Source organism: Rattus rattus, chromosome 2 (assembly GCF_011064425.1).
Source record: "Rattus rattus isolate New Zealand chromosome 2, Rrattus_CSIRO_v1, whole genome shotgun sequence".
NCBI classification, from domain to species: Eukaryota; Metazoa; Chordata; class Mammalia; order Rodentia; family Muridae; genus Rattus; species Rattus rattus.
The window spans coordinates 27,452,287-27,524,375 of NC_046155.1; the positions used below are offsets into that span (position 1 = coordinate 27,452,287).

Here is a 72,089-nt window from a genome sequence, read left to right on the forward strand (position 1 = left end):
AATTTGACATAAAAACTAGTCAACACAAGCGTGCTCACGGTTTAATGGCTTGAAGGTGGCAAACATATCCCTTTGCCTTCCTTTTCTTTGAGAAATGTGAATCAAAAATATTCACAAGAAGCTGGACATGCTTTTAATCCTAGCAATCTGGAGGCAGAGGCAGGCAGATCTCTGTGATTTCAAGGCCAGCCTGGTCTACATAGTGAGTTCCAGGCCAGCCAGGGCTATGTACAGAATCTGTGTCTCAAAAAGCAAAACAAACAAGCAAGCGAACAAAAAATACACAACCAGCAATGGATATGTAGAGGACTTGCAAGATCCTCCAGAGCCTCAAGGATCGCACATATTCTCTCGGTTCTTTCAGTCCCAGACCTGAGGACAGTAGTAGTCACTCTAGAGCACCATCTATTCAAATCCAATATGGGGCTCTCAGAAGAATCCCTTTAGCATGGAAAAGCAGAGAATGAATTTCCAGAGAGTAGAAGTGAGAATGGAGGGGGAAGGCACAGGAGACCTTCTTAGCTGAGTAGTAGAAAGGACTTTCTGAAGGGACAGGGGCTCCTCCGGAGACAGAACAAATTCCCTCCACTTAGAGACAAATGGATGAGCAGATATTAGCATAGCCAAGAAGCAAGGCCACCAGATGACACGTACATCCTTCCAGCCTGGTTCTAACTGACTGTATCAAGAGAAAATAATTTCATGGAAGGAGCCTTTAAAGAACTGCGTTCTTGACGTGGATATTCCTCCGCAGTAAATCCCACTGGAGTGCTGCCTGCATGATGTTATTTAGGACAGTTAAGGGAGATTTTGGAATGACTGCAACGCCATTTAAATTCATTATCTAGTGCTAATTAAAATGATCTGTTTCTCTGTCACCGAGGAAAATCTTGTTAGGGAAACTGATGAGCTGCAGCGAGTTGTAAGTGAGCTGGGGACACATGATCACAGAACTGCCTGTTGAGCACACGTGAGGACTAACCTGTGCCTGGCCTTGGTCAGACGAGCCACCCAGCATCCGAAGAACACTACGGCAGGCACGGCAGAGCTGCCTCTAGTTCTCTAAGCCACTAACTTTGGGTCCAACCACCCAGCCTCTCTGGTGGAACAGACCAGTGGTTTTCAACCTTGAATCCACAACAAATTCATCAAGTGTATTTTAATATTCCAGATACTGGATCCCCAAACCCAGGCAATTACAGGAGGATCCCTGACAAGTAGGCTCAGCTCTTTAGATGAGTTCAAGATGCATCAAGAGGACTCTCTGACCCCCCATTTTCAGACTGAATGATTGGAAGCCACTGGGATCTTTTGTTGCCCTCTTTCTGGTTCAGGCAATGGCTGTGACACTTACGTTTCAGTGTCAACTCAGAGACGCATCCTGAATGTGGGCAGCATCCTATGGGGTGGAGTCCTAGATGGAATACAAGGAGGGCTTCACCTTACCAACAGCATTCCTGTCTCCTGACTGCAGAGGCATGGGGGCCAGCTACATCATCACACTCTTGCCACCATGGCTAGAGCTGTTCTCACCAACCCATCACCTTCCCTTCCGAGGTGGAGTAACCTATCAAACTGAGTCACAATAAAACCTTCTTTCCTTAAATTGCTATAGTCAGGGACATTTTTTTGTCACAGAAAGAGAAACAAGCACACTGGCTATCAGTCTGACCCACACACCTGTGAGTATCTGCTAGGCACCAACTGCCTGTCTTGATCATCTTTGTACATGCCTAGCACATCCGTGGTCCTCCATGTGCATTGCATGTGTAAATAGTGCAGAGGTCAGCGACTCAATTTGAGGTCTGTCTTGGTTTTCTGCTTCTCTTTGAGAAATAGTTTAGCCATTTTACTGTGTTTATTTTATTCATCAGAACAAGAAGAGTGAGCTATGGAAAGTCAATAACAAGGGATTCTTTGTTATTGACAGAGCATCCTGGACAGCAGGCCCACATGAGTGAGGACTTACTTCCTATTGTATATAGTTTCTGCCTTTGCTAGCACCATGCACCTTACCTCAGAACTTGTTAGAAATGCCAGTTCTTAGACTTCAACCCAAATCTGTGCAATTAGAAACTTTTTGGGTAGAATACAGAACTCTTTTTAGTGAGTCCTTCACAGATTCAAGAAGTACTTACCCTAAGAATTTGAGGAGGAGGCCACCCAAGGAAAGTCCAGCAGAACCAAGAAGCTGCCAGGGACCTGGACTTCCTTCTGCTCGGCATTTTCAGGGCCACATGTGAGCCTTGCACACAGGTTCACTGGGGCAGGTGTCGGAGTCCAGAGTTCACAGCTGGGTCTAAGGGAGTAGACTAGAGAGCACCCATCCTACCTTAGCATGATTCTGTCAGAGCACAGCACCACTTCTCATATCACACTGCAAACATAAAACCTCGCAAGGAACAGCAAAAATAAGGCACTTCTTGTTTCGTTTTTCTGTGAAGAAAGCTGGAAACGCCTGTTGTCTGAATACTCAACTACCCAGTTCAAGATCAAGGTTCTAAAAGAGAAAAAAAATGCAGTAGTGATATATACATGTGTGTGTGCATGTGTGTGCTGTGTTTGTCAGACAAGAGTTTAGATTCCCAGAACCCACATAAATGCTATCTGGATCTGGGAGGCTGCCTACAATTTTAATTTGAGAAGGCACAGATAGGATCATGAACAAGCTACCTAGGAAGACTAGCCATGTCGGTGAACTCCGGGTCTCACTGAGCGATCCTGCTTCAATGAATAAAGTTGCAAGAGTGATGGATGATGATTCCCAGCATCAAGCCCAGGCCTCCATACAGACATGTACTCACACATATATATGAAAAAGCATGTATATGTATATACATATATATATATATGTATACATAGCTACCACACACATGTGTACCCATGCACACATATACTCACACACATGCAAAAACAGGCATATATACACATGCATATCACACACACACACACACATACACACACACACACACACAATGCAAAAAGGAAAAAAAATCAAGGGACTATTTCTAGGGTTTTGAGAGAATCAACCTGTTCTTTCTGTTGTAACCAGTCATCCAACAATGGCAATAGTTAAGCAAACCTATGTACACAACCTCAGCATGCAGACTATTGTGAGTTCATATCTTGGTCCTTCACAGGTCTATGGGGAATGGTTATTATAATTTTATGGACAAGAAAAGCAGAGCTTGAAGAGGTTCTCACAGTGTATCCTAGCTTGCTTTTTGCTGCTACGCTAAGACTCTGCAGAAAGAAGGGAAGGGTTTATTTGGCTTCATATCCATCATAGTCAATAATGCAGGGAGGTCCAAGCAGGGACTCGAGCAGAGACCATGCAGGAATACTGCTTAGCCACCTATGTAGCCCAGACCCATCTGACCAAGCTGGCACAGCCCACAGTGGTCTTGGCCCTCCCAAGTGAGTATGCGGACTGATTTCATGTCAACTTGACACAGCTAGAGTCACCTGAGAGAAGGAAACCGCAAAGGGGAAAAATGAAAGGCATTTCATAATTTCTTAATTATCAATTGATATTGTAGGCTCAGCCCACTGTAGGTGATGCTATCCCTGGGCTGGAGGGGATGGATGCTGTAAGCAGGCAGGATGAGCCAGTCAGCAGCAGTCTTCGGCGACTTCTGTATTAGGTTCTGGCTCTAGGCTCTGCCCCTTGCCTGCCTCCAGTTTGAGCTCTTGCCTCGCCTTCCTTTTCAGAACTGTGACTTGGGATACATAAGCCAAATAAATCTTTTCCTCCCAAGTTGTCTTTAGTCGTGGTTTCATCACAGCCAATAGTAATTCTAAGACAGTTAGCAATTAAAAAAAAAAAGTCTCACAGACATGCTGACTAGCCGGTCTAATGGAGACAACCCCTCAACTGAGGTATCCCTTTCCCAGCTGACTTTGTTTCGAGTTGGCAAAAACTAACCAGCAGGTCACGTGTCCAGGAATGGAAAGCAATTGAGAGTAACTGAAAGCATCAAACGGAATGTCATCTTCGAGCATGCATTGTTAGTCTCAAAGCTGTGCCACAGTGATGGTGGACGGGGAAGGTCTACTAGGTGCTTTCCATTTACAAAAAGCCTCATTAGCAAGAACATCACTGGCCTTGCCTGCTCCCACCTACTGTCTAAAAGGCTGTAAGACACGAATTCGACATTTCCAGACAGGCTTGTGATAGTGCCTGTGTGGTAAGAAGCACCGAGGTGGTACAAGGAGGTGTGGAGCCTAGAGTTTTGCACTATGTAAGATCCTTCTCTTGGAAAGAAATGCTACATCAGGGACACACAGTTAGGTAGCGTGGACTCTATGCTATCCAAAGAAGGGCGTGGCTGGCTTCACACCCTAAGGCTTTCTTGTCCAGCGCTGACTGCTTGATAGCACTGAGGACAAGGGGCAGGTCCTCCTAGGTAAGTCAGGGACGCTTTCCCCTGAAAAGTAGGTACATCGAGATGACATTGATGAGTGGTTTTCTAACTTGAGTTTGCTGTGTCCTGACCACAGTGCAGTTACAAAGGAAGTCTGACTCCACATCCAAACATCTGAAGCAGATACGATTGGGGCGACATGGTTGAGTCCTGGTGGGGATTCTAGAGTTTCATCTGCTTTGCTGTGATCCTGCTCCACTCAGCCACTGACCTGTCGTGCAGAAATCATGGCATCAAGGATCCAAAAGCTCTGATATATCTCAAGGGTCGCTTCCTACAGTGGACAGAGGGAAGATCCAGAAAATGTGGATAGCTCAGCTTAAGTCACATGCTTAAGTATTGGGGGAGAGGGCCTAGAACTCTTGCCTACTCCCAGATCTTACACTGCACCTTGACTCTTAAGCTAAGCAGGATAGCATTACAGCAAGCGCCGCCCCTTAGAGGGGAAAAGTCAGAGAAATTCTCCCCCGCCCTGGCCCAGGAAGGTGGCTATTCCTCCCCTCAGCCGCTGTATTGTACAGGTCCTGTCTGCCCTTCCCACATTCTGCACCACTGGTTAAGTCTCTGGCATACACACAGGAGGCAAGAGGCCGAGAAGGAAACCAGTCAGTGGCATTGGCTCCATGAGATATGAAATACAATTCATCTCTAGACAGTTCCAGCCACAGGCCCTAGGACCCTCCTCAGGATATGTTGATGAAGTCCACATGCAGGCCCTAGGACCCTCCTCAGGATATGTTGATGAAGTCCACATGCTCTCTGAAGCACATCCTGAACCATTTAAGTCACCCACCAAATATTTACATAATTTAAATAATAGATAATGCAAATGCCATGCAAATAATTACCTTTTTTTTTTTTACCACTCACGAAGTAACAAAAAGGTCTATACGTGTTCAGCACACACATTGCATGTATATGCATGTGTTTACACGCCTATGTGTAGGTATTCGTGATAAAGGGAAGCCAGAGATCACTATCAGGTGTTTTCCTCAATCGATCCATCTTCTTGCCTGAGGTAGGGCTTCTTGCTACACAGGAGCTCATCAACCTCGCAAGAGCAGCTGGCCCACAAGCCCTGGATCCTCCTGTCTTCATCCTGCACGCTCCACCCTCGACCTGGGATTTGTGTACTGCCACACTCAGCTTCTTACCTGGATGGTGGGGGATTTGAACTCAGGCCCTCATGCTTGTGTGGCAAGCGCTTTACCAACTGAGCCACCAACCCAGGTCCTGTACAAAACTTTAAAAACCCTATTTTCTGAGGCTGGGGACATAGCTCAGTTGGTGAGTGTTGGCCAGGCATGCATAGGAAAAGCATGCTTTGGAAAAGTTATCAGCTGGCTACCATTCCCTAGATCTGTGCCCCAGAAACACCTAACAGGGAGCGATGGCCATGCCTGTAATCTCTCAGTACTTGGGGTATGGGGATAGGAGGACCAGCAGTTACAGGCTGGCCAGAGATACATGCTGTAGCCTCAAAGCTATTCTTGATCTTGAGTTGGCTGAATTCACCTAGATGGAAATAAAAGAAAACCATTCAAAAAGCCTCAGGGAGAGCTAAGGAAGTCTATGTAGGCAGGCACACAGACACTTGCATTTCTATCTTTCATTTTTATTGCTGACTGATTTAAATATGGGCTGCAAACTTTTTCCACCCCACTTGCTCATTCTTTGTTTTTTTTTTTTTTTTTTTTTGATTGTGCTTCTGGTCTTGGCCTTAAACAGCTTCTCTGGAGAGATATTTTAAGCTCCTCCTCATTTTCATAGAATATCAGTTTGCTTTTTGCCCACTTGAGTCCTAAAACAAATGTTCCCTGTTTGGTAAGTGCTTTTCTTGATTCAGACAGTCCTATTGTCACGTTGTATATGGACCAAGTTCCCTGACTTAGGTTTTCTAATGAGAGGAGAGTCTCCTTCCTCAATTATAAAATGTCAATGAACATTTCAATCCAGCAGGAAGCTTTAATGTTCATCGTTGTAGTGGCTTGAATAAGAATGCCCGCCCCAGGCTCATGTCTTTGAATGTTTGGGTCCCAGATGATGGACTGTTGAGGAAGGATTAGGAGGTGTGGCCTTGTGGGGGAGGTGTGGCCTTGTGGGGGAGGTGTGGCCTTGTGGGGGAGGTGTGGCCTTGTTGGATGTGGTGGGCTTAGAAGTTTCAAAAGCCGGTACCAGGCCCAGTCTCACTCTTTCTGTTGAGTGCTTGTGGGTCATATGTAAGCTCCCAGCTACCGTTCTAGCTCTGTGCCTGGCTGCTGACAGGCTTTGTGCTGTGATGATCATGGACTACCTTCTGAAACCGCAACGAAGCCCCCAGTTAAACGCTTCCTTCTATAGGCTGCCTTGTCATGGTGTTTCACGATAGCAACAGAGCAGTAACTAGGACACTCAGGAACAGAAATGTCACTCTTTTAACATTTCCTTCAAAACAAATTTAAAATGCAGTCTGAACGCAAGAAAATAGCTGTCCACAGCACATCCATGCCGACACTGCTGATGACACCACAACAGCCGCGGGCAGCTTGCTTTCTCTATTTGAAGATCGGTTATTGCCTGGCTACTGCCTTCTACCAGGGCCAAATGTTGTATAGGTTTGGTTCAAGCAAAAGGTTGAAAAATAACATAATTACACCTAAAGCATTTAACATACAATCAACAAAAGACAGCATTTGTCATGTGAGACCAAGCTTACATCCTTATACAAGCATAATAATTTCCATGTAACTTATTAAAAAAGTAAGCAGGATACAGTAGATTGAAATCACACACACATGCACACACACACACACACACACACACACACACACACACACACACACACACACACACACAAATCAACCTGGGTAAGTTCTCCAGGCCATCAGGCCATCACCTCAGGTGCTTGCCATGTTGTTGGAGAGCTAACGCTTACTGTTCTACACATTCCATTATCCCCCACTTCTCTTTTTCGTTGTTTTTCAATTACTTACTTTACATCCTGATTGAAGCTTCCCTCCCCACTCACAGAAAAAGCGGAGGCTTCCCATGGATTTCAACCCACCTTGACCTATCAATTTGCAGTAGGGTTCGGTACGTTTTCCTTTGAGGCTAGACAAGGCAGCCTAGTTATACCACCCACTTTTCAAATAGCAATGCCTCCCTTAGAAAGACTGATGCCCACAGGCAGGAAGACATTGCTCTAGCAAGCTCTTGAATGGGGGCATATCTGGATCCTTTTGCCAGACAGTAGAGATTTTGATTTTTGCCTCTTTCTCCTTCTTTTAAATCTGTAACCTATAACCCTGTAATATGGGTCTAAAACAAGCCTAGGAACACGTGACTAGCTAAGGTTTTTCAAGGCACCTTGGCACGCACACAGCCTCTCTGAGCCTGACACAGCATCCCGAGAGCTTTCAGGCATTACTTCTACCTTCTCAGGGATGAGTGCTCTGGAGATGAACACTTGCCCACGTTCTAGGTCAGAAACAGGGCCACACAGCACTAACAGATCTTCTGAAGACAGACTTAAGTAAGCAGATGGTTTAAAAGTAAGCAGGTGTTTTATTTTATAATTGAAGAAACCGGGGATCAAAATCACCTGCTGGCCAGTAGGCAGACCCCCATGGTAGCCCTTTCCAAAAAAAAACTCCAGTTATTTCTGTGGCAAAACCACCACCCAGGGCTATCCCTGCCTTGTCTCTTGACACTGACTCACACTTGACCTCTGGAGGCCAAGACTACCACCTTTACCTACTGAGCCTAGGTGACCTCATCTTACCCCCTTCCTTTCCCCAGGGAACCAGCCTCCCTCTCTAACAAGTCTTGCACTATGCCATGTACATAATGGGGTTGACAGACTTCACAAGAAGGTGTTGTGACAAGCAACAGCTCAAGGTGCTATTTCTATCAGGATCATTTGCATTTCAAAAGGATTCTATTTGGGTTCAGAGTTCCTCCAGGCTTCCTAACCCAGAGGCAGAAGTGACTGGAGGGGACTGCAGATATGCTTACCCTAGACAATGGCAGAAGCGGTACACGCCTAGCTCCAGCGACTCCTGCGGGCAGGAAAGGGAAGGCAGAAATGTTCTACCTCCAAAGGCTAGGGAGTTCATTTCACTCGCAAGTCACAGGTTTCAGAGTTGTCATGGGGACCTTTAGAATAATTTCCCAACCCCAGTGGTCCTACCTCTGGAAGCCTGGCTGATTGGGTTAGGTCCAGTTCTAAGTGCTTCACATACACAAACTCATCTCATCTTCACAAAGATGCAGGGAGGTGCACGTCACCTTTGTCACTGAGCAAAATGAAGCTGAAGTTGTGCCAACTTCGCACAGTTGACCAAACAGCTGGCTAGGCTTTGACTAAACCACAGAGCTAGGCTTCAGTCACTCCAGGCTGGCCATGCCAGAAATACCTTTTATTGCCCCTCACTCCACCTGGTTTTCATCTTCCAAAGCGGTGGGATCTGTGTGCAAATACATTTCAGAATCCATGCCATCTTGCCCTGCTAACCTAACGGCTAGGTCCAGCAATGAAGATATCGAGGACTTAGAGGCTGTTATAGAAGAAAAGCAAACCAGACTGCCGTAGAGAAGACAGGGAATGGCAGAACGCTGTGCTTTAACACCCCTTGAGCCCGACTCTTGTTATCTTAGGAATCACTAAGAAATGAGCTGCCTGTCAAGTATCTGCCATGTTCAATTATCACTGTTAAGATGCAGCGGAAAGGTTCGCAATTTTCAGGTGCACAGAATGAAAGTGATGGAGCGTGGTTAATACTCATGCAAGCCGCTGCAGCCCAGGGTCCAAGGGGCCTGGGATTCGGAGAGAGCATCTTTCACTATTTTGCTCACCTAAGCTGGAGAACTCAAATGTTCTACATTCTGATTGGATGCTTTCAATTAAGCAGCGTACTTTGGTCTGTTAACCAATCCCTGTTCCCCCAAAGAATCAGTTGTGATTTGGGGGACATGAGGTCTTGATTCCTAAGCTGGGGTAGGTCATAAATGGCCTCCTCTTTTCCACCTAAGACAATGATGAAATCCAACTGCTGGCAAGATGCCCGATGGACAAAGATAATATGCCCAGATAATATGCTGTTATTTCCAGCGGATCCATATGTAGACTTGGCTTAAGAGATTGAAATACAAATGGCAGAATGGTTGATCTTGTAAGAAAACCCAAACTCCTATCTGGTCAAATGCTTCCCAAAGAGCACATTCCCGCTGTGGTGCTGGTCTTTTAAGAGTCCCATCACTGCTGCTGGTGAAGCAGCACCAGGTATCCCCCAGCAGATACACGGATAGGGCTAGCCACATGAGCTTTAAGTGCAAGACAAGTTCTCTTTAAAAGGGGAGTCTGTTTTCAAGCATCTGGAAGTAATTTAAGATATCTAAATTATTCATTATGCTTAATTGTAGTCATTAAGAGCGCAAAGTCAGTTGATTCTCATGACCTTACCAGACCGTTATCACCTCCCACCCAAGTACTCAACACATGAGGTATCAAGAGATAATCATGTCTTCCCAGGATGTAACTGAGAACAGAACATGGGCTAAAATTTCTCACCCCCACATCTCTGAAGCTGCATCCTTCCACAGGCTTCTAACAGTGCTTACGTGTTGGATAAAATTTCCTAAGTGAGTGAGAAATTTTTCTTTTTATGCAAGACTCTAGAGCATCATGCTCTGGGAGAGAAGGCATCAGCAATGCCTTCCAAGGCGCTGTTAAGAGTACAGAGTGTTTGCAGGCTGAAATGTGGAGTAGCCGCTTTGCACTACCCATAAAATGCAGCCTAGACAAACAGCACACTGCAGCTCCCCGGTGAGACCGCTCGTGTGAAAATGCTAAGCATCCACCCAGACAGTGCTTTGCTCTGTGCAGCAAGGTCTGAGAAACGTAACAGGGATGGCGAGGGAAGAAAAGACAAACGCAGAAAAGCTGGGATCAGATGGACTGGGATCTCTGATGGAGACCCACAGCACCCAGGAAGCAAAGTGAGTTTATTATACAGCTAAACAAGGAGACAGGTTTGTCTAATCTCCATTGGAGCGTCCTCAGGGCACTTTGGGGCTTTCACGGAGCTGAGACACTGGGATCATTGACCCGGCTACCCCCATGTCAACTATACACTTGTTTTCATTTCCCACAACATAGGCTAAGGGATTTGGAGCACCCTCGGTGATGTCTCAAACTTAGAAGGCACTGGTGGAGAGCATGGTGTGACCTGTTTCCCAAGTTCTGCATTTTCGTTCTTGGGCTACTCGTAACAGAACTATCAGCCTCCTGCATGCTAGGCCAGCTCACTGCTGTGGGGCCACACTGCAAGCCCTGAGCGGAGAGCATTGTTTAGTTCACTGTAGTGGGTGCCACACAAACCGATGTTCTAAGACTTCATGTTTTTACTCATTTATTTATTTTAGCCTAGGCTGGCTTCAAATTCATGATCCTACTGCCAAAGCTTTCCAAGTGCTGGGATTGCAGACATGCTCACAGAAGTCAGCCTTCTTCATGTTCCCGTGACGTCGCCATTGTCCTCAACTCAAACATACACACGCCTCTGCAAAGTTTAACTTACAAAGTTTTACACTCGGAAAATCCACCGAGCGGGTCCCAGAACAAACTCAGATTGTTAGATTTGGTTGCAGGGACACTGAGCCATTTTGCTGGCCCAAGATTTACTATTAGATGAGATCAGCTTGCTCTAATTAAGATGTGATTTTTATAAAATTTCACTGAAATATAAAAAGAAATGCTAACTCCAGTCTTGAGTTTGGTCATGCAAGAAACTGAGTCCTCAGCGGGATGCAGTGGTGCACACCTTTGACTGCAGCACCCTGGAGGCAGAGGCAGTAAGAGCTCTGAGTTTGAGGCTAGTCTGGTCTACACAGTGAATTAGAAAACAGCCAGAGCTACATAGCAAGACTTGAAAAAACAAAAAGCAAACAAAAGAAGCCATGTATTCTGAGCCCCTTCCCCATTATGCAAATGCCTATTACATAAGACTGGAAGTAATAGGCACCCCTTCGTGGGCACTGCTTGACTACTAGAATGAGCTGGAGTCGATGTGCTGTGTTGTGAGGTCTGATTATGTAAACTCTCAAGACCTTTAAGCTTATCCATCCATGGAAGAAAGTAAGTCTTTTAGGAAGAGTTTTTGCACTTAAACCTATTTGAACACTGCTGTTTACAAACTGGAACATCAGCTCTGTTCCTTCCATGTACAATCTAAACCTAAGAGTAACGGTTTAAATTCATACGAACCAGCTCAACTGGTTATCCACTCCTTCCCTACTTTAGATTTTGTGGGTTACGGTTTGTTCCAAATGCTCAATACTGGGAGGTGCCAGAGGGAGAAAAACTATTGGGACCCAAAATTGGCCCTCAAAAAGCACAATGCCTGGTAATCTGGTGCAGGTTACAGGTGGCTGGTTTAGTGGCCCAGGAGGCACAGCAGGATCCCTGACTATGACATCTGGAAGACCTCAGTGAAACACCAGAATGGTACCCCATCACCCATAGTGCAGTGACAGCAAAGACAACAGGCTGCCTTCTTCTCATGGTCTCAAGTGTCTGTGGTATGTATGGAGAAAGGAGAGTGTCCAAAATAGACCATATAGAGAAGCGGTAAAACAAAAGCATCCACCACAAATACAGCCAGCACTTGGAGACACAGAGATATCATAACCTAGAAAAAAGGAAGACATCTCACAAAGAGTGGGAGTGGGGGCTGCTGTGTGTGTGTGTGTGTGTGTGTGTGTGTGTGTGTGTGTGTGTGTGTGTGTGTGTGCGTGCGTGAAGTAACTCACAAAGAAAGGGGGGGGAGGCAACAGTCACGGCTGGGGGAGTTGAATGGTTAAGTGATAGACACATAATTAAAGTACAAATAAACAAGAATTCCTAAAAGGAATATCAAGAAAAAAGGGACAGACAGGGAATGAAGACACAGAACTTCAAACGTTTATCTCTTTTATCACCCTAAAGGCTACCTATAAAGTATCAAGGTGTCACTAGGCTTATGTTGCAACTTTACATACTACAGACAAGATTAATACTTCCAAATTCTTTGATGAAATTTGTGTGTGTGTGTGTGTGTGTGTGTGTGTGTATAAATAATGAATTCTATACCCAGCTAAACTGTCTACAAGTTGGAGTACAGTCTCAGACTTGCCAGCACTCTATTTGACTTCACATGCATTGTTTCACAGGAGCCACTAATAGAGGCTATCACTCATTTAGGTAAGAGTGTTAAGCAAGAAGAAATAAGAGAAATGGGCTTTCCACAGGAGATGAAGGGGCAAGGCATGCAATTCTGAGGACATTCAGAAAGTCACAAGTGTCTTCAGGAGACAGGACCTCAAGTGTTGGTCAGTGTGCAAAACTAATGGTATTCAGAGCCAGGTTATCTCATTGGGCTGCAAATTTCTAAAGATCCAATTTACAGTGAAATGAATGTAAGTGGGAAAGGAGGTCTGCTTTCCCTTGTCATCAGGAGTTCAAGGCTAACACAGCTGTTTGACTTATGCAGCAGCTCAAAATCATGACAGTTCTCAACTCTTGACCTTTTTCAGCCTACTCACCAGCATGTCTACTGTGTTTCCTTATAATGGCAAGGTAACAAACTCCAAACATCCCACCCTCAGGACCACAGTCCACAGTGGAGATATGGGTTCTCACAAGCACTCCTAAGTAAATCCACTCTGTCCTGAACCCACCACTGCTCTTCTTCCTAAGAATAAAAGGAATATGCATATGACTGGTGAGTAATTGTACATCTGTGACCCACATGAGACACATCAGGTAGGAGACACTGATGGAGCACCTTAAGCAGATACCAGAACAGCTCTGGGGAACCACACCAGGCACACAGAAGAGGAAATGGCTGTAGGGTTGGAGGTAATGCAACCTAAGTGATGTGTTTACGTAACTCTGGTGAGAAAAATGGTATGTCATAATTCAATAGTCAACAATTTATGTAGACCCCTTTTAACACAGATGCAGTGTACTGCAGAAAAGGGGATAGAAGAAAGTCAAGTTCTCAGCAAGTATTTCCTGCAGTATGAAGCCCCAAGTATCTAAAACATGTATATCCAAATACACAAAACGTATATATTAAAAAACATACATTCAAGATTATGTTTAGAAATCCACCAGAGCTAAGAACTCTTAATCATTATGGAGAGCGTGAGTAAGTGCTTGTAGGAAACAGCTGCTTTTCCTACAAGCAAGTACATGTGTAGATTTCTGTCTGCCCGCAGGGGAAGGCAGGCAGGAGATAAGGCGAGAGCCTATGATTGGGCAGTGGAAAAGGAAGGCGGGCGAGAGTTTTAGAGATGAGTGCAAAGGGACAGGGAGACAGGGGCGATGGCAGCTATAGGGGAGGAAGAGGAGCCAGAAGCACAGCCCAGGAAGCTGTAAGTATTGGGGATTTCTTAGATAAATGATTAAGTGATAATTAGGGCGTGTTTGCCCCAGCTAGGTGTGTATCTTGTGTTTTTATCAACTGAGCTTTGAGTTCTTTGTGCGGGCGTTTTATGGGCTGAGAATTTACTAATGTAAATCTGACTGATAAATTACAAGCCTGTAGAGTTTGGATTGTGCTGGGTTATGGGGATCTGTGACAGCTAACCACAGAGGGTAGATGGCTGGAATGTGACGAGGATCCCCAGCAGGAGAACTGCAAGAAGGGTAGTCACTGCATGGGGCTGGCCATGGAGGCAGTGAGACCACCAGGGTGAGAGAGTAGCCGGCGTTAGTGTGGGATGGTGCATTTTTAGTTATTTCCTGCTACAGACGTGTTTATCTTTTCACTTTTAAAGATTAAACATGTAACACCCCCCCTCTCATCTCTCCAAATGGTCCTTTCTATGGAGATCTCAGACCCACACCATGATGTGCTAATCACACAGAAACAAAGCAAACTGCCTTTCCCCCATTTTCCTCCTCACTCCATGGCCATCTTCCTTGAGGATCCAACAGTGGCAGGAGTCAAGCCTTTGGAAAGGGCTCCCTACATACCCCAGCACGAGAACGGGAAAGGCCCAGAGCTGATTTAGTAGTCCTGGAACCTTGAAGTCAGGATAGCCAATTTCCCAGAGGGCCTAAGCACGTACAGACCAGATGGCTGCCTCAGTACATCCTCAGACACCCAGAGCAGCAAGGACAGGCCACTGTACTAAAAACGCCTGCTACACGAGCGCTTGTGATCTACAGATCTCCAGCTTTGCTGCTGAAAGCCAACTGTACCTTTAAAGTCCAAACAACGTACCTGCACTCAAACCTCTACACTCTAACATATTTCCACAGCCCCAACCCCCCTTAGTCACACTATGGGCTATGGCTATTTTAGGAACTGTACCTTGGAAGGTATTTACCCCGAAGGCCCAAATACAAAGATAGGAGACTTTCCCAGCAGAGAACCCATGATCTCCTAATTCCTGTAACACACTGCGCTCATGCGCTGGACTTGGAGCAGCTTTCAAAGCAAACCTGATGGAGCTCAGTCTGCACAGTGGCTGAAGCAGCAACGCAGGCTGCCCTGGCCACAGGCCTCCTGGAGTTCAGATCACGGTACGGCTCCCACTATACACACTCAGCTTGACCTTTGCATGTCCTTCCTTCTTTGTTAGAACATTCCTCCAAATCCACCTACTCCAGGAAGTCTTCTCAGATCACACCGGTCTCCTTTCCTGAATCAACCATTCAACCACGGAGCACACATCTGGGCCCACCTTACCAGTCTGACTGCTAACCCTTCTGCATCGGTCATACCGCGAACTGTGTAGTACTCAGTCCGCCAGATCAGACAGTTGACATTAAACCAAATGTCTCTTTTACAGTTTTATAGATAAATAGGTCCTTTAACAAGTACACGTATAGGGCATCCAGTTATGAGTGTGACAGAGTCCACCCTTCCCCTTGGGAAGCGGGTTCCAGCTTGCTCATCTGGCGTGCCTATGCAGTCAACTTCTCGAGCAGAGTCTGGATGCCTTTGCTGGTGCTTTTGGTTTTTTCCAAGGAAGGAATCAGGGTTTTCAGTCCAGCTTTGACTTTGTTTACAACTTCCTGGTCACAACTCTGAAGAAGGCTGGAGGGAGGAAAAGGATTAAAACATTAAATTTCATGAAGGCCCTGAACCTGAAACACAGCCCACATTGACAGTGTAACCAGTTCATTGTTGAGTCGCCCCTGCACAGTGCATTATACAGAGCTTTGAACCTTTACCGGATGGGGGCCACCAGTCTGGCTCACAGGCCGATGCGGCAGAGGGAAACCGGCTGCAGCAACTTGTTTCCTAGCTTATCCGTGTGCTGTGCCATGCACGTGTGCACCCATGCCCATGCCCACTAAATGAACAAATGAATGTAGTTTAAAACAAGTAAAACTCACCAAAGGAGACTCGTCCACATTCTGAAACTGAAGATGACTTAGAACTTGTGGGCGGAGTCACCGAGCCAAGACTGACTCCATTGGTTGTGATTATCTTCTGATTTACTCGCATCCTGCCTTCACACTGATTGGCAGGCATGGTGGTTTAGGCTCATACAAACCTAAGTATCACTCTCTAGCTTAAAAAAAAAACAAACCATTCCTCTGGGGACTAGGAGTCTAGCTCAGGGCTGAATGTGGGCTATCGTGAGTCTGGGTCTGGCCTGAGTATGGCTCAGTATGGAGTGTGGCTAAGCTTGGCAGCAGAATGCAGCCATAGATGGAACTGTTTGGGGAGGATCAGGAGGTAGAGCCTTTGGGGTGGGCTTTGTGGTTTCAAAACCCATGCTAGACTCAGTCTTGCTCATGTCTCCTACCTGTGGGTCACAGTGAGCTCTCAGCTTCTGCGCCAGCATCATGCCTGCCTGCCTGCCTGCTGCCAGTCCTCCGTGCCATGATGGCCATGGACTTACCTTCTAAAACTGTAAGCAACCCCTCCCCACATTAGCTGCCTTGGTGATGGGCGTCTCTCCACAGCAATAAACAGTGACTAAGTCACCAGGGCACTGTCTTATCTGGGTGACGATCTCAAAAGCAGAGATCGTATGGTTTACTCATTTACAGATGGCTACATAGATGAGCTCACACTAGAGGACAGGTGTGGTAGACAAAGCGTGAGGAAAGCAGTTTGGTGACCTTGTCACCTACAACATAGTGTGCTGTGGAAGTGGAAGGGCTTTACCTTACAACGTCCCTGATTTGGCCAGAAACTGTCTCTGTCAGTAACTCAGAGCATGCTGAGTGTCTTAGACTCAGTTTTCTGGTCTGTAGATTGGGATTCACAACAGAATTCACCTTCTCCTCCAGGATCTCAGAGATTCCACCACTGACTATGCACATCTATGGCTGCATTCTGCTGCCGAGCTGAGCCGCACTCACACTGAGCAGTACTCACGCTAAGTCACTGAGCTAGACCCCCAGTCCCCAGAGGAATGATTTTTTTTAAGCTAGCGATTGATACTTAGTAAGCAGAAAGTGAGAACTATTAAACAGGGCTGGGTCACAGGCACCTGACTGTAGGCCACCAGGCCCAAATTTCTGTTTCTCTCCCAAGTTCTTTAGGACTACATTTAAATGTCAACCTCTGAACTTTATTCTATAAGGAGATCACTTGGCATTTTCAAAAGCCCCTGGTCCAGTAACTTTCATTTGTATCAATAAAGAGGAAGGTGTGTTAACAGTACTAGGCAGTATCCTACAGCTCACAGGAGATGACAACAGATGCTAGTAGAGTGGCCTATAATGGACCTGTCACTCAGTGTCCTTATGTTAGCACCCTGGCTAAACAGTACACAGTGTTAGTAAAGTTAGCATCTGTTAAGTGCGTTACACAGACAGTGAAAGGCACTTACTCTATATGCCCTGTTCTCACAGATTATTAACTTTGCTTTACAACCAAGGAAAACCAGGAAAGCTCAATGACTTTCCAAACCACACAGTGGGCAGGGCTCGAGGCCCAGGCAGACTGAATAAGGCCTACTTTCCTAGTTGCTCGAAACCTCTATCTACTTTACAATGTTACTCCTCAGCTAGCACACAAGGCTTTTTCCTTTCCACCCAAAATGTTCCGTCAGTAACTGAATAGCAACTGTGAACAAACCAACATTAAATAATCCCCAAAGAAAACACACATTCTAGCTAAAATGGAAACAGGCAGGGAATTTTGGCAAACAAACGCTACTCAAGTATCCAGCAAACATGAAGACTGCATTTGAAGTCTTACCAGTTGACCTTCTGTTTAGAACCTTAAACACTATGTGTCTCCACAGAGTTCCAGGCAAAGCTCCACAGGAAACAACACTGCATCATTCTTATGTCTGACCTACCCGAGGGAGTGCTGACTGATAAGCAAACTTTACAACACTAACTTCATGGCATCCCTGAAATCTCCACTTAGCTGGGCAGAATGAAAGCATCTGTCAGGAGAGCTAACACTCCAGAGGCCCGGTAAAGAAACGCGAGCCAAAAGGTCCCTGTTGCAGCTAATGGTTCTGACTCTGACATCCCCTGGGATGTTAACTCATTTGACTAAGAAACAGGTGGCCTAGTTTACCTGCAATAACCATACCATCAAATAAGATGAATTCTCGTGTATCCACAGTAGATCACATGGTATATTGGAATACTGAGCCTAATGCTTACAAATCACACAGTGAGGCTAGACAGCTAGGTCAAGCTGGAGGACTCATTTCTCACTGTCAGTAAATTCTGGCTAGTTTTGTCAACTTGATACCGACTAGAATCACTGTGGAGAGGAATCAACGGCCTGCAACAGACTGGCCACGGAGCCCTTTCTAGTTAATGCATGTGGGAGAGCCCAGCACCAGCACCGTGGCACATGCCATCCCTGGTAGGTGGCCTGGGACTGGGCCGGGCAAGAAAAGCAGCCGAGGGCAAACCTGGAGCAAACCAGTAAGCCAGCATCATCTGCCCACTGTCTCCGTTCCGTGCCTCGTGCTTTTGCCCTGACTGTGCTCAGTGATGGACTGCAACCCAGGAAGGTAAATAAAACGAACTCCTCCCCAAACCTGATTTTGGCCACTGCTTTATAACTGAGAAGCAAACCAGGACAGCAACATAGCAGGAAACAAACAAACAAACAAAAACAGTAACTGATTCAAACAAGCACAAGATGTTATAAAAAAACTCAACATCGCCAAGGCCAGAGAGCAATCTATAAGCAAGGCCTCCATTTCCACACCAACTCCTTGTAGTTTAACAACTCCTGTTCCACCTGGAGTCACTAAACACAAAAGAAACTGTAAAGTCAGGCTTCACTTAACAGCTTTGTGGGTTTCCAGAGCCATACATCTTATTCATTAAGAAAAAACAAACAAACAAACAAACTAAATTTTGGTTAAACTTACGAATGAAGTGAAATTGTGTACACTGTAAATGTAAATTTCTGTGACCCCTGACACCCAAAGATGACACTTAAACCTGAGGACTGAAGAGCTGTGTTTGTTTTTAAAGAAATCCTAAGTCCCATCTGTCTATGGTTTTAGGTGCGCACACAAAGCTCCTTGCCTCAGCATATGCGATGGGTGAGAGGACAACGAGGACTCAGCTCTCGCCTTGTCTCATGTGGGCCCAGAGAGGCAACCCTGGCAGTCAAGCTTAGTGCAAACGCCTTTGTCTCACCACCTCCACAAGTAGTTTTTAATACTTGTCTAGACTAAGAGAGATGGAGGAATCCCACATTATTGGGCATAAATTTTAGAAAAAGAAAGAAATGAAGTGTGTGTGTTACACAACACAGCTACCAACCTGGAAAGGACAATGGCTCCTCGGTTGATGCTGGCCCAGGACTTGAGGTTCTTCACACCAACGCGCTCTACAAGGGTTTTTGCAAAACAACCTGTAAAGTAGACTGACACTTAGTGAGCGTCACATGCACACTCCTGTCCCTCATCTCTCTCCCCCTAAGTTAATAAAAACCTCCACCTATAAACACTAAAAATTTAGTACAGATCTAGTACTGTGTTAATACAGTCACTTTTCTTAACTCTGATGCAACTTCCAAACTATTTTTAGCAATAATTACCCAAGAAAAACAAATTAATTTAAAAAAAAAACCCATTTGGTCACATCTGTATTTCTTTGTAATATTTAATGATTTAACCTTGACCTACTCAGCAAGTAAATGTTTGACAGTATCATTTCACCTGCAGCCTGAATCAGTTCCCCTAACAGAAAAAATTTAACTAGAAGGGACCAGTAACTGCACTAGTGGCTAACGAACGACCGTTTGGCTTACTCATAGCAATTTCTCTCTACAGTGTTTTCACAGTCACATAACCTGTTGTCCCAGCTCTGGAGGCTGAGGCTAGAGGACGGCCATGAGCTTCAGGCTAGCCGATTCCTCCATCCCAAGCACAGCTCATCTGTAACTCTATCTCCAAGGTCTTAGCATGTTATTCACTGTGCCCTCGAGATGCCACTCATTCTCAGCCACTGGGGGAATTCTAGTGACTGGGACTTGGGAAGAAAGGATGACGTATGCTGACGGCAAAAGTCTCAAGTAGGCACTGTGGATATGTAATAATTAATTCAAAGATACGCATGGAGCACACTTAGCTCTTCGTGGTAAACAGGGGCAGCTATCAGCTAGTGAGGCCGTTTGCCTTCCAAAGGTGATAAAAACAAGATGTTCTCCACTGTGTGCATTTCTACATGCTGCCAGCCCCCCATGAAGGGTGGAATCTAAGTCTCTGGGTTAGACTTAGATTGAATCTGGGTGGTCTCACTGCCTGCAACAACAGAACATGGTGGAGTGACGTGAGATGACCTCTAAGGATCACTCCTGAGGCATAAGCATACATGTGCTTCCTTGGATACTCAGTCTGGGAACCAAGCACTGAGGTGGGGAAGTGCTTCTGCATAAGCACTGAGGGCCTGGCCTCAGATTCCTAGAAACTGTGTACGGCTGGGGAGCAGCTTGCTATTATTATACAGCCAGGCCTACGAGTTCCAATATTCCTGCTGGGATAAGATGTGCAAACAGGCCCCCTAGAAGCACAGGGGCCAGTTAGCCTAGCATATGGAGCGACAGATCACAAAAGACAAGTTCTGTCTTAACAAGGTAGGCAAGGACTGACATCTGAGCTGTCTTCTGCCCTCCACACATGTGCCATGCCCTCTAGGTCATCAGTCGTGTGCAAGCCCAAGCAGCTGAGGAGGAGCAAGTGCGGCTAACACTGGCAGTCCTGTGGCAGCCACTGTAACCGTGGGCACACTCCAGTCCCAATGAGGATCCTCGAGACAGAGACAGAGACAAGCTCCACTAAAGCCCAAACCACTGCTCAGAGAACCACTAAGCTGTGGTAGCTTGTCACACAGCAACACATAACCTGGATAAACAGACACACTTATCTGTGCTTGAGAACAACAGACACTCCAAGCCCACAACCACGTTTTAGGGCTTTTGACATTTTAATTATGAAAAATCATTAGAAAAATGTTTGGAAATTAGTAACTTGTCAAACTCACCTAAACTAGGTATCAACTTTTTCAATAATAATTGCAGCAAAAAGTAATCCCAGGTCTTCATTTTAAAACTGAGAGAGAGAGGACAGTGCCGCCCTCCACCCTGCACCAAGGGGCATGCTAGCCACAGCACTGTAAGGTGTCTCCAGAAACAAATCCATGACCTCACCTTTCCCAGCCACTCTAACAGCTCAAAGTATTTGCACGGTAGGCAAGCAGACAGGCAGTCTACTAGTGAGCTGTAGCCCAACCCCTGAAACGTAATCCTTACTTACTTATTCACTGGCATGATTTCTTTATGCTTGGCAAATCGTACCTTAACCTAAACGGCCAGTATAAAGTCAAGAAATGCGAACATTCCGTGTAAAACACAGAAAGACAAGCTGCACGGCCTACCTTCTTTTCCGTTTTCTTTCATCTTTTTATCTTGCTCTATTAACCATTTGAGGACCAGATGTCCTGCAGGATGCTCAGCAACGTGAAGCTACGAGAGAAACCGGAACGTTATTTCGGAAGCTATCATCTGTCTCTGGTCCCTGAGTCTATCTCTACCCCATGTGTAGGCATGGATGCAGTTTTAAGAAATCTTTACCCAGGATGCCCATCACATACTCAGGGAGCAACGAGCACAGCTAAGTAGGACATCAGAGCCCTACAAAGTAGTTCAGGAATTAGTGAGTTTGTTTCAACAGCAACGTACAGTATTCATCTAAACATCAGGTAACTGTCCACTCTTCCCACAGTAATACACTGCTCTAAGATACAAAGAAGCCTCTGGGGGGAACGACGCTACATGGTGTTTAAATATCACTCACCACGATGACCTAACCATCAGGCCAAGAAGACATTCTGCAGGTGACTTGCTGCCCTTACCAACTGTTCCCACAGTCACAGTGTCTCCTTTCCTTTAGGCTGAGAACCAATGAGCACTACTTCCACAGAGAGCAGTATTTGATCACACATTCATCTGATCTGCTCCAGGAAGCCAGGGGCCTGAGCTTCAGCTCACAACCCGCTTGTCTCTTCCAACCCATGTGTCAAAAGCACGCCAGACACTCAATGCCAGGCATCCATTGTATTCAGAATCCAGTGTGTGTGGGTTTTAACATGGCTGAGTGCCAGACTGGACCCATGGCTAGAGGGAATTACAGATGGAATGAATAACCGTGCTTTGGAAAATGCTGGACTACTTAATTACTCAACAAGTAGCCCCTAACCTGTTTCCTCTCAAGGTTCCACTGTGTTCTCAGAGACTACATTCCTCAATGGCTTTAAGCAGTCATGGCCATCCAGTCACTGTCACTGGACTGGAAGCAGATGTGACTCAGACCGATTTTCACTAATGACATGGCAGGAAAGCCTGGCTGGAGACGGTCTTCTGGCCAACAAGGAAAGGCCTCACTGCTCTTGCTTTCCTTCCTGCCTGAGACTCTGATGTAAGGAAGTGCTGCGGCTATGGAAGTTGGCTATGCCTAGAACACAACAGGGAAAGGTGGCAGAAAAAAGGCGCTTAACGGGGGAGGCAGACTGCCTCGGTGCAGCACCGCCTTTGCATCGTGATGGCTCAATGTTGCTACCACAAGGCACTCCGTTATCTACAGCCTATGGACTTCTCGTCAGAACTACACAGATCACCGGTTTAAAGTCCTGGGGACTGAACTAAAATGCAGATGTTAGCATTCAGCTAACATAAAGGTGACATAAAAGTGACATGCACATGTCTGCCCATGGATCCCAAACTCTAAGTGCAGGTACTGTCATTTCATCTTTGAGTATCTCTTTAAGAATTCCTGACAGATTTATTGCTTTTTCAATTAATGAATGAAAGGCTTAGAACTTGAACAGCTTATTTTATATCCTGAGCCATGCCAGGGATCATAATGAAAGGCTGCTCTATTTAGCACATAAAGGCTTTTGTGAGACTAACTGACAGCAGAGGTCAAAGACTCAAAAAAACGGTGGTTCCCTGTAACCAGCTGCTAGTTCAGAGCTCTGGGAGCTTACAAGCCAGCGCAGGACAAAGGCCAGTACAATCAGCCCCTGCCTTCCTCTTGTCTGCCTGCTAATTTGCAAGCGGAAGTCTTGGCCTGCTATGCTCCCTCCTCAGGGCTGCAGTACACCCTCCCTGCAGCCCACGCTCTTCTCTCCACCATTCTTGGCTGAGCGCTAACCCTTCAGGGTTCAGCGTAGCTTTTTCCATTTCCAGGAAGGCTACCTAGGGACAGGCTGGGTCTCTCACAGAACACACAGTTGTCTTCACAGTTTTTGTTTCGTATTAATCTAAACAATTATAGTAATAGTGCATCTTCCGAAAGCTTTGGGTTGCTGTGGAGGCTGGTGCTACCTGCTGTCTACACTAACAAGGTACAAGCAATCAGTGAACTTAAGATGCAATGTAGAACCACACCATATCCATGTAAACACAAACAAGAATGATCAGAACGGGCAACTATATTGTTTGAGATAGCCTCATCTAGCTCAGTCAGGCCCTGAACTCCGTATGTAGAAGAGGATGGCCTTGATCTCCTATTTCTCCTACCTCAATCTCTCGAGTCTAAAGTTTAGGTTTGTGGGTATGCACCTGGCTGAATGAGTCTTTTTTAATGAGTCAAACGAAGTTAGGGAATACTTCAAGGAGAACTGTGGGCATGGGAATGAGTTAGGCTTTGAACTGATGGAGCACAGGACAATAGAGAGAAAATCGGCAATTCACACCAAGGAAGCAGCAGCAACAGCAAGCACGGAACGTGGAAAGGTAGTAAGGGGGAAATCACAGATAAACACGAGTCATAGCATGTGTCTGTAGCACTACAGGGTGGCTCGCTGTTTTCTGGGGAAGACAAGAACTACCACCATGGAGCTCTAAATTATCATTTTTAAACCTACTACTGGCATTACTATTAACACTCTGCAGTCTCCAGGACTGAGGATTTTCCAGGCCCCATGGCTCTCCTGCGGGTATTATAACCAACAGCACATCACCTCTCCGTCCTTGCCCCCAGGATACAGTTCCTCTGCTGCCAAACTGGCGATGGCATCCATAGCAGGCTGAGCGTCCCCAGTAGCAGATCCCAGGATGTCAGACACCAGCATACACACGGATTTGTCCAGCACCACCTCCCGAGTGTGTCCTTGCAGGTAGCTCAGCAAAGCTGGAGAGATGGACTCCAAGAGCTCACGCCGGCGGATTGCAGTGTCCTTCTTACTGTCGGAATACGTTGAAGGAGGTGGTAAGCTAAGGGACCAATCGTGTTATCACAGACCTCTAAGAGCCCAGGGCGCCATCGACTGTAACTGTCTGTCCTTCTGCCGAGCATCTGGACAGTTAGTGAGTGAAGGGCAGACTAGGCGCCGTCTTGCCATTGCCAGGATCTGAACACTACCTGGCCTGGAGCAAGACTTCAGTAAAGGAAGCTGCTCTACACCACGGTCAGAGTAACCACTTCCAGTCCAGCCCACCGTAAACCAGTGACAAGTCATCATGCGGGACAGGATGTGTTCAGAGTACGTTACAGATGCTCTAGGACATTAAAGGGTAAGAGCCTGGGAACTCTGAAAGTGAAGTAAAACAAAAAGCACACTATACACTTGAAGGCCTACTGTGTGCCAGGGAGGTGTTCAGTTGTGTTCTTTCAGCCCGATACAGCCATTTCCTCTTGAGAGGAAGGCTTAAAGGTAGGCTCTTGAGACTACGGAATTCACTGGGAAGTTGTAGGGAGATGGAGGGAGAGAGGGATGCATCTGTGAAGAATTCTTGGGAGTCACGAGCCGGCCTTCACCTGTGTGCATTGCCGTCGCCCTTCTGCAGCAGCTGGATGATCTCTGGCACCAAGTGGGCGGGGTCTCGGGGGCTCAGCAGGTACAGCAGGACTTTCCTTCCATATTTGTCATTAACGATGCTGGGCAAGGAGCTGATGACTTCCTAAAGAGAACAAAAACGTCCACTGCGTATTACATCCTCAGAGTCCCGCTGAGATTGGATGGGGAGGAACACACCCTGGGCACGTTCCTCACTTCACTCACGTCACAGTGACGTCAATTCTGACATCTCTTATCAAAGCACAAAGAATTGCTTTCAGAACAGTTAATTCTCTACTGTGGCCATCATTACTGAACGAGCTGTTTGAACTAACTGATCAAACCCAAGGACTTGTTAAAGTTAGAAGAGCTACCTCCGCTCATTAGAAACCTGTCTTGGGCTGCTATTACTAAGGACAGCACCTGCTGTGATCTGAGTGGACAGTCAGGAGCAGGAGCGCTGAATGTAGCGTAAGCTTTGATGAAGCCCGGACCTCAGAACCTCCCTGCTGAGACATGAGAGGAAGCTGCTGTTAATCACAACAGTACAGAGGCCTAGCTGGGTTGCTTATGCCCAGCAAATGAAGGCCATTTACTACAGTGAAAAGTACAAACAGGGAGATGAGAAGATAACCCAGCAAGAGGATGTCCACCACTTATGGAGTTGACATCAGCATTGCCAGTGGTTAGGACTGAAACGATAGTGCTCTCCCCCAGCTAAACGCCTGAGTAAATCTACCGCAGAAAGTCACTGAATTCCTTTATTTATCTTTAGATTTTATTTTATTTTTAGAGACAAGTTCTTGCTAGGTAGCCTGGAAAGATCTTGAACTAAATCACATCCGGACTGTTAACAGAAAACACAAAGGAAATGCATCATTACTGTTACAACATCATTTCCTATAACACCTTCTTAAATGTTCAAATCCACACACAACTGAGCAGAAGTTACCCGGAGCCAGAGAGTGCTGGCCCACTTGCTAGGTTTACTGGTCAGGGTTAGAAGCAGGGATTTGACTCATCCTGAACGTGACTCCAAATCTGTCAGATCTGAAGAAAGCATACACCTCCTCTGAAAGGAAGAAGTTCTCTTAAAATGATACATAGTCAGGCCTGTTTATTTGTTTTAAGATTTATTTATTTAACATGTAGGAGTATACACACTGCTGCTGTCTTCAGACACACCAGAAGAGGGCATCAGATCCCACTAAAGATGGTTGTGAGCTACCATGTGGTTGCTGGAATTTGAACTCAGAACCTCTGGAAGAGCAGCTAGTGCTCTTAACCACAGAGCCATCTCTCCAGCCCGTTCTGTTATATATATTTTTTTAAGAATTAAAAAAAAAAACAAACATATTTTGTGTATGGGTATTTTATCTGCATGTATGTCTGTGCATAACATGCACGCAGTGCCTGCAGAAGCCAGAAGAGGGCATTGGATCCAATGGCATTAGAGTTACAGCAGTGTGAGCTGGGTATTGGACCTGGGTCTCTGGAAGAGCAGCCACTGGCTCTTAAAAATAAATAAATAAATAAATAAATAAATAAATAAATAAATAAATAAATAAATAAATAAATAAAAATAAATCAAACAAACCACAAAAAATAACTCTTTTCTACTAAATTAGTGTCTTTAGTACAAGGAATTAAACTAAAAAGTCAGTTATCAACCACAGGATCACAATACAGCAAAATTCAGATTCATATATTGATGATAAAATCTTAGGCTTCCTTCAACTGCTGCACCAGTCTATATACCTCAGATATCTAATGCGAGTAGCCACCAGTGGCCATATGCTGAGACTGAAGCAGACACTGCCAAGTGCTGTTCATCTACCATGTTGAATGACCCTCCTCACAACACTATGTCCAGGTTCCAGAACTACAATGAGCACCCAGATCTCTGAATTAATTACCTCTGAAGACGTCAAAGCATAATTTCCACACAAAACACGAAGGCTTCCAGATCCTTAAAAATGGATCTATAATTTCAGTCATACCAGGGAAAAAAGTGAATGTAAAATTTCAGTAATAAGAGGGAAAATAGAAAGAAAAGGGGAAAATTACACAGAATTTATCAAATTCTTTTTCTAATCTCAAAGTAAATAAGTCCCAAAGTGGCATTATTATTAGCTGTGCTTTTGCTAATGAGCTATTTAATGACCCAAACACAGGGAAGCTTTCATATGTCCTCAGTGTAGCTGGACTCTCTTTCACAGCATGAGAAAAGGGGAGAGGCACCAAATAAGTAATGGACCACACTGGCAGGCCCCACACATGAGAACCACTCTAATGGCACAGCCAGGATGAACAACTTCTGTAACTGACACATTCAGTTGACTTGCTCTGACCAAACAGGCCTTTGCCTAAGCTCCTTGGCATTCTTAAGAGGGCGACTGGTTCAAAACAAAGATACACACAGGCAATGGAGTTAAAGTGTACACACATTTTCCACAAGGACAGAAACAGAACAAGCAACAGAAACCTGAGACCTGAACCTATAGTAAACAACTTACTATAATAGGTTATATGCAAAGGAAAAAAAGCAAAAAACCAAAAAACTGTATAAACTAGCGAACAGAGAAGAGCACTAATGGAAAGTTAAAAACAATGAGAAGAGACTTCAATAACGAATACCAACAGAAGAGCCAAGGGAAGGCTAGATGACTAGGAAAGCTGAGTACTTTACAAACATGACTTACTCCAAAGCCCACCCTTTGGCTGCACTCAGGGCAGGTATTCTCTCCAGTCCCAGCCCCCAGCCTCTCTCTTTACTGAATACTTAGTCCATCTTGTTCATGTAAGCACCTAGTCTCTGGGCATTTCTAAGTCCTGTCAGATCACAGTTAACTGCTAAATATGAATGAAAATAACCTAAGGGAAGCTTCAAGGGAGAGGAAGAGATATGGCTGAGAGGTCAGAGAGCACTACCTGGCAAATGGCCTTAGGAAACAAAGAGTGATTATCGACCTATGACTTCAACCTGACATTTTGGTAAAGACAATTACTCTGAAGAGAAAACCTAGCAACGCTGGAGGTTTACTGTCTGGGTGGGAATATCATCAAAGGACTAGCTTAGTTCTGCTGTCACTTTGACACAGCCTAGAATCATCTGGGAAGAGTCTTACTGAGGAATTATCAAAGCAGGTGACCTGTCGGCATGACTGTGGGCAAACTGTCTTGTCTGTTAACTAATGTAGGAAGACCCAATCCACTGTGGGAAACACCATTCCTTAGGTAGAGGGGTAATGACCAAACCCTAGGTGACAAGAAGCAAGGATCCATGCCTACTCTATTAGTGATGGCAGATGTGATGCTTTGAGTTCTTTCCCTGACTTCTCCACAGTAAGGGGCCGAACCTGTCAAGTGTAAGCCAATAAACCCTTTCTTCCCAAGGTTGGTTTTAGTTTGTTTGGTTGCTTTTTAAAGATTTATTTACTTGATGTATGTGAGTACACGGTCTCTGTCTTCAGACACACCAGAAGAGGGCATCAGATCCCATTACAGATGGTTGTGAGCCACCATGTGGTTGCTGGGAATTGAACTCAGGACCTCTGGAAGAACAGACAGTGCTTTTAATCTCGGAATCATCCTTCCAGCCCCGTTTGTTTGCTACAGAAATGAAACTAGAACACACAAGTGATTAAGAATTATACGGGATAGCAAAAGCCAATATAAGTGAAAGAGTAACCCTTGGGGTTTCTCTGCTTTTTATTGCTGTTAGTTTTTGGTTTCCAGTGCTAGGGACTGAAGCCTAGCCTCTTGTGTGCTGTCCACGTGCTCCCTCAATGAACTTCATACACACCTCTCCAAAAATGGTTTGGTTTTTGTCTTTTGAGACAGGGTTTCATGTATCCCAAGGCTGGCCTCAGAGCTGCTTTGTGGCCAAGGATAACCTCGACCTTCCCCTTCTCCTGCCTTCACCCTCTTACTTAAGTGCTAGAGACTAAAAGCCTATGCTACCAGGCCTGGGTTATGTGGTGATGGGTATGAAGCCCATGGCTTTATGGATACTAGAAAAGAACTCTCCTTTCCCCTCCTCCTGCTTTTTTTTTTTTTTTTTTTTTTTTTTACATTGGAAAACATTCTTTAGAAGTATAAACAAACAAGAAAAAAACCATACACTGCCTATAAGGCCTCAAATAATTACTATCTAGCTCTTCACAAGAAAGAAAAGCCTCAACCCTGTCAAGTTTTACTCCCTCCCAACACCCCACCCCCAGTTTTAAAGACAGTATCTTACTCTTCAGCCCAGGATGGCCTCCAAATTCATGGCAATCCTCCAGTCTTGGCCTCTCAAGTGACGGGATTATAGGATGAGACACTAAGACCAGCCAGGTCTTCTTTGTGTCACAAGACGGAAGGCTGAGAACTCAGCAAGTTATTCTTTGTAACTTGGAGCACATACTGAAGAGAAGGCATCTAAATATGAATCAACACTTCTTCATTCCCAAACAGCAGCTGGCTAGGCTTCTTATCCCTTTCCTTAGGAACAGTGCTATCAAACCAGCCAGTGCATACCAAAAGAAACGGGATCACATTTCATTTATAAATATGCTCATTTGGGAAACCAAAGTAGACGAGAAACAGCTTAAATTTAGTTTTTTTCAGTGAAAGATACAAGTGACAAGGCTGGGATTTCAACTTAACATTCTGGGAAGTACGGATACCCTGAGGAGTGCTTGGCAATGCTGAATCTTTCCTGGCTATTTTTAAAAAACCATAACAGACCCTGTGATGGATGAGTGGGAAAACTCGAGAGCAATGAACATAAGCACAGCGTTATCACTAACTTTGGGGCTTAATGGTACACAGAACTGGTAGAGCATTTGTCAGTGAGAGGCATGTCCATGAGTTTTTAGGAATGTGGATTCCACAGTTGTGGACTTCAAATTGATAAGCAGGAGAATGAAAAGGGCTCCAACAGCAAGCTGAAGTGAGATAAATTGTTGGGAAAGACCAACCCAGCAGACAGCTCTGGCAAGTCCTGAAGGGTGATTGTTTCCCTGAAATCCATTTGGAACAGTTATGCATTTTCAATTTTGTGAAATACTACACAAAAGCAAACTTTCAATAGGCCAGCCGGTTTCCATTTTTGTAAAACAGCTTTATTCATAGCCAATTCTACAGCCTTACATCTCTGTCACAGGAATTAAAAACAATCACTATTCCTTGGAGTCAAAGGGTACTAAAGTCACAAGGAACATGTCAAAGTACTCAGTCTGTGACACAAAATCTTGCCAACTTGCTCCTTCCCACAATCCAGTCCTCTACAAGTCATTACAACTTTCACACAGTCAAGAACAAAGCTGGAAGGTGTCAGCCCGGGCATGAGAACCCACAGCTGGGATTTACAGCTGCCATCAGAACAACAGACCTCCCCACCGCCCCTCCACTAGGGAGAGCTGGTAAACACCCAGCCACCCTCACTTTGGCCTGAAAAGGCCACAGCACCCCCACTGACCACAGTCTTCTCTCTGCTGACACTGTAAGTCTCGTTTGTCATTCATGTGCAAACACAACAGCCTTTATGATTTTTCAGGTGAACAACTGTGTTCACAAAGACTAAACAGCTTTGAAAACATTTTCAGTTTTGGTCTTCGTTAACAATATTGCAATTTCTCTTTCTGACTTGGGCAATCTCGACCTTATCCATTCAATACTTGTGCATCCTACATAGAGGGAAGAAGGGTTCGCACAAGCACAATGAGAAAACGCGAGTCACAACGGACAGATGGAAGACAGACAGCTCTGACTATAAGACCTACTTAGGAGTAGCTTTTCCAAGAGTTTTGAAAGTCAAGAGCTGGGATAAAGACATCCTCTCAAGTGTTTACCACCTTTGGTCATTGTATTAGACCTGCGTAATTGGTACCTGCGTAATTGCTAAGTTGTAAGAGGGAAGTTGATATTTCAACTTTAGTAACATTTAACCTGCTTCTGTAAAAAAATGTTACAAGCACAACTGAGTACCTGCAGGCTGCTGTCTTCTCCATCTGCATACCCAGCACACAGGGACGAATGGGCTGGACAACCGCAGAGGCTGCTTGTCCACAGAAAGTGTGTTAAACTGAGCCAGCCATCACCACACAGGCAACCATCAATTAAATTTAAGCACTGCTTTGCTATAAAAAGAATCCAATCACCTTAATTCAAAGTAGAAGTGTCAATATTAATCTGTCACAGGTATAGGAACAGATCAATTTCAAGAGGTGATTAAGTGTTTACATGTGTGACATTAAACTTCAACAGCAGCCACTGACCAACGTAAGCAACTCAAGCCCATCCACATTACTTACTGATATGATTATCTGCTTCACAAGCTTGGTATCATCAATACAATCGAACGCTGCCAGGAGAACCAGGTGAGAGTACTGACCCTATAAGAAAGGGGAGACAGAAAAGGTTAAAAAAGATTTCATACAGGGCTGGCAAAACCATTCTTGTGGGTAAAGGCCCTTGCTGCCAAGCCTGATGACCTGAGTCCAATCTTCCAAAGCCCACACGGTAGAAGAGGAGAACAGACTCCCATGCTGTCCTCCGACCTACAGACATGTGCAGACCACCTGTCTCCCACATATACATCAACTGAATAACTTAATGTAATAAAAAAACTTAACAAGACAAAATGAGAGTAAACCCCAGAAACCTGGACATGGTAGCATATGCATTTAATCTCAGCATCTGTGGGGCAGGTAGATCTCTGAGTTTGAGATCTACATTGTATGACAGACACAGTGAGATTCAGTCTTAAAAGTTTCCTTCTTATGCCCTACCTGTAGTCAGCACCAGCCTCATGCAGGCAAGGTGAATCAAAGCCACTCAAATGAACTAGCTAATTATATATATATATGTCATCATATAGCCCAAGAATGAGAATCCAACATCATATCAAGTACTCAGTTAATGAATTAATGAATCGCTATTTGTAAATTTTGAATGAGACAATTAAACAAAAGATTAACTAGCCACATATAGAAACTATTCAAATTACCAAAATAGAAATGAGTACTCTCAGGCACGATTATATGAATACACTCAAATAAACATGTACACAGAAAATTCTAGAAGGCAAAACAGTCACCTTGGGTCAAAGAACTATAAATTTTTTATATTGTATTTTGTCAATTCTATTTATCGTATAGTCTAATTTCTTTGACAATAACTATATTTAAATACAAATACCCTCCCCCCAAAAAAGAAACCCAAAAATCTGAACCATTTAAGTTTCTCGTTAAACAAACAGCATAAATCCACAGGTTCCAAAACAAAGAAACAAATAAGTGCACTCAAATCTACAATAACAAATACCAAAAACAAAAGTGCACAATAAATAAAACATAATGAGAACCAGATTAATCACTGCTTTTCAAAGTGTAAATAGGTGCAACTCTTCCTACACCTGTGACAGATGTCACTTGGGGCGTCTGAGGAGACCAAAAGAACCCAGTGTTCAGAGTTTCTAACATACTCCTTGTGAGATATCAGGTGGTATGCCTTTGAGGGATGGGGATTGCTTTAATCAGAACTAGGTCTAAAGAGTATGAAAGGTAATAAAATTAGTCAGAGGCAATGAGAAATTTACTAGTAGTGTCTAAAAAATTAACTGGAAAAAAATAACTAATCTAAGACACAAACTATACAAAAAATACAGATCAACTAAAACAGAATGGAAGACTTGATTCACAGAAAAAGCAAATGACTGTAAATGTGTAAACACTTTAGAGAAATAGCAAGGATAAATAATAAAAGGATGAAATACATGCAGCTCTACCTAGCCTATAGATAAGAGTAAGAGTAAAAGAAAGAAATTCAGAAACATGGGGAGAGCAGGCATCCTACCCTGGCCAGGATATAGAGGGCTTTGCTTCTCTGGAAAGCAGCTGACAACATCAATACCACATGCATGTATGTCCTCGCCCAGCAATTTTCGCTCTAGGTATGTACTGCAGACATGCTTCCACAAAGTAGACACATACAAAATGTGTGCTGGGATCCTAACAACTTAGGAATCTAGAAACCACCCAACAGCAGGGACCCTGTTAAGTGAATCATGGTACAGCCATGTAGTGGAATACTGGAAAGTCAGACTGAGTGAGGAAAGCATGTATTCAAATAGAGTGGCTCCCAGGGCGAGGGAAGGGAACAGGTAAGGGACAGTGCACTTGATCCAAAACTACTCGTCTCTATGACTAAGTGCAAGGTATTTCTGTATGAATGGAGACACTGGTCCACCACACAGTTTAAAAGGCAGACACAGTCACACCATCTTGTAAAGGCACAATTACACAGAACTGAGTGAAGATTGTATCTACTGAAGTCCCAGTCATTCCATGTTAGTTACACTAGTGAGCAACAGGCAACGTCACTGAGCATGCGTCGCAGCAGCTGAGTCCTAGAGAATGGGAACCCAGCAAATACCAATGACCTAACACCACTGATGCAAGTAAGGCTTACAGACTCCCAGAAGACTCCACAACAATGTTCAAGACACTAAGACAGACTCAATCTTTGGTCTGGAAGGACTAATAAAATTTAAAATCACTGGAATAATAAAATAAAAATTGAAAAACCTTAAAACCCAACAATAACATCTGAGATTCTAAAAACTTGATAGTTCAAATATATTGGGTTATTTATATTTGTTTACCTCCTCCCTCAAAAGTAATTCTTAAATTAAAAAGATGTAAAATCACTAGGCACGATTACCACCACCACAATGCCAAGCTAGGATAAGGATCTCAGAAACTGAATTGGTCAAATACTTCATGAAGTCAAAACCTAAAATTAAAAAGTTTAACTTTATTACTTAAAAAGTATCTTACCAATATAGTTTAGATAGAACTTTCTATCCCATTTTTATTCAATCCTAATTTAAGAATTCCAATTAAATCTCACACAGAACTTACTCAACAATGAACTGTGAGTAGACTATTCTTTTACACCACAAGCTGGAGAAAGCACTTTTCACCGTATAGAAAAGTTAGCTATCTACCAAGTAATTGCACACTAACTCCCATCATTCCCAATGCCAGAGGACAACCTAAATCACACAGTACCTACCCGACCTTGGTCTGAAAGAATTTGACAAATGTTAGTTGTTCTCATTGGTTTTCTTTAATAGGAAAAAGTTGAACTTTCACTCACTAGTAACTGACAAATTTACTGAACTATATAATTAAAATTACAGTACAGCCAGTATTTTTACTACCTATTTTAACCATTACTTTGATATTGAAAATTTACTAGTATGGAAAATTATTCAACATCTAAAAACATATAGACTTCTATTATCTTTATTATTGTGTGGATAGTAATGCTTGTGTGTGTGCGCGCACATGTGTGACAGACTGCTTGTGCACACAAGTATGTGAGTGCAAGACTGCCTGTGCATACACGTGTGGAGGCCAGACCTCACCTTTAAGTAGTTTATCCTCTGGGCTACTTCCCACCTAGAAACAATTAATCCCCAGAAACAAACAAACAAACAAACAAAAAACCAAAAAAACCTTTGTATCTAATGCAACACATTGCAAGGAGCTAAAATATTTAATGTTGAATAGCTTAACCTTTTCATGAGTACATAAGTTTATGCCAAGACAAAAGTTTTAATTTATTAAGGTTTTGGTGGTAGCAGAAACCAGTATCATGTTTCTGAGCTATAATCTTAGGCAGCTGTGATCCCATGTTTAGTTAACATGTCTGGAGACACTCATGAAAGCAGGAATACATACCACTCTTTACATGTCATAACTGAATAGGGCCTGGGGTGCAGTGCACAGGCAGGGCGCCCCCCCAGAACACATGAGGCCCTGTCTCTTATCTCTACATACACAACTCATACAAAGAGAGAAAGAACTACATTATGAGCCCCATTTTGTGTAAATTAACCTAGAAAAAGAGATAGAAAAGATTTAATGAACAAATTTAACAATTTTCTGTAGTGTTCAAATTTCCCAATAGGCACAAACTCATCTCACAGTGAACATCAAGCCAGTTAGTGACTTTAAGAAATCGCTTTTGCTGTACTCACATTAGCAATCTTCTCCACGTACGTCTTCATTGTTTTCACAATCACTTTCCTGTCCTTAAAAAGAAAAACTGCGTTGACAGACGTCTATTTATACATTAAGCTTACCTCATAGCTAATACTTTGTGTAGTATTAATTTTTACCAGCATCATCAGTGAGAAGAGAAGTTATAAAGGAGAATGAAGCACAGGGCAGTGTGACCCGATAAACAGCTGTGTGGAGCTCCCTACCCTTCCCCTTATGCTAGGCACAGATATGGAACCATGAGCTTCTAAGGCACATGCAAACCTAGTGAAGTCACCTTTACAACCACCCCTCTTCCAATATGTGATATGCCAAGAGTCGAGTATACAGATGTGTTTAATAGTCTGTGCAGTAGTTAAATTTGCAGTAAGTAAATGGGAGATAAAACACAACTACCATTTAAAGAATAGAAAATGGAAAGTTCTCTGATCAGGACCGATGCTCACTTTTTCTCAGAGTACTTAACATATACAAGAACATGCACAGTGTGTCCACTTCTAATCCTGTCCCTTCTCCTCTCTGAATGACCATTACATAAAGAGTAAATAACGAAGGTCCACAAGCCCCTGTACTGAAGCTGAGGATGTACCAGAGGAGCTCTTCCTTATCTTCAGTGAAGCCTTGGGTTTCTGCTGAAGCAGAGAAGACAAGACTCAAAGAAGCCAAGGCCTGGGAGGCCCCAAGACACACCTTCCAGAGGATAACGCTTATGTACAACTGGGCACCCAAGGCAGTCCAAAGGCCAACTCCAAGTTAAGGGCTCATTAGATCCAGACTGCAGGCAAGACATGGCTCTGACACTTACCTTGGGTGTACCATGCCACAAGCAATGCATGGCCACTCTGGCGCCATCGTGTGTGTGGGCCAGGTACACCACTGCTTCCCGGATGGCTTCAATTAGTTCCTAGAGAACAGAAGAGGTCAGTTGTAATTTCTCCTGTGTACATGAGAACAGCAAGGTGGAGAATGAAGAGCAGGGAGCCCAGGCAGCAAACGCTGCCGCTCTAATTCTACAGACAGGCTCTCTAGGCACACACAACAAATACAGCTCACACTTAATGTCTGATAACAGCATAACCACTCTTCCCCATACCTATTTTTAAAAATCAATGGGGCTTTTATTTTATTTTTTTAAGATTCATTTATTTATTATATATATGAGTACACTGTAGCTGTCTTCAGACACATCAGAAGAGGGCATAAGATCCTATTATAGATGGTTGTGAGCCACCATGTGGTTGCTGGGAACTGGACTCAGGACTTCTGGAAGAGCAGTCAGTGCTCTTAACCACTGAGCCATCTCTCCAGCCCCCCAATACCTATTTTTAAAGGTGCTCACAGGTAGCATGTGATATATTCTAATGACTATCGGAAAAGAAGCCAGGGGTTAGTGGTCTGAGGAGTGTTTAAGAGAACAGCTGGGGAAAGAAACTGCTCCCCTACATGTGTCTATACAAATACAATCAAACCTCATCCTGACTCAAGTTTCTGTGGTTAATAAAGCACAGGATTGGATTTCCACAACTCATATGTATGAGTTCTGTAACCTAATAGCTAGAGGGACCCATATTAAAAATTTACAGTAAGAGAACATATACAGAAGGACCGCACTTCACCTGAAAAGTACCTTCCACTACAGGAATGAGTCTCAAGAAGGGATTTCAGGTCACATACCTGAACCTAAGAATTTCTCCAAATTCTCAAAAGCGTTCCACCATAAATGTGGCATTTAAATCATAGCTTCTTCCCCTTAAGGCATAGGAGACATTGAGAAAGAGTGGGCAGAAAGATTCTAGGAGCCACAGCTTAAGGAACCCAGGTCCAACAGTCTTCTGGCCTGGAGTGCATCTGACTGGAAAGGACCACTGCATCCACAGCTTAGAGCAGCGTGGGGGCGGGACAGGGACTCACAAGCTTCCACCCTGAGCTGAGAGCTACTATCATAATACTATATTAGTAGTAAGTTGAATGGATGGACCCCTAACTGTGAACATATGGGTGGCGCAACCTGAACTCAGGGGTTATTTAAAAAAAAAAAAAAGGATGACAGAAAATTGGGAGGTGGATCTGACAGGAAGCAGGGGGAGACATTTGATCAAAATACATCATATACATATATGAAATTCTCAAACAGCTACTGGGCTAGAGTGTGACACAGGTTCTGGTTATGCTTCCAAGACCTTCAGGCTTTGTCCCTTTATAGCTACTCCAAACCCCTCCTGTAACCAATGCTGCCTTCTACTGTCACCAAACACACTAACCATGAAAACCTAAGACACTGATTCAGTAGGGAAGAGGAAGACCCTAACACAGTGTTGTTCTCGTCACAAGCTCTTGGGGCTGCTGCAAAGAAATTTCTCTACATGCTAATTGGAGGGCTTCAAATTCCACTGGGAGAAATCAGGCATGCTATTTAGTCAGCCCTTGAATTAAACACTGAGAGCAGGGGTTGGGATTTGGCTCAGTGGTAGAGCGCTTGCCTAGGAAGCGCAAGGTCCTGGGTTCGGTCCCCAGCCCCGAAGAAAAAAAAAAAAAAAAAAAAAAAAAACACTGAGAGCAAATGGACAGCAGCTCGGCCTGATGAGGCACGCGAAGGTCAGGAGCTGAGGTATCAACTCTCATCTGCATTCGCACCACTGACTGGAAGGACAGTGCAGTTACCTTCACTGGTCCGCTGCCTTCCATCAGATAAGGTCCAGGTTTTCACAGGCCATTTAGTTTTACATTAAGTATCCTCCCTTAACCTTTTAAAGCAGGCTTTAAAAAAAAAATTAAACTATTGGAAGACTGAGCAATGCTCCAATATGTTACCTTCTGGATTAGATTACTAGAGGACACTCTCCGGATTGTAACTAAAATGTAAAAATTCAGTGGCATTAATAAAACCCGGGTCAATTCTATTATTTCCTGGGGAGAAAACATTAAAGAGATTTAGCAGATCTGTTCAGTGTCTGTGTAGTGGGTTATCTAAGTGAGAAGGAAAGACTGTGGCCCTCAGAGCAGCCCTGCTTTCCCTGTACACTGCCACAGTGTAGACGCAATCTCACACTGCAGTCCGCACTGCTTGGAACTTACTATGGAGCCCCAGCTAACCTCGCACTGGTAGGTACTGTCCTGTCTCAGGCCCCAAGTTCCACACTCAGTGTACCACACTGGCTTTACACTGATGCAAGAACAAAGCCAAGAACTTACTGATCGAAGTTTTGGGGGTGCATAGGTAAAAAAGTCCAAGAATACTTTATGAACCAGTGAGTGCTTAATCACAGCTTCCCTGGAAACAAAACAAACAAACGAAAATCAGATGCAGCAAAGCAGTCACACAAAGACAGGTAACCTAAAGATCATCTGAACAAGTGAGATAGTTTTTACTAAATACGCTTTGACATAAATCAATGCATCCTTCAGCAGCACTAAACGGTTAGAGAATTTTTTTTGTCTGCGACACTGGTTTAGTTTCATTATGACTGAGACTAGGATACAAATTTCCAAGCTCTCTAGGATGATTAATGCCTAGTCCCACTGTGTTTTACCCCAGTTTCTATCAGCTGCACCCCCTCCCCAAGTACTGGACAATTCATTAAGAACTCACACGTAGACCTAACTCCTCATGGTTATTTTCTGTCAAGCATCCTTCAAAATGACTCAGTACCAGAATAGTTTCAGCAGCACTACAATCTGAATAAGCCACAAGAGTGCCACCAGGAGCAACAACTCCTACTCACTCTATGCCCCTCTAATGTGCTGTGCAGGCTAATGTTCAAGATCAAGGACCTAAAGTTCACAGGGACCAGGCAAACACAGTGCGGAAATGAGCATCTTGATGCGCACAGCACTCTTCTAAGGCTTTGCCAACATTAACCCATTTCATCTTCATACTACTCTACCGAGGATGCGCTGCTGCCGCCTCAATTCCACAGGAAACGAGGCCCAGAGCAGTGAAGCTGTCCTCACGCACACAGGCTGTGACATCAGGAGTCCCACCCATCCTGCCTAGTCCCAGAAGCTTTGTGCTCAACCATTTTGTTAGGGTACCAAAGACATGAAGGCAGCAAGCTCTAACTAGTGCAGTTTAAATAATCAACTGACTTTATAAAGCTATTTAACATGCAAGGGTTTACTAACACTTTATTTCAGGGAAAAAGGTTTTTATCACTCTTAGAAAGTTTATAAATCACTATTACAGGTTAGGCAGTAAGATACAGTATCATCAAGAATGATGTCTACCTGCATCAAGAATGGTTTTATACAAAGAGTTCTATGCTCTGATTCATGATTGGTAACTAACAGGAGGAGGAAACGTGCCCCCTTTCTGGCAAGGATTCTAGAAGATGTGGCTCCCTCAAATGCCTCTTTCAATCTGTTAATAAAAACCCTTTCTTACTTTTGGGCCATGGGAGTCAGAATCTGCTTCATCTCATCCAGGATGAGCTCTAGCTTCCCCGGCTGCACCTCTAGCACCTTTTCCAGCGTTGGGTGATCTGCTGACTGAAACGAAAGAAAAGCCAGCGCCTCCACATGTAATCACTTCAAAACAAGCAAGAAACACAGCCATGGTAAACTGAGCTTAAGACACATTTGAGATGTTTCACACTAACAAATACCTACTAGGCAGCAAGATAATTCTTCATGATCTGAGACCCTGTTTATACATCTGCCAATGTGTGGTCATCCCCATGGAGGACTGACCCTAGCAACCTCCAAGGATTCAAAAACTTGATGCCACTTAAGACTCTCATAGAGAAACAGCAACATATTCATACATAATCTATATGATCCTACAGCATATTTTAAATCCACATGACCTAACAAAGCAGAAGTGCTCTGCAAATAGATATTATACTTTAAGGAACAGTAAGAACAAAATCTACACATATCCAATATAGACATGAGTTTTTCTTAATGGTTTTGGTTGGCTGAGTCAAAGGATGTAGAAGCCTGGAAAAGGGGATGGGGTAGCTGGCTATTCTTCTAGAGCCAGCCTAACCACTAACTAAATCACTAGCCATCGCATCTAACCAACACCTAGTACAGTTGGGTGTCACAAGAGGAATGCTAAAGCAATTCAACTCAGGCACTGAAGCTCCTGGAGATAACCCTACAGTCAGTCCATATCCTTTCATGTCACTTGGACACTCCTATCCCAGAGTTTAAAACAGGTCCTAGAGCAGTACTAGTCCCATCACTGGCCAGTCTCAGACTTCTATCTATTATCCATTGCCTGGTCTCTTGTCCCCAGATCCAACATGAACAAAGGTAAGGCAAAGCCAGGAAGAAACATGCAACAGGGCAGGAAGAGGAGTCCAGTGCACCTCAAGCAGAGCTGGCTATGAGCAGAAAAGCTCCTCTCACTACTGAAGTCTTTGATCTCAGTCTGACTTGTCCTGAAGGACTACCCAGGTAAAACCGCATCCTAAATATAGGACCCTGAAAGTTAAGAGACCCTACAGAAAAACAAACACACTGGGAAAGAACTTCCCGAAAGGCCACCTTGTAAAGCTGAAATGTGTTCCCATAGAGCTCCTCTGTCAGCATGTTCCTCTGTTCCAAAATGGCTTTGTCGTTGTACGCATACTCCACAATGGCCGATGCCTCTGAATGCCGCAGCATCTTCCTCACATGGCCTTTAAAACTTCTGATTATCTCCGCAATCTGTGGTTTACTTCTAAAGTCACAAAGAGCACAGAAAAAGTAAATGCCAGCAGGAGGAGGCTGGGTGACAATAAACCTACAACTTCTCCAAAGGTCAACTAAATGTCTGAGTTCTAACAGTTCTAACAGGGGACTTCTCTATGCAGGAAAGCTTGTGAATGGGAAAGTCAATCTCCCTGTACTGTGACTTGAACACTTAGAAGACAAAGCAGGCTGAAATCCTGAGTAAGAAAGCCTGGCTCTGATGATCAGTCCACAGAGCTGATTTATTTCATTTCATTTTATTTTATTTTAAAACAGAATCTAGAACCTCATGAATGCAAAGCAAATGCTCTACCACTAAGTTACAGCCCCAACCCTGAAGCCTTTAACTTCTCAGTGCCTTAGCTTTTTCATTAAAAGTGGAGAAACGGTTGCTAGGAGACCTAGATGAACTAAGATGCACCTAGAACAGTGGCCATAGGAAGTGCCCGAAACAGTTCCTTCAACTAGACCACAAGAAAAGGGGAGGAGAAGGTAAAGTCAAGGGGACCAACGGAGATAAAATAAACTTCAATTGTCACAAAAATGGGACTTATTCTAATAGCCAGGATCGTAATTAAACCTATTTCTGTCTCAAGCAGTAGTCAGAGTCAGTTTATCTGTCCCTCTTAATCTTCTACCTTCTAAATACTGTTACGACAAACTAAATAAATGCTGTTGATCAACACTATTCCAATGCCTTGTTCTGTAAGTCCTATGTAAAAAGGTCCTTAACAACAGATTAGGCAGCACCAGTTTTTTCAGGCAATTTCAGTTACTGTTTTAAGGTGTTATGCCCTAGAAAGACCACAAGTCTCTGGAGGCAATCACCAAGACCAGAGATTTTAAAGTAACATTCATGCAAAAGTAAAATCCACAAAATTGAAAGTTAAAAACCACCAACCACCACCACCACCACCACCACCACCACCACCACCACCACCACCACCACCACCACCACCACCACCACCACCACCACCACCACCACCACCACCACCACCACCACCACCACACAACTTACCCATACATGAGAAATTTCTTAACGATATTCCTGGAATATTTGGCTTTACTTAATTCAACCAAGTCACCTGGAGGGGAAAACAAAGCACCTCAGTGATCTGAGCTCCTCCCTGCAGTTGTCCAGAAACAAGGAATGGAGCTCGTGCAAGACTGTGGACCAGGGCTTATCTCCTCGCGCCAGGAAAGAAACATAGCAACAAAAACGGTCTCCCAGAAAACATAGAACTACATCCTAGGGTATTCTTCAGCATTCCAAGGGAAAACAAGTGACTTTATTATGAGATAAACACACTGCTTATTAACAATACCTTGCAATTCTTCGAAAGCCTGCTTCCTCTGCTCCTCACTCCCATACTGAATGAAGCACTGGATGACTCGAGTTGAGTCATGCGCAAAGGCAATCTGTAAGACAACAGCTGGAGCTTTTTAGACTGGAATTTCTGAACAATCGTTTCTTACTATTCACACTATTTCTTACAATTCATACGTTTTTCAGCTTATCTGCACTAGACTGCTTGAGGCAAAACCACATCCGATTGTACGGGTACTGCTGCTTGGCTTGGCTTCTTACCATATTTGATAGCTGGATTCTACCACCTTTCAAATGCCAATCCTCACTATGACCACGCCCACAGGATTGCACGACTGTAGCTTTGTTTCCTGAACATTAACAGGCTCTGCTGTGAGACTGGCCAATGCAGAAGTGTTGCTGCACCAGTAACCCTATCACACACACAGCACACTGACAATCCCAGGGAGAAGAAACCTTAGTCGATTGGCTTTTGAATCTGGCACAATTGTGCAGCATTATGGCCCTTCAATTTGGACTAGCATTTCTCACTAATATCTGTAGTTCCAGAACCTGAAAGCTGTGAACACTAACACGATGCTATAAGGGGAGAATTTCCACACCTGGACACGGTGGCCATGAGCCACCGTCAATACTCAAGCACACTAAAAATAAAACATGCAGAGACAGCTGAAGGGACGGCAATGCATAAAGTACTCACTAACAAAAGGATTCATCCACACTTGGGTCCCACCACTGAGATAGCCCTGTACATGTGTATTACAGTGGTTGGGCCCCTGTCACGATCAGCCAACTTCCCTCCCTAAGAGCAAAGGCAACCTGATTTTTTTTTTTAATTGGACTAATGAGCATACTCTACTCACAGTTTTAATTTTCCCTTGAATCAGCTTCTGCAAATCACTCATGAGCTTCACCCTTTTTTCTTTGTCACAGTCTTTTCTGCAGAGGAAGCACAGATGGAGTTATTTAAACATGAAAACCAAACGCCATGCAATACATGGTCACCAGTTCAGTTGGTTTTTCCTTTGAAGGCAGCAAATCTCTGACGTTAAAATTATTATTCTGGAGCAGCCAGACAAAAGTAATTTTCTCAGAGACAGAACTCATCTCACAAGGTATAATTTTATGCATCAATCTAAATCTTAACAGCCAGAACTTCAGAAGCAAAGAAAAATAATAAAACAATCTCAGATGGCAAATACTTAAACATCTCAAAACCTAGCTGATAGGAAATTGTGCTTCATTTTCTAAGAAATCTTCCAGGATACATATCAAATCCACTTGACTCTCTCCATTTCCATAAAGCTATCTGACACCATCCAAATGATTTCTCACACATCCGCACCAGGCAGACACCAGTGCATCCTGCTGCCGTGAGAGCAGGCTGGGAGTATGCAACAGGAAACCAGGTGTGGTCTTGGATGCTTAGAGCGCCTGTCTGTTTGCGTTTGCAGGGCACACCGCCGTGCTGCCCTTGTCTCACAGACTGATAAAGACAGCGAGGGGGCAGTACCTTCTCAAGCTCTCCCAAATGTGCTTTGCTCGAACCACGATGTCGTAATTGGTCTTATCACTGAGCTGTCTGTTCTGCTTCAACTCTTTCTTCTTCTTTTTGAAGTCATCCCACTTGGGTTTCTTGGCTGCTGATTCTAGAGTCAGATTCAGTGTGTTTAACATTCCAAATACTATACACGATGTGGTTAGTACAAAGGGCAATCACCAGAACCAATACCAGTTCTAGACGCTGCAATGGGAAAATACAATTTCCCAGAAACTTTACATTTGACCATAATCTTTAGCTAGTCTATACATTTAAAATTTATCTAAAACAATTTATAATAGCTTTTTTAAGACAAGAGTCTCACAAGTTAGCCTCAAACTCAGTAAGTACATGTACCACCCTGGCTGGCCAAGCCCAGCCATTTTAATGGCTTATAATTCTTAACAGGAGACCTAGTGAGAGCATGGAATATGAAAGGATTACAGAGTGCCTAAAAATGTCAAGCACCATCTTCAATTGGGAAACAACACTCCAGTTGAGAGCACAGACAACTGCCTTTAAGTCAGATTTTTAATGGAAACAAGTCAGTCCAGATTAAACCAGGAAAAACAATTTGAGAAATCTACAGGCCAAAAGCTGGTGGTGAAGCTCAATGGTGGAGCACCTGCATGTGTGGGGTTCCTCATTAAATCAAAACATCAAAAATAAATCAAAACTCTACTGTTCCAAGAGCTGCCATGCACTACTGAATTCCTAGAGCACAAGGTAGATGACTTCAATCACCCCCTCTACACCGGGGAAGCAGGTACCAAACACTGAGTGCCTGTCCAAAGCCTCCCCTCACCCCCACGTGGTAGAAACAAGATACACATCCAGGACCAACCCACGGTTGCCTTCTACTCATGACAACACACAGCAAGCTTCTAAGTTCTCTACAGATTGATGCCAGACAGGTTGAGTATCTACCTATACCAGTATCATAATCTCTGAAATCTGATTATGTTATCAGTTAAACAGTAATACCAACCAGTGAGAAGAAGTTTTTCACTAGGGTATCATTTACATGAGTATTTTCTCTAAGTCCTTTAAAAATTAGTTATTTCTAACTATCTCCCATTCTCTGATTACAAAACTGACTCACTGCAAAGACCAAAAGAATAAAAAGTAAACTGAGTCATACTAAAACCTAATAGTAATACAGTTACTGCTAGATTCACTTATGAGTGTTTTGTTTACAGACATATCTGGGCACAGCATGTGTGCGTGGTGCCTGAGGAGTAAGAAGAGGACACCGATGCCCTTGAACTGGAATTCTGGATGGGTGTGTGTGTTTGACCACATGGATGCTGGGAATCAAACTTGGGTCCTCTGCAAGAACAAGTGCTCTTACCCACAGAGCCAACTCTCCAGCCCCAGTGAGAGAAATATGGATTGGAAACATGCTGTTGTTTACTTAAACCCTTGTGTGCTTCTCTCCTTTTACTTCAAAATGCTGCCTGTCTCGGGGCGAGGACAGATGGTCTCTGACAGTGTGGAGGACCTGGGGACCTTGGCTTAGTTACCACTCGGTATGGGGAGGCTTCTGCAATGCCTCTGTGAACCAGCTTACCATCACTTTTCCCATCTGGCTGGAATTTCCGCTTCTTGTTGAATTTATTTGCCTTCTGGAATTTGTCCTTGGGTCCTTTGCCCCCTTGTGGCTTGTTCTTGAACTGCTTCACACCCTTCTTGCCAGGTTTTGTGGCACCTTTCTCAAAGTTCTTAGATGTGACTTTAGGCCCGCCTTCCTTAGCAGCTTTCCTTGGGAATGTCTTTGCAGAAGTAGACTCTAGCAGTACAAGGAATACGTGTTAGTTCACGGACTCTGAGCCTAAATCGTCGGCATCTACTCAACTGCATGCCGCACAGAATGACATACTCTGTAGTGCAACAGACAGCCTTGTCTCAAATACGCATTAACCCTTTTGGAAAGATTCATATTTAAATAATCAAATCAAAGTCAAAAGAAAACTTTCTGATTATAAAACTGTAATAAAACTGATTATAAAACTGTATAAGGGTTGGGGATTTAGCTCAGTGGTAGAGCGCTTGCCTAGCAAGCGCAAGGCCCTGGGTTCGGTCCCCAGCTCTGAAACAAACAAACAAACAAACAAACAAATAAACAAACAAAACAAACTGTATAAAACTGTGATGTAAGCCCCAGAAAGTAGAGGAGCTCATAATAAACTATAATTTACCTCCTAGAAACAACCGATATTGTTAGCTATTTCTGCATATGCTAGAGGTTATTGGCTCTATCATCAGTATTTACACGAAAATCTCAATCCGTGGTTCTACAAAATAAGAGTCTAAGAACAAAATGAGTATCACTGAAGAAAGTATATCATAAAAGTAAGCTAAACTGTATTTCTGAAATGGTCTAATTTGGGAAAAATCTTAAAGCCTATAATAAGATTATCTGGTTAAAATTTTTGGTCCAAAGGTTTACATATACCTAACAAACAGGATGCCAACAACAATAGCTAACTTAAGACCATTGTGAGGGAATCATAAGACTGCTTGGGAAACAGTTATCGCTATAGGCCTGGATGTTTCTACTCTGCAATACTGACACCTGATGGAACACCAGAGGCATCACCATTCAGACGTCGGAAGGTAAAGGCTGTGTATTAGCCAGCTCTAACACATCAATATTAAAATGAACTGCACAGTGAATGAATGAGGCCACTCAACCGCTGACACAAAAGATCTTTTAGAAATAAAAAATGCCTCAATTATTCTGGTAATCTCGCAGAAGTTCCACAAGGAACAGGTTGACTTGTGGACAATAGCAGTGGCCTCTTTTTACCACGTTGACTGTAACCCCAGCCCATGAACAGAGCGGCACCTACTATAATTCCCCTCCCCTCCTCCATCTAAATAATCACCAGAAGGGAAGCACACTTGGGCAAGGCCCTCTTACCACTGTTTTTATGAAATTTATTCTTTCCTTGTGATGTCTGTGGCCTCTTTCCTGTAATTTTTTTCTTCCCTTTGACTTCCATCACAGCACTTCTGAAAAACAAAAGCCAAAAGCCACAGAGAAATCACTGAATTGCTCATCCAATAAGAGTCAATAAGTAGTTGGTGCAGTGTTTAGTCCTTAGTTCAGATGCAGGAGAAAGCATCCAAGCTGCGCCCAGATGCTCTCAAGTCTACCAAGTCTACAGTTACCTCTAAGACTTAAAACTGAGGGCAAAAAAGACCCAGCAAGAGCCCACGACATGCACACCCCGGCTAGTGTGCGACACACCTGGAGGCAACACTTAAGCAACAACACTGGCTAAACAGACCACCGTGTCTGCAGCTTTTAACCTGGGAAGCCTTGGAGTTGAGTTAATAGAAACCTTGCCACTGGATTTCTCGGCATCTACATTACCAAGCAGCAACCTGCAATAGGCTGTACTTAGCACATATTGCAATTTAATGAAGGAAAAAAACACACAAGAAAGGTAAAACGAAGGTTATTGGCCACCCCTTTAGAGGTAGCCAAATGACTTGTTGACCTCTAAGTCACACTGAGCTATGTAATATTTTATTCCAAGGGATCTCACGCCACCTGTTGGGTACAGTGACCTTCATTGAGCACAGATAACAGACACCTCCCACCAACTTACAAACTCTGCAAGAAGCAGAACACATGTGGACAGAAGGCAAGCATAGCCAAGCTCCTGTCTACAGTTCCCAGAATTACATGCTCTCCTGTCTCTAGATGACCTCAAGAGTCACCTGCAAGAATTCTTGGACAATGTTTACAGATTAGAAACTTCCATTGAAGAATTAATTTCTTGTTGGATGTGATGACACACGGTTGTGTCAACCTGGCACCTAGACTGAGGCAGAAGGATCACTGTGAGTTCAAGGCTACTCTGGGCAACATAAACTAGAGTCCAGTCTGGGCTCCATCATGAGATACTGTTACAAAACTCAAAACAAAACAGGATTGATTCCTCAGGACCCTGAAACGTCTTAGGAACATACATACATACATACATACATACATACATACATACATACATACATACAAAATACATACATACATAAGAAAAAAGAAAAGCCAACTTTCTTTTCCAAGGTTCCAGGTTAAAATGTATTTGAAAAACAATAAATCAAATAGTAAGTCAGCAAGTAAAGAAAGGTCTTTCAAATTCTTTAATTTGCTACCATGAACTACCCAATGCAAAGACTGAAACATCCAAGACTTCCCAAACCTAGCAGAACCAATTTCTCCAGGAACGGACTGGAAAATGCCGTGGGTTTGATACCCAGCAGTGTATACACAGGGTACATCTCTCTAATTCCAGCACAGGAACTGCTCCCTGCTGGGCATCTCAACTTTACAGTTATGTTATCACTTGAAAAGATCTCATGTTTACATTTCTGCATGCAGGTTTCATGTAAATACCACATGCTAAGCAATTGTGCCAATGGCCCTCGAATGTAGGTTTCAAGGGCCACCTTTATTTACTTACATTAGATTTAAAAAGATAAAGAGCCTATTAATCTGTTACCCAGCTTCCCCATTGTCAACTTAGTAAGGAAGTGTAATGATACTTACGAAATGACACTAGTGTAACACAGGGTTTATTTGGAAATCAATTTTCTCATTCCTGTCCTCTTTCTATCCAAGATGTAGCCCTCACATCTCCTCCGTTTTTACAGGTTATGTTCCCTTTGGGAGTTTAAGATTTTTATTATTAGATTGAAGTTAATGCTTAGGCCGGGGAGAGGGTGACACATGGTAGCAGAGTGGTGCTGTTCTCACAGTGACAAAGGTATGTGGCGGTCATGATGTTAACCCTCATGACCGTTTGCCAAGTCACTTCACCATCAAATTAATGGCTAACCCAAGAGCAAGAAAAGCAAATTAGGTGGAGCCTTGGGACAAGGGTGTTTTCAGACCCCAAGACAACGTCCTACACCTACAGCAATGAGTCCTCAACACCTTTTGATTATGCATATAACTGGCATCTTATACGTCATGTCTGAGACATAATGCTCTGCATTTCCACTACACATTGTCATCTTTCTCTCCCTGCCTAATCTTGCTGTAGCAATGGGGCATCATCTACTCCACTCCACAGCGAGAACTGGAACACTGCTCCTGACTTTTACTTCTCTGCCAGTCACCCTGTACCCATCAGTAAATTATCTTGTAATCCCCTTCAAGTTACCTGTTTCTACTACCAACACTCAATGCAAATCAAAAGTCTCCTTGCCGAACTTGCAAATTAAGTACATTTTTCTTTAAGAGAATCGAGGCCTACCGTGAACCTCCAATTTTTTCCTAATAATCCTTCAATGTTTTATGCATAGGGACACAAAGAAAAATGCTTCCCATTACACAGAAATAAAAGAAACTCGACACCACGGCTCCGAAGTTCTACCCTCCTCTTTATCTAGTTAGCGCCGTACTCCCAACTCCCAACTCCGGGACAGCTCACCGCCTCTGTTTAAAATACTCTTGCCTCCTATCATGCTTTAGGTCTCGGCTTATGGGTCACTTCTTCAGCTTTCCCTGCACTGCTCCTATGCACAAGGTCTGTCAAGGGACGGGCGGGGTGACTGTGACCCGCACAGACCGGTGTTTGAAAGCGAAAACTAGTTCCTCTAGCTCTACAATAATCAAGAGAGGGTTTAACCCCTGCCCTCGCCAGGGTTCCTCCAACTCGGAGCCATCGAAGCGGTCAGGCAGACCATCCCGGGGGTGGGTCTGAAGATGCCGCTCGCCCACTACCCCGCAGAGCCCCCTGCTCCACAGCGATCGGCGGAAACTAGCCCCGCACATCCCGCATCAAACTCTCCACAACACTCACCGCACACGTGGGGAAGAAGCTCACGGAGTTCCGCTACCCACCGCCGCTTCCGCTTCCGCGTTCCGCCCCGCCCCGGATCCTCCGTTGTATTGTTCCGTCCTGGTGCTGGGGTCAAGGGGTGGAGCTTAGGAAACACGAAATCCGTAGTTTCCATTGGTTCATTTTCGCCCCTATACGCGAGAGGACTACGTGAGTTTTGGCCCTTGAGGGCATCCGTCAGGTGGAAGGCGAGTCAGTGGCTCGGGAAAGTGACGCTTGAGCCTGCAGATTTCTGGGAATGACGCCGGTTCTCGCGAGGGCTGCCGGGTTCCCGAAGGACTTAAGTCTGCAATCCGGCTAGCGTTTGGACTGTTCACTTGTCTGTGTGCTCGTTCGCGTCTTTTTTCGTTAGTTTAGTCTGGAGGATAAAAGCTGTCCCGGAGTGTGTTCTGTTGTAATCTTGCTTACCTACTCCCATGTCTCCCTCATTTCCCACCCTAGCTGTGACTCTCTGGATAAATTAGATCCCTCGGGAACCATTCGTGTAAAGAACCAAGCACAGTAAGTTAATGTGAAAAGCTCTCTCCGTAAATGGCGTGTTTTAACGTCGGCTCGTGCTTGGGCATACATTTCCCCATTTTTCCACTTCAGGATATATATTTAAGGTATTACTCCATTTTACCGAGGAAGCAATAGACGTAGTTAACTTGAAATTTGAGACTGTAGACGTGGCTAAGCTGTTTTCTGCTCTTAGAGACGACCTGGGTTCAATTCCCAGCACCTACATGGCAACTTACTGTAAACTCAGTTTCAGGGGATCCCACGTCATGCCAAATAACAGAACCTTACTGCCTAACAGTTCTGAAATGTAGATGTTGGTTGGTTGAGCGGGACCCCATTTGAAGCCCCAAGGAGTGGGTGAATTTCCCGTGTACCTTCAGCAGTCCCTTGGCTTATGGTTCTGGCTCCTGCCCCTGCCTTTCTTTCTCCTGGATCTTTATTGTAAGAACACTTGTCAGTTTGTTAGATAGTTCGCAAATAAGCTTGCAGGCTATAATCCCGGGTGGACCCTGCCTCTTGTGTCTCTGGTAACACACCTATAGGTGTTGAAGCTCGGTAGGGAAAGGTTTCCCTTACAGAAGTTCTGCTCCAACTGCTGGGAAAGTTTCCCCGATGCTAGTGTTGCTGCTTTGCTCTAACTCTGAGAAAATTTCCCCTGTGACAGTTCTGCTCCAAAAGATATCCTGGCTGTCAGGAGCCGAGGAATACCACAAAGTCATACTACACAACAAACCTCAGGCAAGGGATTAATTTGAAGGGAAAAGCTAAGGAGGGTGGATGAGAAGCAACAGAGAACTGGGCAGAATTGGAGGATGGGGGACTATATCGGGTTCCTGGGGAGGGGGTATTTTCCAGGGTGGTCTGGATTTTTTTTTTTTCTTAGAGGGTGGCGCCCGGCCACTTTACCACTTCAGGGATGCGAATGGCTATTGCAGCCATTAGAAAATGACCATTAGGAAAGTCAAGGGGCCATGGGGCAGGGTCTGGGCACTTTTCTGCCTTGAAGAAATGGAAAGGCAATTATAGCTGTTTTAGCCTTTTCACTCTTGCTGCTGGAGCTCCTGAGGCCAGGGCCTGGCCATTTTGTGCCTTGAAGGTTTACTAAGTATACAAAATTTACAAAGGGTGGCCATGGAAGAAAAAGCCATCCCTGGAGCTTGAGTTGCTGTAACTGGCCAACCATACCTATTTTAAGAAAGTGGAAAATACCACAGTGGGTCCTTTTTAGAAGTGCCATGTGAAGTGCGTATCACAACTGCCCCTCAATATTTAATGTTATGCAGTTACAAGAGGCTTATGAAAACAAATTCCATAAATACTACATGAAAGGGATGGAGTTGCAGGACTTTATTGTGACGCATTAAGGAAAAGCTATAAATACCTTGATAAAGTATGGCTACTTTATTATTTTGTTTTACTTTAATTTTAAAAAGATCTTCAGTATTTTTTATGAAAAAAAGGGGGGGGGGCGGGGAGAGAGACCCAAGTCATACCTCTGCTGCTGGGTGGAGACACATATATTCTAAACGGATCAAAAGATAAAATTACAAAAACATATTAGACCCTCCAGTTAATCCAAATCTTCCTGTCAAACATCTGGTCAGGAAATGCACCTCAGAAATCTATCTGTTCTAGAAACTTTACAAAATATATTAACTTAAAGTCATGTTAAGAAGGGAGGCATAATTGTCTCCTCAATGAAACAGGCATTTAATGTTCTCGAAGCTTCTCTCACAAGGCAGTTGCTTACAGGCACTCTCTACTCTGCCTTCTTACTTTCTGAATTACAACTGACTGTAACTTTTCCTTCTTCCTTTTTGTATCTCCCTATTTTGGCTAGCAACCCAATCCCAAATTGAATTACCTGGACTTTGTTTTCTTTGAAGACTCCTCCCCAACTCACCATGCCCTGGGCTCTACATGTTACAGATTCTGCCTTCTTTCTTGACTAATAATGGAAGCTGTCAAGATCTCTGGCTTGCTGGCCCTTTTGCTTTTCTCAAACACACAGCGCATATGCAACACACACACACACAGAGTTCTTTTAAGATAGATAAGCAGGTGAAGGTGCTTGCTCCAAGCCTGAGAACAGACATGAAGTTAATCCCATGAACCCAACTTATCCTCTGACTTCCACATTGTAAGTACACACATGATAAAAATGATTTTTAAAAAGCACCCTTAAAAATCAAATGCAAACTTGAATAAAATTGTCCTTGAGTTCTTCTCTTCTAAGCCTGATTTTCAATTCTGTTTATCTACAAGATCAAGAGCCTACAAAATAGACTCGGCTTGTTTTAAGACCCAGCAGGATAATATCTCCAGTTCCTACAAAGACCTTTTTGCAAAGACCTTTTTATCCAAATACAGCCATATTTACATATTCTGTGGGTTAAAGTCTGAACATCTTTGGCAGAGACAGGCCAAGTACATCTGGAAAAGATGAACATTTGGTATTTGATCCCTGGTGTACTTACTGGTGGTTTGAATGAGGAAGGTCCCTGTAAGCTCATATATTCAAATGCTTAGTCACAGAGGAATGGAACTGTTTGAAAAGGACTAGGAGGCGTGTCCTTGCTGGAATAGGTATGACCTTGTTGGAGGCAGTGTGTCACTGAGGGGTGAGCTTGGAGGTTTCAAAAACCCAAGCCAGGCCCAATCTCTTGTCTTTTCTTGGCCTGAGAATCAGGATGTAGCTCTCAGCTACTTCAGCTGTGAGTGCTGCCATGCTTCTACAGTGCTCCCACTAGGACGATAAAGGACTAAACGTCTTTTAAGCCCCAATTAAATGGTTTTGTTTCTAATAGTTGCCTTGGTCATGATGTGTCTTCACGATGACTAAGCCACTGACCTTGAGATTGTCTCATCTTCCAAGTCACTCAGTGTTTCACTCTGAGACGCTCGGCTTGAGAAGGCTGATACATAAGACGGTGCAGTTTGCCAGCCGAGAAGCCATCCTTACTTCTGAGGTACCCATCCCACTGCTCAGCACACAGATTTCATAAATACTCGTCTGCCTTTATTGTGATACTCGCCCTACCCCTGAATGTGTGGGCATGACACTAGAAAGAAGACTGATGGGATGCAAAGCTTTGAAGGGAGAGGGAGACAAAAGATATTTGAAAGCAGAAAGAAGTAATGTTTGAGGGAGGAAGGGAAAGGGAGGGGAGGTGGAGTGGAGAGAACACGGATGGGGTAGATAAGAACAGAGTATAAATGTATACACATAGGTACTAAAATTGTACAATGAAACCAATTAGCTTTTATGATAACTTAAAAAGAAATGAAGTAAATAGGAATTTTGGAGGTGATCTTCCCCGTTCCCCTGCAGGAAGGGGATGCACTAGCTTTGATTCCAAGAGTCAGATTCCAAATTCAATGTGGCTGCCTCTAGACTGCTTTTATTAACTGGAATTTATTAATTTGACAAATGCCAAAGAAAGGAGAATAAGGAGCAGGAATTTAAGGCCCACAGGAGCCTGGTTTGCAGTGTCAATTGAACACTTAGAAACCTCTGACAAGTAATGCTCCCCAGAAGGAAAAGAACTACAGAGTACACCTGTCTGAGTTAGGGTTCTGTGGCTATGAAGAGGCAGCACGGCCAAGGCAACCCTTATAAAGAGAGACGTTTAACTGGAGCTGGTTACAGTTCCGAGATTCAGCCCATTCCTGGCATGGCAGAAAGCACGGCAGCACACGGGCAGAAATGGTGATGGAGAAGCTCCACATCTAGACTGACAGGCAGCAGGGAAGGGCAATGCCACACTGAGTCTGGTTTGAGCATAGGAGACCTCATAGCCCACCCTCAGCATTACACTTCCAACAAAGCCACATCTACTCCAACAAGTCTGTACCACCTAATAGTGTCACTTCCTATGAGCCAAGCATTCAAACACACAAGTCTATGGGGGCCCTTTCTATTCAAGCCACCACATTTCACTCACTCATCCTCATAGGCTTGTATCCATATCATAATTCAAAATGCATGTGGTCCAACTTCAAAAGCCCCCATAGTCTATAACAGTCTCAGACTTGTTTAAAAGTCCAAACTTCTAAGTCTCTTCTGAGACCCATGCAATCTCTTAACTGGAAACACTCCAAACTCTACACCCACGTCTGATGTCAGAGTGCTCTTCAGATTTCTAACTCCATTCAGCGTTGTTGCCGACAACACACTTCTCCTGGGCCGGCTCCACTCCCTGTTCGCAGCTTTCCTTGGCAGAGAGCCCACAGCTCTGGCATCTGCAATATCTTGGTGTCTCCAAGGCAATCCAGGCTTTACCTTCACATCCTTAGACAGTGGCCTCTCTGGGCCTCCATGTGTGGACACCCCTGCCACACACCTGGCCTCAGCAGCTTTCATGAGGCAAGATGCCGTTACCCCTTTATTGTATCCTTGAATCTAAAGCCAAATCTGCCAAGTTCTACAGCTTGCTGAGCTGGAACATGGCCCCTCATCAGATTGCATCTGCACCAGCCTTTTGGTTTTGATGGTTTCCTTCACTGCCTAAGCTTGGCTGTACAAGAACTTGCTCTGTAGACCAGGCTCACCTGGAACTCAGAGATCCAGCAGTCTCTGCCTCTCAAGTGCTGGGATTAAAGGCATGTACCTCTAGGCCTGGACCTAAACTTTTCTTTAACTCCTTTTTACAAGTTGGAAGCTTACCTAGGTGGGATCTTGCCTTGAGGCCACCACTCCCTTTATTTCATTTAATATCGCTTTTCTTTAATTTCCTGATCTCCTTGAATGCAGGACTTAGCTCCAGTCCACTTCCTGGTACCCCCTTTCTGCTCAAATTGTACATTTTCTATTTTTTTCTTGCTCAGCTTGCTCCTTTTCATTATACATTTCCATAAGAGCGAACACTAATAAACCACATGACAGAATATACTAGGCTGTTTTGAGATTTCTTTGGCCAACACAATCCAAAACTCTTCAATGTAGCCTCAGGCAGATTTTTTCTGGAATAGGGCAGAAAGCAGCCCCCACATTCTTAGCCAAAATATGACAAGAACAGTCTCAACATCACATGCACACATTCTCCTCTGAAACCTGAGCCAGACCTCCACAGTTCAAATCACCCCCAGCACCACCGCCATACACGCTCCTACCACTGTGTTGCATGAAGCCCCTACTTAAAACATTCAACTGCTTTTCTAATCCGGAGTATTCAAACACGCAGGTCTATAGGGCCACTCATATTCAAACCACCACAACCCCTACCACACAATCTGGGAATGTTTGTGTCTTTAATTTCAGAACTAGCAGCACCTTATCTGGATGACACATCCAAACCACTTGAACATGTACACTAACCCCCTACGCTCATCTGTCTCTTCACCAAGGGGGATAAAACCCTGTTCTATCACAAAACCTTCATTATTAGCAGTAGTGCATTTAAAAATAACGTCCCAGAAGCTGTCAACATGGATTGATCCAGGAGTTTTATTTGTCTGGAGTGAAGAAGTATATTTCATTTTTATAGGATAATACAAAAGTGTTGCATCTTATGATTCTGTCTGAAACCCAGTAACTTTGTCCATTCTTCGACTATCTAATGATTTCAATGTAGATCTCCATATTTCCAGATGTTTTTGATGCTCTGATACGGCATGAAGTTTAATTTGTAGTTAGATGAGAATCTATTTAAAGGTTCATCACTACTGTCGCTATATAGTTAAGAGTAGTGATTTTTGAGTCAACTTCAGTGTGGACGTAGACAACATATTTAGCATTTATTTATTCTCATGTCTGATGCTTTCTGATGGGCACATGTCCTGTTTAGGATTTATAGCACAGTCCTGGGCCAGGGGGATGGACAAAGGGGTGAAGTCCACCTTTCCTGCTGTAATGGGGCTCAGTTCTCATCCCAGAAGGAAAAGACCCAGCAAGGATGTTCTCCTATATCAGGGCTTAAAACTGGGCTGCACCACTACTTCTAGGACTGACAGGCTGTGGAGCTGCAGATATTTAATTTGTAGCTTAAATGAATATACTTTAAAGCTTAAAATAACTTTAGTAACCAAGGAAATCTGTGTCAATCTTGGAAGCACACCAGAATCACCTGTGGAGTTAAAGATGTTAGCAATTCTCATTTAATTGATCTTGAGTGGACCTAGGTGGAAAGACTGTGGAAACTCCCCAGGTTGCCCTAATGTGCAGCTAAATCAAGAGCCACTTGTTTAAGGAATGGCCTTCAAATTGTTGATTTGGTTTTCTAATTAAACCTTGCAATGTCCTGGTCTTTGCTCTCATTGCAGTCAACAAAGATAAAAATTAATGTATAATATTCTTGTTTCTCTAAACAGAATGTCTTCAACACACATGAGTCTTTTTTATTGACTGAGGTCTCTTATAATGATTAAACACCACAAGAAGTTGAAAAATCTAAATTTGAACTGTACATCTCAAAACCTGCTTGGGAAATGCTTGCTTTTCTCTTTTTCAATTCAGCATGATTGCATTCTCCCTCTCCCTTCCCTTCTCTCTCCCTTCTTCAAAATAAGGTGTGTCAGGTATCATCTCCCATACACCTCCCCTCCCCTAAGTTCTTTAAAATTCTGCTTACTGTGTATTTTACTTGGGTTTTCGGTTCTTACATGTATATGCAGGGATAAAGGGCATGTTGATGGGAAGCATGAGTGAACATTTAGCAAAGATGGTTTCTTAGAATCTATTGGAATAATAAATCCACGGAAACAATCATCAATGTGTTTTCCTTTAGTAAATAAAGAACTGCTTCAGAGTAAGGTACGCTGTCTTTTTTCATACCTCAAGTTTCTCGAAATGTGGTAGTGAGTCTAACCGCTAATTACTCATTATGTTCTTGTTGTCCAGTAAACATGAAGTTAGCCTTGTCCTTATTTGCTTGTATTGTGACATGCTTTGGAGCAAGAGAAAAGGATGAGCCTGGGGTAAAGGTTGATCTGATTGCTGTACTATTGCCACCTTTATGATTTGTCACATCAGCATGTGATAGGAAAATGCAATAAAAAGGAGCCCCACTTAAAGCCTACACTCAGTCTCTCACGCACCGCACATGTGCACTGTGCTCAGATGTACCTAACAACTAAGCAGCACACAGCAGTTCTGTGTTAATCAGAACGAGGACAATAAAGGGGCTTGTAGTGTAAGCCTTTAACTTTTGCTTTTACACTCAATGAAAGCTATTTTCTTTACAAAGCACTGATTTGTTTTTCTTTATGACTTCTTTAACCTATGAGCAATAAAGACACAATGACAACCCATGTGTTTAGTCATTAGATGAACAAAGAAGGAACTCGTGGTTTCAAAGAATAACCTTCTGCTTTCCTTTTGAAGATCTCTCTCTCTCTCTCTCTCTCTCTCTCTCTCTCTCTCTCTCTCTCTCTGTGTGTGTGTGTGTGTGTGTGTGTGTGTGTGTGTGTGTGTTTACCACCACTTAAGTGTAGGAGGCCTAGCAGCCCATAATAGGGTACTTGATCCTCAGACCTGGAGTTATAGGCACTTGTGAGCTGATTACTAAACCCTGGTCGTCTGAAAGAAAAGCAAATGTTCTTAATGAGGGAGATATCTCTCCAGCCCCAACGAATAATTTTTTAATTATCATTATGGTTTTGCCTTTTACAAATAATAAAAATTTAATTTGTATCTTCTAATAATGACCTAATTCCCTTTCTGCACCTACCACTGCTTTTATGATGAAGGGAAAACTTCACTCATCCTGTCACCAAGTAGCAGATGCCAAGTTAGATTTCAAGGGCTAAGAGATTTATCCTGAAAAAGGCTTTTGAAAGGAGAGAGTAGGAACATGGAATCAGTGTCTGTGGGAGGGGGGAGGGCGGAGATCTAGACCTGACAGCTAGGGAGAGACAGAAGGAGGTGGCTGTTGTGCCTTAAAATAATAAAAGCTCCAAGAAAGTCTTGGCTAAGCAACAGGGAAGGAAGTGCAGTGTAGACACTTACTTAAGTGACTGCTTCAGAAGGCCTGTAGGGTAGAACTATCTGGGCTCTAGTGTGGCTGCTGCACTCATCCACTGGAAGAGGATCTAGGAAGAACATAGATTTAGCATTCATGTTACCGTGGCTCCCGAAATCATGGCACCACTAATTCCAGGCTCTTCTTTAAGAAGCACTTGGACCAGTTCACTCCCATGGCTACCAGAGTCCAACACCCAAACAGTCTTTCTCTCAACTGTGCGGGAAAGCAGCTCTCCAAATTCCCTATAACTCTCTCCGTCCAAAAAAAGTTAGAAGGAAGATACCTGTGGGACAAACTGTCGTCTCCTAGGGGCTGCAACAGGGGCTCAAGGGCGTCCTTGATCCTTTCTGATCCTCATTGGAACTCAACTCACCCTTCTCTATCAGCAAGGTTCTGATGGCTGGCTTACATAGTCATTTGCAGTGCTTGTAATCATACTTTTTAAAGGCTTTGCTACATGTCTACAGCCACAATGGGGGCTGAAGAACCCTGCAAGACATCCAAGTAGGTCACCTGGGCTCTTTATCCTCTTCTTCCTGACTCTATTGTATAGAAGCAGCCATAGCTTCTACTAATTGGAGTTAATTTTTCTGGCCATAAGTGATTCCTCTTCTTATCTGCTGGTCTTGTATACAACCAGTACAAAATATCTAGGTGGCATCCATAATTCAATGAATCTCTTCCTCTTTCCTCTGGCAAGTATGGCTACTAAAAAATAAAAATGTTTTTTTTTATTTTTTATTTTTACCTTGAAGAGTCTATAGTTTGAGACAGGAATCATAATTTTTTTTTCTGAGAAGACACAGAGAATAACGGTAATTGTCTCCATTCATACCTGCTATCGCTTGGTCCCTAGACACACGTATCATCTTTAGACACATGCATTATCTTTGGGAGTACACCACTTGCTCTGCATTCTGGATGACAGCACTTCATTTTTGCAGATGGTCAGCTCTCGGCCAGTGCTTCAGCTATGTCTTCAACAAGCCACCATCCTGCTTTGTCAGGTTGTATCTGGGTGGGATGGGGTGTGATATGGCCCCCACTCAAGGAACAGGTCTCCACTGCCTCCGTTTCAGTCCGATGCACATCTCCCACATGCAGGCTATGTTCTGTAGAATTTACGCCCAAGGACCAGGCATTTCATAGGCTGATAGATTCAGATTCAGATTTTAGTGGAGACACTGTGAATGGCAAAGGGCAACTCATAACTAAAACAGGACATTGCTTCTATCAGAAGGAACTGGTGGTCCCTTCAGAATGAGTAGAACCTAATGTGAACTTGTCACTGGTTTCTTTGTGTTAAAGTGCCATAGAGTGTCCTTTACTGGGTTTTGGTCACTGGAAGTAGCAGTTGCCTTGGTCTTGGTTAAATGACAAGTTGTGCTATGGGCCTCTATCTAGATTCTATCTCTGCCACCATAGTTACTCCATCCATGGCTGAAGACTGACTAATGCCAACCGGCTAAAGTGATTGTTCAGTGACTCTTCCTTTGTGGATGTGTGTTAGCATGAAAAAAAAAATGTTACCGTCTCATGTCCATTCTCATAGGATTCCCAGAAGCTTTACTGCAGTGTCCCACTTTGTAGAGTTTACTGCCTGCCCTACGGGACACCTGTTCCTAATCAAAGCCTCTATCATTCCAGCATGCCTTTGTTTTATTGATGTGCTGGTTTGAAGTGACATTCTGTGTAGTGTCCAGATGGCCCAGATCTCTTCGGACTATATTAAGACAGAGGGTGGGCGAGCTAACATAGCCCTGGTACAAAACTAGAAATGAATGTTGATTACTCCAAGTAATTTGAACTGCTTCTCATCCTATTTTCCAACTGCTTTCATTATCTTTTACCATCTGCTATGGTAAACTCAGGCCTTTGGGAAGCCACATAACCATGACTCTGCTCTGACCTTTGGAGGCCATGCCAAGGCGTTAAGAAGCCTTGGGGAAGTGACCCTAATATATATATATATATCTTTGCATGGTCATTTTATTCCTTTAGTCCCTCGGTCCGGTATCCTTGTGATTCAGCCGCTCGGTATTCCGCCTTAGACGGTGTGCGCAGGGAAATTCTCAAAAGTCTGCTCTAGAACAATCTCTATCACCAGCCCCAGCTTGCTGCTGGGATTTAATCTTAGCTATTGGTCTGATGGCTAAGGGAGGCAGTGAGGCAGCTGTTGACTGGGGAGAGAAGACAGGGGTTCTTATAGGGAGAGACATCTGTATGTCTTCCTGCATGGGGGGCAATCTAGATTTTTGCTAGGGTGCTCGGTACTGCCACTGGGGTATCTTCTCATGTCCCTAGCTCTCATTTCAGAGTCTCAAGGTTTTTCAGCCAGAACACTGACCTGACTATAAACACGACAATGGCTGAACACTTGCAAGAGTCTTGAGATTCACGACTTTTAAATGTATTTTTCTCCTCAGCTTGTCCTTTTGCCCACAGGAGGTAGAAGCCTATTTGAAAACTACCAAAAGTCCGCTGGTCCTCCTACTAGGTCTTCATTGCTAAAAGGCACCCAGTTACTCACTACTCTTCTGCACAAATCATTCAATATATGTTTTTAAAAGCACAGAACACTTTGTCAAGGTTTGAATATGAAATGTCCCCACGGTTTAACAGCTGGTGTTTAAGGAGGTTGTAGAACCTTTAGGATTTGGGACCCAGCTGATGGAAGTAGGTTGCTGAGAGGCTGGCCTTGAGGGTTAAAGGTCATCATCACTTCCATCTTGGCTGTCACTGATTCTTAGCTGCCAATCTCCAGTCTAAATTAGAGCCCCAGAGATGTAGGTTCTAATCCCAGGGAAGGGATTAGTGAAAGTGAGGACAGGCACAAAAAGCAAAGCTTCATTTTCTGGTGTCCTTCGCTGTGGGCTGGCACCAGAGGGTGTGGCCCAGGTCTAGGGAGGTCTTTCTCATCACCTAATCTTAAAGAAAGTTCCCCACAGGCGTGCTCAGTAGCTCGGGTTTCAGTTGCTTTCCACCTTACAACCAAGATTAGCCTCCACATGGACTGCATCACCTTAAACTGGGAGCCAATGCAAACCTCTCTTCCCCTAGGTTGTTTCTGTCAGGCATTACAATACACGAATGAAAAACGTAATTGAAAACATCCAAATGCCTGAACCATTGACGGCACTGACAAGAGTATTTTCATCAGACACCCTCGCCTGTTGATAGTGATTTGCTTAGCAACTTAGCCATGCTGCCCTTTGGACCCATGTGCCCCGTATTCAATCTGGATTGTGGTCCTCCTTGCCAAGTGGTGGTGAGTGGGCCACTCTCGGAACTCCATCTTGCTCCCAGCTTTATGGAACTATGTCTGGTACCAGTTGCATTAGCTCATGTGTTGTGATAAGTGGAAGTAGAGGCAGAGAGGTTATAAAGGAATAGCCTGTGGAAGAGAAAGGAAGAGGTTAAGCAAGAGCCTCTGACAGGATCGTGCGGACTTCTGGGGAGAGGCTTTGACTAAGCTGCTGGTAGGGGCAGGGACACCTCTAAGTTCCTACAGTGCATAGGACAAATTCCCACCCACAAAATCATGCTACAAACCTAAAATCCACATTGCCAAGGTTGAAAAAGCATGGTCCATAGCTCTGGCCTTAAGCTGGAGAAAGAGACCACAGAATGCCTTATTGCCTGGTAGGGACCTGACATTTCTAGTTTGGGGGGGTCATTAGGTTCACCTTAAGAGAAAATAACCGTGAGCAACTTAATGCAAGATTATTCTTTCCTCCTTTGTCTTCTTAGACTTGCAATTGTGCCGGGAGAGCAAGTTGTTCCACTGAAACCTATTTATGACAGCCTGCTGTTGGGAGACTTGTGAGCAGAACTTTTACGTTTTTTTTTTTTTTTTTTTTGGTTTTTTTTTTTTTTCCGGAGCTGGGGACCGAACCCAGGGCCTTGCGCTTCCTAGGCAAGCGCTCTACCACTGAGCTAAATCCCAACCCCAGAACTTTACGTTTTCAAACCTCAACACTCAGTGACATTTTCAGCTATGTATAGTTCGAGGTGGGGGGGCATGCTTCTTAGGCCCAGGTATGAGATCACTTGTTCTTGGTGCTAAACTACCACCACCTGCCTTAAAATAAATATGTGTGTGTGTGTGTGTGTGTGTGTGTGTGTGTGTGTGTGTGTGTGTGTGTGTGTGTGTGAATCATGGCAACAAGAACCTTTAATCCATCTCACCAGACCTAATTGCCAACCTTTGAGAGTAACTACCACCAGGCAGTACAATCACTAAAGCAGGACAAGAATTTTCAGAGTACATTGGGAACAACGGCTTCATTCATTTATTCATTCATTCAAAAAATAACTTGTGCAGAACCCAGAATATGCTAGGTCCTGAGTGAATAATGCATCCTGGGGTCTGTTCCCAAGTTTTGTCGGTTAGTGATCTATTGGGACAAGACAGAAAAGGAAATTCGAGCTAAATATGAGGAAGGAGTGGAGATAGTTATGCATGGATAGACGGTGTTATTTACAGATGGCTTCTGCTATAGTTGTGTGGAAAGAGTCTGGGATTTGAGTCAGAAGACAGATTTAAGTCCCAGCTCTGAGACTAACTGAATGGCCAGGTCAGTTATCTGCTTGGAGCTCCTATAAAATGGGGGCAGAAACCTGTCGTCCCATCTGTTGTGGGAAACTGAAAGGTGACACAGTACAGAAGTGCTTTGGTCCAGCTGCCAGTTTCTGATCTAGTAGTGTCTTGCAGTCCTGGCTGTGCCTTGTAATCACTTAGTGACTTAAAACTGCCAGATGCTTAGCTGCACACCATACATGCCCACCCCTCAGGTTATGTCATGGTTCACACTGGAGGGGGTGTCTTCATATTTGTTGTCTTGTGATTGAGTCTCACTATGTAGCCCTGGAGAGCCTGATAGCCTGTAGCCTACATAGACTAGACTAGCCTCCAACTCAGAGACACCTGCCTGCCTCTGCCTCCTGAGGACTGGGGTTAAAGGCATGTGTCTCAACACCCAGTAGGGCTTTGTGTTTGTTCCCAAGGAACAAAAACTAACTCAGTATATAGAACCTTAAGTGAAAGACCTCAAAGTACAAAACTACTATATGGGGAAAACCAGGACACTGTTCTTGACAACCATACAGAGAAAAGGGAACTCTCATACACCACTGATAGGAATGTAAGTTTAGGAAGTAATATTGGATGCTCCTCAAGAAAATAGAATTGCCATATGATCAGTTATCCTGACTCTAGATATACATCCAGAGGATATGAACTGGAGAGACACTTGCACTCCTCTGTTCATTGCTATTAACAAGGCCAAGATATGGATCAAACTGCTGTTCACTGATTGATGGTGTCCAATGAAAATATGATAGAGATACACAATGGAATATCATCCAACCAAACAATGGAAATCTGCCATGTGTAGTGGCATAGATAGCCAGCCAGGGAAGTTAGCATGTTAAGTAAAATAAGCTAGACTCAGGACAAAGGCCATATGCTCTCATATGGAAGTTAAAAAGCTAATCCTACAGAAGCTGAGAAGGGTGAAGAAGGGGTTTGGAGAAAAGGCGATTATCAATACAGGAGTACAATCAGAGGAACGACGTCTTATGGTCTAAGCCAGCAGGATGAGTTTTGTTAACAGTTGTGTATTTGAAACACCTAGCAGATGCAGACAGGAGCATGTTGTCCTCTGAGAGGCTCCACCCAGCAGCTGACTCAGACAGGTGCAGACACCCACAGCCAAACAGTGGATGGAGCTTGAGGACTCTTATGGAAGAACAGGAGGAAGGCTTGTGGGCCCGAAGGGGACAGGAACTCCACAGGAAGACCAACAGAGTCAACTAACCTGGACCCTTGGGGCTCTCAGAGTCTGGACCACCAACCAAAGAACAGATATGGGCTGGACCTAGGCCTCCCCATATGGCATGTACTGCTTATATGTTGCAGATGTGCAGCTTGGCCTTCATGTGGATCCCAAACAACTAAAAGAGGGGCTATCCCAAAAGCTGTTGCCTATGCGTGGGGTACATTCTTTTAGCTGGGCTGCCTTCTCTGGCCTCAGTGGGAAAAGGAGCACCTAGCCTCTCAGAGACTTGAAGTGCTGCGGTGCAGGGGGATACCTAGAAGGGTTCCCACCTGCTCAGAGGAGAAGATGGGGGAAGGGTTGTGGGAGGGGGTACTGGGAGAGGGGTATTGAGCAGAATGTAAAGTGAATAAATAAAAAGAAAATTAATTACATTTAACAATAAAATACCTAGCAGAGATGATTTTGAATAGTTTCCACAGAGAAATACATATTTGTTGTGATGGATATGCCAGCTATACTTGTCTGATCATTTCACACTATGCCCGTGCATTGAAATGTTGTCTTGAACTCCATAAATATCTACCATTATGATGCGTCAACTAGCATTCAAAACCCTTTAAAGACAAATAATCATGGTAAAGCCCTGACAGAAGAACTAAAGTGCAAACCCAAAAGACTGGGTATGGCACTGCCTACCTTTAACCCCAGCATTAGAGATGCTAAAGGACAAGAAGATTGCAGTAAGTTCCAGGCCAGCCTGGTCTCATATGGAATCCCAAGCCAGGTTGGTCTACACATAAAATCCCATATTAGCCTGTTCTACATATGAAACCCCAGTCCAGCCTTGTCTATGTATAGAACCCCATGCCAGCTTGGTCTATATATGAAATCCCAGGATAGCACAGTCTACATATGAAATCTTAGTCTAGCCTTGTCTACGTATAGATTCCTATGCCAGCCTGGTCTACATATAGAATTCTATGCCAGCCAAAGCTGTATATAAGACCTCATTATAAGCAACCTAAGCCAAACCTCACAAAACCAAATATTGCCATTTTGTATACTGGTACTTCTTCAACTACCCAGGATGATGGTTCTCCTGGATCCTGGAGCAGCCAGGGAGGGGGCAATCTTGCTGTAGGCCCTCTGACAGGTGCAGGGTGGTATCCAGATGGAAAGTCACGGGACTCTTACAACTTGTAGACATTCTGTCTTCTGCCCCGTGATTAGCACTTCTTCAAACCCTGGGGATTTGGCACTGAGAGCAGCTATCTGCATCCTCATGGACATTGCTTTATCAGTGGGAGAGAGTCAACAAAAATTAGTAAAATTCATACAACGATACAGAGAAAATGAAATCAGGAAGGGTCAGAGTAGAGTCCCTAGACCTGGGAAGAACTAAGGGAATGAGCTTTCTTGGTATGTGCTGTTTGGGGCAGAAAAGGACAGCAGTTGCAAATGCCCTGAGACACGGGCACACAACACTTGTTTGAAGGGTAACAAGATGTCCCGCTTGTCGGTGCATCTGTGTAGGAGGCTTAGAGACTCGCTCGAAGGGCAGATGATAGTGTTTTGTAGTATGAAGACTTTTTTCACCCTGAGGAGTAGTGAGCCCGGGAGGCTATGGCTCGGCTTGTGTTTTAAACTGGACTATTCTGGGTACCACATACAGAAGGAAGTGATGGGGCCAAGGTGGGAGAAGGGAGGGGTGAGGCCCTTTCAAAACTCGAAGGGGAAAGAAGCTTGGAGCCTGGCAGGAAGCACTGGAGGTCTGGGAGTGGATAAGAGGGGAGAGGCATAGAAGATCTATCACCTGAGGATCTAGCACCACAGTGTCTGAGCGGAGGAGGGCGAGGTGACCAAGGGCGGGAGAGTATCCTGGTCAGGATGCCAGGAGCCTGAGACTCCAGGACCATTAACCGCACTTGAAGCCTCCAGATGTCAAAAATGTGTGCTCCCTGGAGCACCACCATCTCTCTGCCCATCCTGTATTTAAATTTGCCCAGACACGAGCACAGATAAAAGTGATCTTTTGGGGTCAGGTGTCATGGCATACACCTAGAAGCCTGGCATCTAGGAAGTGGATGGAGGCAGGCATTCAGAAGGAGTTTAAAGTCATCCTGGGCTACATAATACCCTGCCTTCTGTGGGAAGAGGGACTTCCATTAGTAGTGAAACTGTAGGAAAACGGATTCAAATACTGCCAGTCACTGTCCCCCAGTAAACACTTATATTTCCAAGTGTGTTTCTGCAGAGTGATTCGTGAGCATTGTCAAACACTGAGTCTGTGAGGGTTGAGAGTTAACGGGACTGAGACAATAGACGATCGGAGAAGTGGAGAAGAGTACTGAGCCCTCACAAGGAGGCTGATTTGTTGTGATGTTCCCAATTACAGGACAGACAGAAATGATGGCGGGCACTGGCCACCAGATGGCAGTATGGGCCTAGAAATGCCTGATGGTATGGAAAGCCTGGCTGGAGCACCCCTCTGGTTTAGCAGGAAGAGTCACAGTTATTGTCCACATTTCTTCTAAGGATAGGTGCCTAGAGCTCTGGGGACGGGGGCTGAGGAGTTCTATCTCTTCTCAGGCAAATCTTCAGGCTGCCCCGCACAAGATGGCCATGAAAGTCTGTTCTTCCCAAACAGGTTCACAGCAGAGTTTAACACAGGGATTCTTAGACCCGTGGCAATCCGTTACGCCTCTGAACTCATCGGTACGGTGCCTTTAAATATATAGAGCGGTACACTCTGGATTACAAAAAGCAGCTAATCTTGCTAAAACGTGGTGAATAGTTAAGAAAACGTGTGATGCGGTATCACTCATGTCTTTTTTACTGATGCAGGAATAATAAAGCCCAGGGCAGGCCTCTTCCCCATTGCAGTTGTGGGACAGATGTGGACAAAATGACACTTCAAGATACTTACAACTGTCCTGGGATGTTTGTCACCTACTCTCACATTGTATAAGCTGCTTCATCTTAGTAAGATACCAGTGAAAATATTCATCGTCCTACCCCTCCACACACGCTCTCTAGATTTCTTTGTTCAGTTGGACCGCTTCAGTTTGTCCATGGACCCTGTGACTATGGAGAGACCCCAGCTTAGCAATCCTTAGCCTTCAACACTTTCCAAACAATTTAAAGTGGCTTAGGGTGCCTGTCAATGAGCCCTTACGGAACAACTTCAGGCCAAAAGCTGGCAGCCAGGGCAGTGTTCGCTCTGGCAGCTGGGGCTCCACCACTCCCGATGGTGGTGCTTCAGCCTGGGCAGGCAGCAAACTAAACTTATTCTAAGAAGGCAAGCGGTGAACTGCCCAACACCTCACTCCCGTCACCCGCACCTCTATTCTATTTTCGGTCCATGAATGGGCAATAGCCACGTGACCACCTGCCAGGCTGGAGCTCTGGGAACCTGTCCTGTTCTGGAGGTTGCTGGACTCGAGTCAGCACCAGAGGCGCTATTGGACCTGCTTCTGTCACAATTTCACTTGCCTGACACAGTTTTTGTCAATTGCGTGCAGGAACTTCCTTCAAACAGGTTACAGAGGTGTCACCCAACTACCACAGGGGATAAACCAGTTTTCAATCCTTTGTTAACTATTGCCTTTCATTGGTACCATGAGCATAAGAGCATCAGGGGTCAGTTACCATGGGGTTATTTTAATGGAACGAGATTGATGTAACAATTCACTTTCCTTAGCACAAATAAAAGTCCTTAAAACCAGTTTTCCCTAAAGTGTCTATTTTGTTATTATGCACAGGATGCGTATGCTAATCACTCTATTTTCACACCCGGTGTCTGCTCAGTTAAGGTGCAGCCTCACTGGGACACGTGCGGCAGAATCACTCAGCAGTCACTGGCAGCCTGAAATGTGTTAGCCAGGACACCAGTGCCAGCAGGGGGCACCAGCCAGCAACCACAGGGACAAGCCCCGCAGAGTAACTGTATTTTCTTTTATCTGCAGCTTCCTGGACCGGTTTCACATAGCAACACCATTTATCCTTCATTGGGAAGCTAGACCAGGACCTCCCAGAAGGCATGCTCCGTCAAACACGGGGAGGTGCAGTCCCAGTATAAGCTCAGCAACCGTGAGCACCTTAAAAAGAATAGGCCCACGTCATCGTGTCTCACTTGTTTCTAAGATAACTCGCTACCCTTCGTACAACCAGTCAGTCTTCAGACTCACACTGGCGTTTGGATGTGTTTGCATTAAATGGGTTAATGAGAACTGGGACACCAGCATGGGCGTCTTTAGAGTACACTGAACAGAGAGGCTTAGCATCTGTAATGTAAAAGGTGACAGCCCCTCAGGGCCAGGTGCGCCCTGGGCAAACACAACAGTTTTAAAATAGATACAAACTCTACCACTGTGAGAAGTATGGAAAATATGACGAAGATGAGGGATACATATAAGAAGAATATTGTGTATATATAAGACAGTATATTGTGAAATTTATACTGTCTTGATAGGGATTTTAACAGATACATAAAAGGCGTGGCTGTAAATCTAAAATTATTCAGTTTAATGAGCTGTTACTTATTCTGATATTACTTCTTTGTAAGGCTGACACAGCATATATTAAATTGAAAAGCAAAAGCAAATGCTACTGAGTGATTGTTAAAGTTCCTTCATTTTTGAAACACTACATGGCTTCAGAGACGAATACACCAGTAATTAAGGGATTCTAAAGAATTCTGCGGCATTTACCTTAGTTATTCTGGACCATGTTGACTTGTATCCATTGGAACCCCATCGTTTTCTGTCCCCGAAACTTTTGAGATATAAGCACAAACCTCCCAACACAATAGATATTCACATATATTTGGTCTTTTAAGCAACGGGGCCATAGACATTAGGACATTTTCTATTTGTCCTGTTCTGTTCAACATTTGGGTAAGAAAATAGATTAAAACAGATTGTTGCACGCAGCTTCTATTTGTGGCTAAACAAAGCCACAATAGAGTACAATTTCAACTTCACTTTGATGGAGACCTTTCGAGCATTGGGTTGTTTTGAACAGCGTTGCCCTGAGCATTCTTCTTCATGTATCTTCACACAGAATATGGAAGAATTGAGAGAAGCTGAGTTTCTCTGTGAAATCCAACCTCTGTGAAAATCCAGTACTCTTTGCACGCATAGTCGCCGATCTGCCACGGCTGCCCACAAGCATCCCAGGGTGAAAAATCTCTCAGTCTATTAACAGAGCCAGAAAGGAACCTGTTCAAAAGCACTATGCCTGACTGCGTGGAGAGGAAAGAGGTCATTTATCACGTTGCCGCGGGTATGTCGTGGATTTGGTCTTATACTATATATATATATACATATATATACATATATATATACATATACATATATGTGTGTGAGAGAGAGAGAGAGAGAGAGAGAGAGGAGAGAGAGAGAGAGAGAGAGAGAGAGAGAGAGAGAGAGAGAGAGAGCCTGAGATGAGAGGGCTGTCTCACACTCTAGCTTAGGCTGGCCTAGAACATACTATGTGACAGGCTAGGCTTGGGCTAATAGCAAAAATCTTCCTGCCTCATCCTTCTGAGTGCTGAATTTACAGACATGAATCACCACACCCAGATTTATACCTCTATATCTTACTGTAGTTTAAAAGACCTTGTGAAGCGACCTGGGAAACTAGTCTCCACGCCAAGAAGAGCATTGTCCTCAGAGCCTCAAATGTCTACAGAGCCCCAAGTGTCTACAGCTCCTATTCTTCCCCTTTTAAGCTTAGTGCTTCCCCCTTTCTTCCCTTCTACACATACACGTGTATCACCCCCAACAGAATACCTCAGGCTTTGCTATTCAGCGTGTGAACCTCTGAGCGCTAAACAAATCCTGTACCACCGAGCTCCAGCCCCAGCCCAGTTGTTTGCTTTAAAACTTACGTCTTTATAAAAATGAAATCATAAGGAATAATTCCGTCTCCACCTTTTGTCAAACATTTTAAAAAACACCCACATTGTACTTTACAGCTTTTGTTTATTGATTTTTTTTCCTGCATGGAATGTTATTAAGTAAAATTTCCACAATCCATTTATCAATTTTATTTCAGACCTTAATTTTCCTGTTTTTTTTCTATAATGAGTGTGTTGTTCAGTTGATTCTCCTGCTTGTCTTCTGATGTGTTTATGCGGACGTTCTCTAAGGAGAATATATCTAGCGGCAAGATTGCTAGGTTCAGGAATTCATAGCTGACATTGTGCTAGATAAAGATATGCTATTCTCCAATTACATAATGCGCTAGTGCCCCACCATCAACTCACTGACTTTGGACTGTACCATGTTTTCAACATTTGATCATTTGATTTTTTGTTCAGCCTTTAACGTTGAACCGATGTACAGAATGGTCAGTGGAGGTGCATGTTCATGGTAGCTTTGTTAAGTCTCTCCTCCCACCCATCTCTCTCTCTCTCTCTCTCTCTCTCTCTCTCTCTCTCTCCTCTCTCTCTCTCTCCCTATTTTCCCTATTTCATCTTTCTACCCCCCCTCTCCAAGTGTATGTGCATATGTGTGGCCTGCACATGTGTTCCTTTATTTGTGTTCTCTCTGCTTTGTTAGTGTTCTCTTCTAAAAAAAATGTGGTTTGCTTTTTATATTTAATTATTTAAACCTCTAGAATTGATTTTTGTTCATTGATCATGTTCAAAGCAGAAATCAAAATCTATTCACCCTTCCCCTTTATTTTCCCCCCTTCCCTTTCTCCTTCTTGCCCCTACTCCACTTTTTAAGGCGGATCTCCCCAGTGCCTTTGCACGTATCTTCAGCTGTGCGCTAAGTGGGCATTGGTGTATGAACCTATGCTGGGGTGCCCTTTGAGCCATGGATCCACTTCTCTGTCCTTACAAAATACCTCTGTCTCCAAATCTACCACCGCAGAGTGAGTCCTGGTATACTTCGGTAGAGCACCGTGTCCCATCTCGCTCTCCGGGAGAGCCCTGGCTGTTCATTACTCTTAGCTTGTAAAGAAATGAGAATATAAAGCTACCCAGTCTTCTTCTTTCTCTCTCTGACTAATTGTTTGTTGGGCGTCGTTTCATAAAAATCTACTCTATAGAAACAGGCTGCTTCTGTAATTCTTATTCCTTTCTTTCTGTCTCAGAAGATTTGAATTTATAAAGGCTTGAATTTTCTTCAGGAATGAAGCTTTTTTACAATATACATATTTAATAGGGTGGAAAGGAGAATAGGGAATAACTATCCTTAACGTCCTGGTATCTCATTTACAAACAAGCCCAATGAGTCGTTCAAACAAACTTTACATTTGTGCTAATTTAAACAAGATGATATAAACTGGTAGAGTGCCCACATCCCTTTGTCCTGGCTACACCATGCCAGCCCCTTTGCTGACAGCCCCCGGGGCACTCCCTTGCTAATGTTTATCTACTTTTCCTTACACACCGGTGACCTCAAACACCTGCTTTCACTTCTCAGTTTTCAATCAAGTCCTTATATCAGGCACGACATTAAAATTACCAAAGAAGCCCACATCTCTCCCACTGTATTTATACATGAGCCAGACATCTAGTGGCATTTTCTAAGTCCTAAATATATGGGTGCTGCCTTTACTTAAGAACAAAACTCAGCCTTAGGAAAATGGGGTCGATTTGGCAGGCATCTGCACTGCCCTCTGCTAACCTATAAGGATGTCGTGCTTCAAAATATAGCTTGAGCATCCCCAGGGAAATTTTGAAGAATATACAGGTCTGGAGATTAAGCATGCTACCTTCTCAAACACTATCTTAAAAGTCAAGGATGGGATGACGTAAACACAAACTATCCCATCAGGCCAAGTGACGCAGCTTTAACTATAATTTATGTTAATGAACTCCTATTAAAAAAGATGAAAAATGGAGCCCCATAGACCCTCGAACACTAGAGTCATAGAATATGGCAAAATCAAGCTGATGCTCACACAGAAGCTTCATCTCTATTGTCTAGCTTTCCTGGCACTGGGGAGTGCTATGCATTCTGCTGGAAGAGAAGAGTAATTTCGAGTCTCTTCTGTAAGCTGTAAACCCTGCAGTTTGCAACAGTGACTTCCTTGACAGGATATACCTACTAGTCCAATAGTGGTATGGATGTTATGAAGTAACCAACCACTTTCTGAGCAGCTTTCTTAGTTCCTTAGAACCCATAGCAGCACTGCGAGAGTAGACAAAAACCTGTGGCTAGCTAAGTCCAAGGGGAGAACCCAGTACTATTACTCTGTTAAATGGATGTAGTAATAAAATGCATGCTAATGATTTATAGATGTGTAAATCATTACATCTATCAACTCTCATCAGGAGTCTTCACGTAATAGATGAAAATCAACATAGGCAATTAACCTTCAGGTGGTCAATGTGCAGAGAGAATAAGAGACTGGGATTCTCAGCCTTCAATGGAATAAACAGATCACACTTCTCTCTCCTCCCTGCCCTCTAAGGGGCAGAAAGATTTGAAGATGATGTGTTGAATAACATCAAGGAAATAGTATTTGTCAGATATAATGTCACTTATACATAGGAGGTCACAGTGATTGTCACAGCATACCCAGACTGGCTCAACCTCAAGCAAGACAACATCCCAGCGTGGGAAGGGGAGGTAGGTATGAAACCTACCACCAGCTGAGGAGCCGTTAGCAATTGGCAGCTGCTATGAGAGGAAGGATCAGTTTCCTTCAATGATGTGATTCTTGGTAAGTTCACCACTCTCTAGGGCAGGTCCCATTTCCAAGA

General features: G+C 44.0%; 1 protein-coding gene across 2 annotated transcripts; it reads right to left on the bottom strand.

The window, feature by feature from the left end:
* Nucleotides 1-14,435: 14,435 nt before the first annotated feature.
* Nucleotides 14,436-49,122, bottom strand: Pum3 (pumilio RNA binding family member 3). 2 transcript variants are annotated; one of them, XM_032891760.1, is made up of 17 exons: nucleotides 46,194-46,564; nucleotides 44,841-45,059; nucleotides 43,244-43,379; nucleotides 42,594-42,669; nucleotides 41,729-41,822; nucleotides 41,422-41,488; nucleotides 40,218-40,392; nucleotides 39,112-39,215; nucleotides 37,923-38,001; nucleotides 35,536-35,634; nucleotides 34,709-34,762; nucleotides 30,975-31,055; nucleotides 24,657-24,799; nucleotides 23,860-24,082; nucleotides 21,274-21,361; nucleotides 19,159-19,249; nucleotides 14,436-15,490 (listed from the first exon to the last, which is right to left on the bottom strand). In XM_032891760.1, exons 1-17 carry the CDS (start codon nucleotides 46,273-46,275, stop codon nucleotides 15,358-15,360), a joined length of 1,944 nt encoding a protein of 647 aa, XP_032747651.1. In that variant the 5' UTR covers nucleotides 46,276-46,564; the 3' UTR covers nucleotides 14,436-15,357. The 2 variants fall into 2 exon arrangements, with proteins under 2 accessions (XP_032747651.1, XP_032747650.1); XM_032891759.1 differs by lacking the exons at nucleotides 14,436-15,490; nucleotides 19,159-19,249; nucleotides 21,274-21,361 and adding an exon at nucleotides 49,087-49,122 and having other exon boundaries at nucleotides 23,563-24,082; nucleotides 46,194-46,285.
* Between the last annotated feature and the right edge of the window lie 22,967 nt (nucleotides 49,123-72,089).

Excerpts from the sequence above, each read along its gene's own strand:
- Pum3 (XM_032891760.1), bottom strand. The coding sequence starts at position 46,275 with ATGGAAGTCAAAGGGAAGAAAAAAATTACAGGAAAGAGGCCACAGACA. Across the intron at positions 42,670-43,243 it reads ATTTGGGAGAGCTTGAGAAG|AAAAGACTGTGACAAAGAAA; the intron begins GTACTGCCCCCT and ends CTTCCTCTGCAG. Across the intron at positions 38,002-39,111 it reads CTGACTCCCATGGCCCAAAA|GGAAGCTGTGATTAAGCACT; the intron begins GTAAGAAAGGGT and ends TTTTGTTTCCAG.